General features: G+C 37.4%; 3 protein-coding genes and 2 pseudogenes across 7 annotated transcripts; 1 reads left to right on the forward strand and 4 right to left on the reverse strand.

Moving 5' to 3' along the window:
• Nucleotides 1-5,625: 5,625 nt before the first annotated feature.
• LOC137723506 (receptor-like protein 7) lies at nt 5,626-9,647 on the reverse strand. Its single transcript, XM_068462703.1, has 3 exons — nt 8,710-9,647; nt 6,214-8,612; nt 5,626-5,921 (listed from the first exon to the last, which is right to left on the reverse strand). Exons 1-2 carry the CDS (start codon nt 9,437-9,439, stop codon nt 6,259-6,261), a joined length of 3,084 nt encoding a protein of 1,027 aa, XP_068318804.1. The 5' UTR covers nt 9,440-9,647; the 3' UTR covers nt 5,626-5,921; nt 6,214-6,258.
• A 115-nt stretch (nt 9,648-9,762) lies between these two features.
• Nucleotides 9,763-22,109, reverse strand: LOC137723504 (uncharacterized). 5 transcript variants are annotated; one of them, XM_068462701.1, is made up of 11 exons: nt 21,731-22,109; nt 20,386-21,544; nt 15,394-15,495; nt 15,133-15,306; nt 14,182-14,237; nt 12,187-14,094; nt 11,711-12,045; nt 11,551-11,611; nt 11,362-11,397; nt 10,849-10,931; nt 9,763-10,227 (listed from the first exon to the last, which is right to left on the reverse strand). In XM_068462701.1, the coding sequence occupies exons 7-11, from the start codon at nt 11,814-11,816 to the stop codon at nt 10,205-10,207; spliced, it is 309 nt and encodes a 102-aa protein (XP_068318802.1). In that variant the 5' UTR covers nt 11,817-12,045; nt 12,187-14,094; nt 14,182-14,237; nt 15,133-15,306; nt 15,394-15,495; nt 20,386-21,544; nt 21,731-22,109; the 3' UTR covers nt 9,763-10,204. The 5 variants fall into 5 exon arrangements, with proteins under 5 accessions (XP_068318802.1, XP_068318798.1, XP_068318800.1 ...); XM_068462697.1 differs by lacking the exon at nt 9,763-10,227 and having other exon boundaries at nt 10,246-10,931; XM_068462699.1 differs by lacking the exons at nt 9,763-10,227; nt 15,133-15,306 and having other exon boundaries at nt 10,246-10,931.
• A 463-nt stretch (nt 22,110-22,572) lies between these two features.
• LOC137722088 (bifunctional monothiol glutaredoxin-S16, chloroplastic-like) lies at nt 22,573-24,862 on the reverse strand (annotated as a pseudogene).
• Nucleotides 24,863-24,905: 43 nt separating this feature from the next.
• Nucleotides 24,906-25,805, forward strand: LOC137722089 (uncharacterized). Its single transcript, XM_068461073.1, has one exon. The coding sequence runs from the start codon at nt 24,906-24,908 to the stop codon at nt 25,803-25,805; it is 900 nt and encodes a 299-aa protein (XP_068317174.1).
• An 18,303-nt stretch (nt 25,806-44,108) lies between these two features.
• LOC137722090 (receptor-like protein 6) lies at nt 44,109-46,162 on the reverse strand (annotated as a pseudogene).
• Between the last annotated feature and the right edge of the window lie 9,293 nt (nt 46,163-55,455).

Raw genomic sequence — 55,455 nt, forward strand, 5'->3', positions numbered from 1 at the left:
ATCGACGTGAAAACGGTGGTTTTCTCACCTGAAAATGGCACGACTGTACTCCTCTCAGCCTCACGAGCTCGATTGTGGGTTTAGTTCCCTCGATCTGCAAAGATTTGATGGGTTCTTGGTGTGTCCGTACGTTCGAAGGAAGAGGAAAGGAATGGGAGCACGGGAGAGAGACAGGGAAAGGGACAGAGAGACAGCGAGAGTGTGTGTGTGTGTGTGTGGCCCAACACATGCCAACACCACACAAACAACCAATAAACATAACGAAAACGAACTAGGGGTAAAAGTGTCATTTCACATGTACGTTTTAATAGTTTCGGGACGGGATGTCACATAAAATGTACCCTTTTTTTTTTATATAAAATCTATTCAATTTTTTTCTAATCCATTTTGAAACTTATATAGGTACATTCTTTTTTCTTTGATTTTAAAATGTATCCATGTCAAGTTTAATCGAAGAAATTTACTAATGTTATTAAGCCTAATATCTTCTTCTTTTTTTCTTTTTTTTTTGTTGTGATTTTTGAAGAATGTACCCATGTTTTGATACAATAATTTTTTGGTTAATTTTGATGAATGTACCCATGTTTACACACACACACAATAGTATATTTATATTTTAATATTTTTAATCCCCACAAATTATAGTTTTTTTATTTAAAATCTCATTTATATAAACAACTAAAATTTCTAATTTTTAATTCAAAAATATAGTAACGTACATAGAAATAAATTATCACATTAATTTCAGGGATCTCAATCAAAAATTAAAAACTAAAAAGGTTTCAATCAAAGAATATTCATAACTAAAGACCGTATCCAAAATCTCCCTTATAATAATGATTTTTATATTAAAAAAAACTTGGATTTTCCAAGGCTGGAAGAGGTAATTGTATAGCAAACACGACAGTTTATCGTATGTTTAAAGAAAAAACTACATGCATGCGGCAAGTACATAATCTAAACTACAGAGGCGTCTTAATTCAAACTTAGTCCTAAGACGAAAATAAAATGAGGTTTTTCTAATTTAGTATGTAATTTTTATATTAGACAGTGAAATTTGGAAATTTTTCAATTCAATCTAACACCATCTCCACAACAAAGTGAATTTACGGCACAGTAGATAAGATTTAGGAGAACGTGAGCATGTAGCTCATTGGTTAGTGGGGTTTTGAATTTCCCGTCAAATTTGGGTTTTCTGAATTTGTGTTGAGCCATAGCAGATGCTCTGGGAGGAAAACAGAGGAGAAAGATTGGGAAAGAGGGAGAGGAAGGAAATTGTAATTTAAAATTTATCTGGTGGGTTCCAATTTTCAATATTTTATTGTGTTTTTTATTTTTTTTAAATAATTAGAAGGGTATACAGGGAAAAAAATTGTCATTTATACCATTAACATTTTAGTTTAATCTGTAGAATTGTGTAAGTGTATTCTACATGTTAAAAGATGAAGATGAGTGAGGATTGAGAAGGTTGTTAGCATTTTTTTTTATTTGAAGATATGTAATATCTATTATATTTTAACAGCCTTGTTTTAGTCATGTCCGTGTCTTTAGTTTTTGAGATTTATCGTGTCTCGTGTGACCTTATCCATGTCCATATCTGTGCAATTTATGGTTTGATTTCTTAGTTGGATTCCATGTTTGTGGAGAGATTTTGTTAATTACCTATTTGATTAGAATTAAGATTTACTTCCAATAGGATTAGGATTAGGATTCTAACTTATTGTAACCTAAGTCATATACGCTATAAATAAGACTCTAGGTTTAGTTTATTTTTGTGTGCCAAAATGAGGGAGGACAAACAGAGCCAAAACAAAGGAGAAGAAACAAAGACAATAAGTAAAACTGTTTGATTCAATGTTGATTTCCCATTTGATTTCGTTTCCTTGTTGACTCTGAATCTCGACAGATTACGATGCTGAAAGCAACTCCATAGGACAGAGAAAAGGGCATAAAATTTCGACACTGATAAAATCTACTCCAAAAATGAATGTTGATTGCTGTACCAAAAGAAGTCCAATTTCGACACTGATAAAATCCCAATTAGTCATCATCCAAAGTAGTAGATTTCTCTGTTTAGTGCAAAAGAACAAATAAGTCATCATTCAAAAATAATTAATAACGATAAGAAGTCATTGTCCAAAAATCAAAGCAAAATAGTAGGAATTCCCTTTAAATTTCAGAACTTTATTTGGGAGGACCGGAAGTTTAAAGCAAAACCAGATTTTATCCCACTTATTTTCAGTGAATTACTAACTTGCAGTTTGAACTGATCACAACATGATTGTGTTCTTATCTGGGATCACCAGATTAATCCTAGTTCACATGGGGGATATAATAGGAGATTACTACTAATGATAAAACTATTGAATTTGTGGCTCATTCCGTGTGGATCTTTAGACCTTGTGAAAACGGCTTTAGAGTTAATTGGCAGCAATCACTCGAAAGGCACTCCCATTTGAAAAAGACATTTTGTATAAAGTATATGCCTTTTATTTCAAAGAGGGAAATCAGAAGCCACTAATAATAAATAAATATATTAATCAATACTTAAGCAAGAAAAAGGGAATAAGCCAGCACCCTTTTTACAGAAGAAACAGAGAGTTGCTGCTCTTGCAGTTTGGGCAATCATTCACTCAAAGATATTGGTGCCATATCTTGCAATATGTCGTTTCATCTTTTCCATTTGTTCTTTATTTGAGTGCGAGTTATTGAGTGTACATGGAATTTGGGATTTGAGAGAAACTCTTTTTTTGTAATTTTAGAGTTAAACTATGTTTATAATTCCCATTTTGATTATTAGTGAAAATTCCTCGATGTCTCTAAACTAGACGTAGGCTTACGTCGAATCAGTATAAATCTCTGCGTCATTTTAGATTTTTTGTTTTGTCATATTTTCCGTATTAGTTCATTAGTTTCATATTTGATGCTTCTGCACAACAAAACTTCAACAACACGTGAAGATTTATTGCAAATCAAGCTGAGAAATACAAAATAAAATATTTTAAAACCAACTAGAAGGACATAATTTAATTAAAAACGCTACACTAAAAATCACCGTTGTTATTTCATTGGGATCATTTGTGGGGTCTATCCGCGTTGAATTTCGATGATTTTGAACCGTTATTTTTCCTCAAGTCTTGGTGACGCTTCAAGTTAGGTATTGGCATTAACGCCGAGGTGGCCGGGCGTGAAGAGAAATGTATTGGGTATGGTGGCTTTAAATATTAATGATCTTATGGAATTGGAAAAAAGCTTCCATGCATGGTGGTTGGCTTGACTCATCAAGTCTTTTCTTTTCTTCTCTTCTCCTCTTTGCATTAACCAGAAGAGAAGGGGAAAAAAAAGAAGCATTAGCTTATAAATAATTGGGAAATTCTCTTTATTGCCAATTGGTTTTATAATTAGAATTTCAACTTTCTTCATGAACAGGGTGTCAAAGCAAATTATCTCATGTGTGAAGTCCAATTCCAACGTGCTCTATTGCCATGTTTGAGCCTATAGTCGCACGAAATCTGTTGCTGTTTAGATGAGTTTAGTTGTGATGATTTCGTTTAACTAGTTAGTCTGTTAGAACAAGGCATTAGCTTTTCTATACTAGAAAAAGGAAGCAGTGGAATTATTATCATTACGTTAACGTCTCTCTAACTCCAAACGACTTGGCTTTGTGGACTTTGAAGTCTTTCCACGTCTGTCTAGTGGGAGTAGGGCTATTGACTGACTAATTAAGGTAATCAAAAAAGAGCGAGAAATTTCCCCTCTACAAACACCAGCATAGCCAAGTGGAAGATGAACGTAGATGACGAGTCACATTCACATTACCCCCGTGCTCTTCGGGTTCCCAATAAATAATCTGAAGCTTTCCATATAGTATCGGATCATATTGTTATGAAGCTTCCGTGGAAATTGATGGATATTCATTTTATAGATATTTGAATTGCATCATGCACTTGCTTGATCCCAAAACCAGAATTTTAAAGCAAAACACAACTTTAAGCCAAACTAAGCTAGAATTTAGATTAGTTTTGCACGTAGCTTCAATTCATCACTCATTTCCGGAAATATAAATAATCGCAACTCCTAAGCCAAACGTAATTCCAATTTCAACGCTGATAGGATCCCAACCAATCTCACCATCAGAATTCGAATGGCTTCCATTTGATTGTGGTGGTGGTTACAATCCTGCTTTATTATCGGCAGACCAAGGAGGCCCCATAGTCCTTTGTTCCCTGTAAACAAGGCTTTTGGAAATGTTGAAATCTGAGTACTTGACAAGCTGCTTGTTCGAGAGATTCAAGAATTCTAGGAAAGTAAGTTTTGCCAACTGTGGTGGAATTTGTCTGCTCAGCTTGTTCTGTGAGAGGTCTAACGACTTGAGTTGATGCCTGTTGGCAAATGACGATGGGATTTTGCATATGAAAGAAATACTAAACAAGTTAAGGAAATATAGTGACTTAAACTCTCCCATTTCCTTGGGTATTGGTCCACTTAAATTGTTGCATGAGAAATCAACCTAGGCCAAGGTAGTTAGAATCTTAACCATATCCGTCCTTGAACCTTTTCTAGTAATTGTTATACCATCCTCAAAAGAAAACCAAATGTGTCGTCATCATCTGAAAATTCTATGAGGTTGATTTTAAATGTTGGCTTTGTCAAGTTGTTGTGAGCTAGGTCTATGATGTGAAGCATTGGCCGGGTGCCATTGGTTTTGGGACGTGCAATTCGTCCATAAAATTTGTTGAATCGCAAAACCAGAACATGCAAAATGGATATGTTCTTCGACAAACAAGGAAAGGAATCTTTTGTCTGATTGTTTCCAAGGTTTAAACCGGCTTGAATTTGAAGTGTTATTGCAGGGCCGAGTTGGACAGCATACCCCTCAAATTCTTTAAATTATTAAGTGATAGAAATATTCAATGTAGTTTTGGGGTCAAAAATTTTAAACATGCATTTCTTCAGCTCACTTTGCGAAGATGTTGGGGAAATCATGAACCAAAAGCATTCAAGCTTCAACCTGAAGATACAAGAAAAAAGGAGAAGAATGCTGCCTTATTCTTTTCTAGCATGCGCAATTCTAACCCCTTTGATTCATTGCTCAGACAATGAAGGAACATCATCACTAGTCAAAATTGTAATCGTGAAGCGAAGAATGGCATCATCACGAAAAGAAAAAAAAATCAATGTGTAGATGTAGATTCTAACGCTTTCTTTTATTTATTTATTTTTTTTTTTTCATACCAAGCTTTTAACTTATAAAAAGAGGTTTTTCTTTCATTTTTCGAAAAAGATGGGCTTTGGCCTGTTTTGTTTGTCCAGTATATTACAGACTGTTTAGGATTGAGCATAGACCATTTTATCTCCGAAACTCAACATCCTCTCATACAGTAGCATGTCATTTTTAGACATTTATATATGTACACACGTTCATTTCGATGTTGGCACAGGTGCAATCCGGTTAATTTGTGGCCAGAAACCAGAAACGGTCAACAATTTAGAGGTAGCAAAAGCAAAGTCTAATTAATTCAAGTGTGATGAACAATAACCAAGGTGTACTAATTTAACAGTCATCATTTGGCATAAGTTTATAGTTTTTACAGAAGCTAAAGGACACTGTGGAGGAGCTGTCTTTCCATATCTTTCTCAATCAAAGCAAATTGAGCGATAATATATAAACAGAACTTGACCAGTACACGAAAAACAGAGCAAACATTTAAAATCAAAGATTGTGTACAGAAAAGAGCTAATTTTCTCACAAACCAAAGCCAAAACAAGGGAGAACAAACAAAAGAAGCATAAATAATTAAAATTGTTTGATTCAATACTGATTTCATATGTGTATCCATTTCCTTGTTGCCTCTTGATCTCGACTGATTTCGATATCCAAAGAAAGCAAACTAGACAGGGTAGAAACGAGGGTGCAAAACCTGTACAAAACAAAACTGACAGATATAAGATATAATGCATCACAAATTCAAACAACATGATAACCTCAACAGTACTGAGTGTCCATCCTAGAAAAGTGTTAAAATGGAATTCGAAATGAGCGCATAAGGCATTGGTTAGTAGGCTTGTTCTTTTCGTTTTTCAAGAAACCTCAAAAGTATAAGGAAAATTTATTAACCATAATGCAAAAAGATACAAAATAACTTCCAAACCTAATTACAATACAAGTTATAAATCAAAATGTGAAACCATATTTTATTTGTTGGATCTTACCCTAGGCACAACATAGAGTCCAGCTGCTCGCTCTTGATAAACATTTCAACGTCTCCACCTCTGATTTATGTGAACATGTCTTCGATGAGGACCAATTCTTTCTTCAAGCTGAGGGAATATCCTCACAAGGATTTTATACATAGACCTGTAATACCATTTACTCCATCTCTTGAAGAACACAAGTGACCCAACAGCAACTGCAAAGCCAAATACAAATCCAATTTCGACACTAACAAGATCCCAATCAATCTCATCTGTAGAATTTGGATGGCTTCCATTTAATGTTGGTGGTGGTGACAGTCTTGCTTTATTATCCACCGTCAGCGGAGGCCCCCATAATCCTTTGTTCCCTGTAAATGAGTCTCTTGGAAATGTTGAAATTTGAGTACCAGCTGGGATCTTGCCAACAAGTTGATTATTCGAGAGATTCAGAAATGCAAGGAAATTAAGTTTTGCCAGCTGTTCTGGGATTTGCCCGCTTAGCTTGTTATGTGACAGGTCCAAGGACTCGAGTTGTTGTATGTTACCAAATGACGATGGGATTTCACCTGTGAAAGCGTTACTCGACAAGTTGAGAAAATATAAAGATTTCAAAGCTCCCATTTCCTTGGGAATTGACCCACTGAAATTGTTGCATGAGAAGTCAATCAAGGTCAAGACAGTTAGAATCTTTGCCAGATCCCTCTTTAAACCTTTGCTTGTAACCGTTAAAGCAGGCTCATAAGAAAATGACAACATGATATAAGGGTCATTATCATTGCCTGTCAACGAGAAACTATTATTTGTGTTATCCTTCATTGCTTGCCATGTTGCCAGAGAGAATCCTGGTACTTCACCATTGAAATTGTTGTAAGCTAAGTCTATGATTTGAAGCGCCGGCCAGGTGGCATTGGTCTTCACTACTGGACATCCAATGCCTCCATAGAAATTGTTGGACCTCAAAGCAAGAACGATCAAGGTGGAGATGTTCTTCAACAAACATGGGAAGGTGTCTGTTATCTGATTCTCTTCAAGGTTTAAAAATATTAAACTTCTGCAGCTGGCTAGAGACTTTGGAAATTGACCTTCAATCCGATTTTGGCTGAGATCTAGAGCTTCTAATGAATCACAACATTCAGGAAATTCCAGATTAGAAATCATTCCAGTAATGTTGTTTTTCCTGACATTAAGTATCCTGAGTGTGCTCATTGCAGCCAAGCACTTGGGAATCTCACCACTCAAAGAATTACTGGACAAATCAAGAGCGAGAAGACCACTTGCATTGCATATTGATACTGGAATACTAGAACTGAAATGATTGTTTGAGTAATCCAGATATATGGCATGTGGTGGGACAATTGAAATTAGCCCCTTAAGCTGGTTTGAATGGAGGTCAAGCCTAGACACAGGAGATGTGGAGTTGATGAAAGGACCTTCGAGACTTTCCAAGAAATTACAAGAAACATTTAGGTAATCAAGAAAATCGAGCTTCCATATCCAATTGGGTAGGCCTTGAATTTGGTTTTCCGAAAGGTCCAAGTTTCTTAAATAGGTTTGATTTCTCAAGAAAACTGGGAATGTTCTCAACTTGTTAGAAACTAAACTGAAATCACTAATTTGAGGAAATGAAGAGTACGAGGAATTGTTGCCATTGTATAAAACCAGCAAGCTATTGTACGAAAGATCAATCTCCGTCAGATTTGGCAGCTGATGAGGACCATTAAAAGGAAAGGCACTGAAATTGTTTGAAGAAAGAGTGAGGGTTTCAAGTCCTCGAAGATTAAAGATAGACACGGGAACTGGTCCTTCTAAATTATTGAAACTCAAATCAATGGAAGTAACTAAACTAGAAGAGACGTTAAAAATTTCAGGGACTTGCCCAGTGAAATTATTATGGGAAAGACGTAAGGCCGATAACAAGGGAAGAGAAAACAGAAACGACGAAATGCTCCCCACCAATTGATTATGGTACAAACGGAGATATACCAGATTAATAAGGTTTTCCCAGTGAATAGAACTAATTTGACCATTAAACATGTTTAATGACAGGTGCAAATCAACCAATTTCGTTAGGTTTCCGATTGACTTTGGGATTGATCCAGTGAAATTGCATTCAGAAAGGTCTAGTGTGGACAACATGTTGAGGTTGCCAATAGAGTCATGCAATAACCCTGAAAAGCTTGTCTGGCTTAAAATCAAGGATCGAAGAGATCCATTCTTGGGAAATTCTGGCAAGGAACCATGAAGTTCTGTATTAGAGGAAAGGTCAATAGTTTGTAGAGTAGGTACCTGAAAGATCTGCTTCGGAAATGTTCCACGTAACCCACAACCACGCAAACTCAAGGTAGTTAACTTTGAAAAATTGGCAAAGAATCCTGGAACCGGAGCAGAGATATTGTTTCCATCCAAGTTCAACACATCTTTGACCACTAACATCCTCCCGCTGACGCGGGAAAAGACTTCGATTATCTCATCCGTTCGGGACGGGAATTGGACCGAAGATGTTGTTGCGAACACCCAATTGAATCACGGATAGAGACTGAAGCTTAGCGAGGGATTGATCAAAAGGACCCAAAAGATTAGATTGAGACAAGCTCAACACCCTTAGGTTTGGCAATGAAGATGATATCGCTTGGCACCAGTGAGTCCCCTCTGCTGATACGTCTACACCGTCAAGATAAAGTTCTGTAAGTTCTGTGAGGTTCTGAAAGAGTATGCTGAACTCCGGGCTTTCAAGGTGTTCGCTGCCCCAGTTATTGTTAACTTGAGAAATATCAAGGACCTCCAACCTTGTCAAGTGTGAAATCTCAACGGGAATTTTCCCGACATATTCATTATTTGATAAATTTAGATACCTCAAGTTTGTCAGCTTTCCAATTGCAGATGGAATGCCAGGGTCTCCGACAAAAGAGTTATCGGCCAAGTTGAGGCTTTGAAGATGCTGAAGATCGAAGAGACTGCTGGAGTTGTCAATGCCACCCAAGATGCGTTGGCTGCTAATGTCAAGACCAACAACATGCCCGTTGCTACTGCAAGTAAGACCGACCCAAGAACAACAGTCTGTACTTGAATCCCACGATACAAACTTGGAAGAAACCGGAGAAACATCACCATAAAACGTGAGGTTTTTCTTCAAATGGAGCAATGACAGTTGCTGGTCTTTGAGACACTGGCTGTAGACTCCATTTGTGACATTATGACAGATAGTGAAGAAGAATAGTAGGACAAAAGATTGTAAAGTTTTCATTTTTGCTAGCTGAGTAAGGAAAGTGTTTGATGAGCAACTGAGGGATTGGTGTGGTGGCCTTAAATTATTTTTCGTCGCTGCAGATTTGGCTTGAAGTCTTGGTCTATTTCTTCTTTTTACTTTAATCCCACTTTTTATCCCGTTGAAGTCTTGGTCTTGGTCTATTTCTTCTTTATACTGTGATTAGTGAATGAGACTGAACATAACTTTTTATCCCTTTTGAAGTCTTGGTCTTGGTCTATTCCTTATTTTTGTCCCTTTGGAGCCTTTTGACTTGCAGACTTTGCAGTATTGGTCTTTTTCTTTTTACTGTAACCAGTAATATTAAAACGTTGCAGAAATGAATTAGACAATGATGTGCCTTTACTATCGTGGATAAATCTTCCACGGGCGAATTTTTGTTGGCTTGACTGGCTTCCTTTGAAGTCTTTCCCCCATCTTTCTGACGGAGTAGGTGTGAACTGAGATAGGTGTAGGGCCGGGGAATACCGTGTTAGGTAGGTAAGTTGTTTCTATGGTTTAGCAGGACTACAGTAGGAGATGGATTCTATCTTACAAACAGTTTACATGGCGAGAGAGATACAGAGAAGCGATTATATCAATTGTAGGAACGAGGGATTCCCATATGATACCTACTACAATCATTTCAATCATTGATAATATTGGGTCACCCAAAGTTTCTGAACGTTGAAATAGGGTTGCCACAATGACGCATTTGTCGACAGCAGGTGTAACGAATTCAATGTAGTTTTGGATTAGGTCATACTAGAAAATGTATCCACGTTTCACTGCAGGGATTGAATATATTAGTCGGAATAGGAATGAATAGTTTCTACATAGAGTAACTAAAATGACGGTACAGTACCCAAGAACCAATAAAAGCAACATTCATTTGCAGGTCGTATTGCGCCATCAATATCATACTCATAGTTTCAAGCAATCAACCCATTCCATGTGGGAAAAACACAGATAAAGGAAAACACAAAAGTAGAAGACTCAATATTTTAGCATTCGGCAGGAATAGCAAGCTTGCGAAAAAAATTGTTAAACCATCTCACAAATTCAATCGCCAAACGTTATACTATAACCCAAGACAAAAGGAAAGCATATAGTTTGTTTACAAATCAAAACGAAGCACTGCTATAGTGTGCAACTGAAAAAATGCTTCTTAATGCGGTTTTGCAAGAAATGAATGCAGTAAGAAAACAACCCAGAAAACACCCTATTAATCTTTACCACCTCAATCTCACTAAATAGAAGCATAAATGGACATGATTCCTCCCTAATTCTGTAATAGAAATTCTAACAAAGAATATGAGGCTCCAAAGGTGTTGACTTATCTTTGGCATAAATATGTACCCGCGTAAAGTAAGAGGTATCAACACTAATCAGAGAATCTGCTACTGTACCATCACAGTCGCTAATCCTGAAGAATAATGCATGTGTCGCTAATCCTTCGCCATCATACACTTGCAGCATGTAATTGATGCATCTGTTGTTGAATGAAATCAGTTGTTTGGCTAAAAAAATTAAAATTCAATGATATCCAATTTATGAGAAATCATGCAGAAGCAAATGTAAATGATAACGGAACCATAAATGCGAATGAGAAACACAAACTTGCCAAAAGAAAACCTAAAATAGCGTGCAAAGATACCCACAGCGTATTTTTTTTATTGCATCATCCATTTCGTAACACATTAAAAAAAAATTGTTTCTAAAAGCTTTGCTATGCTTATTAGGTCCTATGAAAAAGATTACGAAAAAAAATTATGAAACAATTACTGAAAAGACAGAATAATGGCCTAGTAATTGCAAAATACACTCCTCAACAATGTACATGAACATGCGAGTCAAAATTTTGAAACATTTGACAACAAAAAGAAAGAAGCAAAATCAGTAGAAAAGAAAGAGATGCTCACTCAAAAAGAAAGAAGAAACAATACCAGCCTTCTTCTCTGCGGCATCCAGAATTCCATTGTTGAATTAAATCACAGAATGGAAAAAACCCAGAAGAAATCATCACATAGAATTAAATCACCCAAGTAAAATTAGATCATGGACACAAAAAGAAATGAAGGCAGTTGTATTTGACTTAATCAGTGACTTACTGAATAACCTTCGAATCTGTGTCACGCATGCGTTCAACTTCAACTCCCATCCTCGTTGCCCCTATGATAAGCAAACACAAAGAAAAAGAAATTGACTTTAAGTTATAAGTTTAAACGCATTACCATTAAGGATATGCCCCTGTGATAGATGACCTATTACCTGTAAGATTTAACCTGGAACTTGCCTTCACAGGCGATTGCACTTGGCAGACAAATTCAGCTCTTGCTTCCGCTTCGGTATTGTAACAGAATAGAAGTGATCGCATTGCTTTTGAACCTGTTAAAAGACAGGAAATAAATGATAACTTACCTTTTTCATTATAGAATATAGACTGCTCCAATGGAAGTGGATGGGCAGTGACCACGCCATTTAGTGCCTCCTCCAAGACAGTAGCTGATACAGTGGTCTTTATTGGCACTCCGACTTTAGTGATGTGTAAAACATTGTTACATCATCAGGAATTCTTTCATAAGTTCGGAGAAGAGAAGAAAATTCTGATGAACAAAAAAGCAGAATAAACAAACAAAACATGGTACCAGTGTCTACACTTGGCCGTATTGGTTGCAGATTCCATTTTCCATCATAAATATTGAAGATGCTGCCTATCAGCTGTCCCTATGAAATTAGACGCTTACCTGAATATTCGTCAACAGCAACAGGGCAATATACAGCTTGAGAGTCCAAAGGTAGCCAATTAAGGGTACTTTTGATTCTGGAATTAAAACTCACAGCACCCAAACTTGAAAGATCTAGCTCCAAGCCCTAAACAGATTAGAGCACATTGTTGCTCTTTGCAACAATACAATCCTTTCTTTACAGGAAAACTAAAAGTAAAAAAAAAAAAACAAAATTATGTCAAACGACTAAGAAACCACAATTTTCTTAGACCATACACACAAACAAAAACCAAAAAGTTCAGAAAAGGAAAAAAAAATATCATCAGAGAAAATAACAACATGGAATTGAAAACCTATTAGTTACCAATTTTTGGTGTAGATTGCCAAGTCTCAATTTTTAATTTATCAAATTGATTAAAATTCCTCAATCTGTTGAATCTGACAGCCCCACCCCAGAACAGTAAACAAAAATTTTCTCAATCTCTTATATCTCACAAAGAGAAGCACAGGCATGTCAATTTCAGCTCTTACAACCGAAAGAAAAGATTAGGGGTTCTTAGTTTCTTACCAAAATCCATAAATTTGAATCAAATCTCTGCACCCCAGCTTGAGATCCCTTAGATATGACCTCCATGAACATAAATCTTATACATGCAGAACATTTTAGATGCAGTTGTGAGAAGGAGTGATCAACAGCGAGAGAAGAGGCGAGAGGCAAGACAGAGGTGTAATAAACTCAGTTAACATTTTGCAAGGCGAACCTATAGACTATTGATATTTATTCAGTTCCTAAACAACACACACTGTATGCAATTGTAGCTCAAACTAACTTTCAACATTACACTTTCCTCCCTCATAAGTGAAATTAAGCAAAAATTAGTAACAAAAAGCATTGTTCTAAAAATCCCCGCCTAGGCGCTAGGCGGTTGGCCATTATCCTAATTAATGCCTAGGCGTTTGAAAATTAAGAAAGGGCGCCTAGACCACCTAGGCACCCGCCCAAACCTGCCTAGGATCCAACTAGGTTGCGACTCACTTAGACAGAAAATAGATAGCTTTCATTTTGTTTTTTATTTTTTTTTAATAAATTGTAAAGGCTTATTGAATACTTAAATGAACACATATTATATGTTTGTTCTCCATGTTTTCATTATGTCCAATACTTCATAATATAAATGTCATTCTATTTTATAGTTTATGATGAAATTATATATATTTTAAGTATAAATAGACACTTATTTACACCAAATATAATAAATTTATTTAAATTTGCCTAGTCCGCTTAGGCGCCCGTCTAGCCGTCTAGAACATGTCAGTTTTCTCCAAAAGATATAGAGAGGGAGAATGTCCCAAATACTGAATTTGGGAAAAAGGAGACACTGCAAATAAGGAAGGACACCCCAGATGCTGATTCTGGGAACACGGAGAGGGTTTTCTGGGAAATAGCCCGATAAAGCATGACATTATTTTTCGAAAATTGATATTAGTAGGGAAAGCATAAAACTTGATGAATTAAATGAAAATTTTACTTCAACCCAATAAATATTTTTTCTTCAATAATTCATAGAACCCACTGTATTGTCACATACTACAGCTATGCTTCGGTCCAACACTAATTTTTTTTTATACGGCCTAAAACAAAAAAACCCAAAACTTCAAATTAAAAAATTAGACAAATAAATTTAAAATGGGTGAAGATTTTAGAGAGACAAAGTGAGAGAGAGAGAGAGAGAGAGAGAGAGAGAGAGAGAGAGAGAGAGAGAACCTTGAGCGAGGAGGCAATTGACGGTTTTGTTGGAGAACATCATTGCAGTTACAATTTTGTCAAGCTCGACACCAACAATTAAAAACAGATAGAACCATCAAAACGATCAAATAACACCTTATCCCTTATCAGTCATCTCAGGCATTGATTCTAGGAAGATTCTACACCACGAAGCACAACAAAATGTAATTTGACAAAACAAAAAAATGTATCCAAAATCTACACGAAAATATATTCACCATTATTACCTGAAGCTTGGCTGCTTTCTCTAAACCTTTCTGCTTTTCAATTCCACTTCTCTTGCCTGCCCAAATATCAAAAAATCGAAATTACTTTCTTTCAAAAACTCAGTAATTCACATAATTATGTCTACATTATACCCATTTCTGTAAGAATTTGAAATTAATTACATTTAAATATTACAAAGTATTGTATAAACATTGGGACAAAAACTTGGCAGCAACGAATGCAAAATCATTCACAACACAAAACAGAAAACATTAACTCACACAACATGATACAAACACACTAATTCATACAACATTGTAATCCACCATCCCATTTGTCAACATAACATACACAAAAAAAAAAACCCATCTTCCGCTTTTGAAAGCTATAATTATATAATTGAAAACAATATATAATAAAAATAGAAAACAGTGAACTCAAGATTAAAGGCAAACCAAAATTCAAGTGTTCATAGACGGATCAGCAATGAAAAATAACAAAGTTTTTTTAATTTCCTCTTGTAGCAATAGACGATCACCAAGCATTACACTCTAAATTTCAGTCAAGCTTAAACTGATATCCCATCTTTCCTTGTAACTCATCTTTCTTTTCATGGATATTAGTTTTTGTTTCTACATTTAAACAAAATGGTGGCATGAAAAACTCATTTTGCCAAATTAACAACCATTAACAAATAGCTTCTAGAAAAGTTCAAAGTGAATAAGATCATTTCAACCTTTAGCTCTAGAACAATTCATAAAAATCTACCCAAATATCAAAATTCCTGCACCATTCTTTGTGATATTGGAACACAAAATTAAGTTGTTTGATTTCAGGCAACCCTACTTCACCTCTATACATGGAAATGGTCCTATTTATGCTGCATCACACGTTAGCAAAACCATATATTAATTGAAAAGATAATCATCAAACTTAGCTAGCTAGTTGAATTATTTGTTAATTAAACGCACTCGTGGCTTGCAGATTGGTAGGCCATGCCAGAGGGAGAGAAGATGATCATGAGGGCAACTTCAGCATCGTAGAGGATAAAGAGGTCAACAACCTTCTTCAAAAGTCCATTTATGCGTTTGCAGAAGGTAACCTCTTAAGTCTCACAAAAAAAATAAAACCATCCTATTTTTTCACTACATAAACAACAAATCACAAAATTAACACTTGCAATGGTATACGAAACCAACCGTAAACGAAAAAGATAATGTTGAGAAAATAACCCAGATGAAGGCAGCTTTGGAGAGTTTAGAATCCAAGTATGGTATCAACAGCCAAGATATGTTCCTGTAATATCCTTTTATAGATCCAAAAGCAAATACAATCTGCACAATCAAGTTTCTTGTTATAGCCAAAAGAGAATAATAGTCTGCAAGGTAGTGCATCTCAAACATTAAATGAATAATTCAGGTAAAATGAAACCACAAAAGAACCCAGAATTTAAAGGAAAAATCTTTATAACTTAGCATCCTGACCGCTTTGGATCCAAAAACTTATAGCACAGAGAGTGCACTGCAATTTATCTCAGGTCAAACCCTAAACCTATCAAGGCAGCGTTTGTGATTTTTCTGTACTGAGTTATGATAAATAATAAAATCTAGCTATTAAGTTTCACATGCATGTGTCTCTGTGTTACATTCTTCTTCTCGCTACTTCTTTTTATTGGAATTATGTGTTGGTTGTTGCCTGAATAGAAATTTCAATTGGTTAAGCTTTGAGGGCTGGAAATAATATTTTCCGAGCAAGAAAACAGAGGTAAATAAATAAAACTGCCAATCGAGTGCAAGTTGTCCCCTGAGCAATTCTTAAGCCAATGTAATTGACTTCAAAATTCTTGGTTCTCTTCCGGCGCTTAAAGCCCGATATCATTATCTTACAAGAAACAAAGAAAGCATCAATTGATAGGAGGCTTGTGGCTAGTGTTTAGGGAAACAGGTTTAAAGAGTGGATTTATGCCCCTTCTCAAGGAAGATCTGGGGGTATAGCTGTGATTTGGAACACCAAACACATCTCAGTTATTGAATCTTTGGTTGGAGCTTTCTCTGTTTCCATAAAAATTAAGGCCCTCAATGGGTTGGAATGGTGGTTATCAGGTGTTTATGGTCCCTACAAAAATAGAGAGCGAAGGGAGTTCTGAGAAGAAATGGTTGGCCTTTACGGCCTTTGCGGACCAAGATGGTGTGTAGGAGGAGATTTTAACGTGGTGAGATTTGCAAATGAGAAATCAAATGGGGGAAGGATGACTACAAGCATGAGGAATTTTAACGATTTCAACCAAGATGCAAAACTTAAGGATCTGGAGTTGCTCAATGCTCAATTTACTTGGTCAAACTTCAGAGAAGAACCTGTGTGTCGGAGGTTAGACAGATTTTTGTTCTCAGTAGGTTGTGAAGAGATTTTTCCAGAGGTACGACAAATGGCTTTGGTAAGGGTCATTTCTGATCATTGTCCAATCCAGCTAGATACCAACAAGGTGAAATGGGGGCCAAGTTCTTTCATATTCGAAAACATGTGGCTACAACACCCAGATTTCAGGAACAATTTCAAACAATGGTGGCAGTCTAAGCAGGTGGACGGTTGGGAGGGTTATAAATTGTTGAGCAAGTTAAAAGCTATCAAAAGAAAGTTGCAAAGATGGAGTAAGGAGATTTTTGGTGATGTTGAGAAAGACATTAAGGAAGCTGAGGCTAGCATAAAGGATTTAGATAGGAGAGAAGGGTTGGAAGGGCTAGATGTTGCTACTAAAAGAAAGAGGGAAGAGTTACTTTTCCTTGTGGAAGATCTGGCTTATAAGGAAGAAGTGAAGTGGAGGCAGAGAGGTAAAGTGGAATGGGCTAAAGAAGGGGACGGTAATACTAAATTTTTCCATAGAATAGAAAGTGGGAGAAGGAAGAGAAACTATATAGAAAGGTTGGAAGCGGATGACGGGGGAATGGTAGAGGATGCAGAAGAGATAGAAAAACATATCATTAACTTCTTCAAGTACCTGTTTATTAGCAACGAAGAGGCATCTTAGGCCTCAATAAGTGAATCTGAGGTAGCTTGGCTTGAGAGGCCTTTTGAGGAATCGGAAGTTCAAAGAGCATTTTTTGATTATGGAAGGGATAAATCACCAGGACCAGATCGTTATTCCTTGCAAATGTTTCAACATTGTTGGGAAATCTTGAAAGTGGATATTTTGAAGGTCATGGAGGAGTTCTTTGAGACAGGGATAATAAATGCAGTGACAAATGAAACATTTATTTGTCTAATTCCGAAAAAGTCAGATTCTTTGAAGGTGACGGACTACAGGCCTATAAGCCTAGTTACTGGTTTATACAAAATTGTGGCGAAAACCCTAGCTTCAAGATTAAGGTTATGGGCAGCACAATCTCTCCACATCAAGGAGCTTTTGTTAAAGGTTGACAAATTTTGGATGTTGTCCTTATTGTAAATAGGGTGGTAGAAGAGGCAAGGCAGAAGAAAGAGGAGGGATTGGTGTTCAAAATCGATTTTGAAAAGGGTTATGATCATGTCGAGTGGAGATTTTTGGACGAAGTCTTACAAATAAACAATGTTTTAAAAGGCTCGCCTCAAGGCACGCCTAGGCGCCCTGTGAGGCTGGGCTTGAGGGTTGCCGTCTCTGTTTTGAGGGACTGGCGGAAGGCGCCGGAAGGCGTCGCCGGAGCCGCCTAGGCGCGCCTTAGGGGATTTTTTTTTTTTTTTTTTTTTTTAATACTCCCAAAATTTTGGGTGGGGTTTTAACTACCTCATACCTCTTCCTTGCACTATCATCTCTCTGCCTTGTTTTCTGATTTTTATTTTTTATATAAAGGATGTGTGTGCCGTGTGCGTGCATTGTTATATTGTGCTCATTGTGCTTTTCATCCTCTATTTTACATATATAATATAATATATGTATATATATGTGTGTATATGTATTTATAATATATGTGTGTGCTCAGGATGATTATTGATTAATAATCTTTTTTTTTAATATAATATATGTGTACGCTCAGTGTATATATTAAAAAATTTAGGTCCTATGAGGCTTCGCCTCACGCCTAGGCTGGGCTATCCCTCGGACGCCTCGCCCACGCCTCACACTTTTCATACATTGCAAATAAAAGGCTTTGGCAACAGATGGAGGAAATGGGTGCAAGGATGTCTAAGTTCTGCAAATTTCTCCATTTTGATCAATGGGAGGCGTAGGGGAAAATTTCAAGCTTCAAGAGGTTTGAGACAAGGCGACCCACTGTCACCTTTTCTTTTTACCTTATTAGTCGATGTCTTGAGTAGATTAATGGAGAAGGCTCAAGAAAATCATCTGATCAAAGGTTTATGCATTGGGCAAGAAAGGGTGGAGATTTCTCACCTTCAATTTGCTGATGACACCATTTTCTTCTTGGCGGAAGATGAGGAAGTTTGGAACAATTTATTAGAGGTGTTCAATTTATTTTGTACTGTTTCAGGGTTGAAAATCAACAAAGCAAAGTGTTCTTTGGCTGGAATAAACTCAGATTGTGAGAAATTAAAAAGGATGGCAGATTCTTGGGGTTGTGAGGTGGGTAGTTGGCCAATAAAGTACTTGGATCTCCCTCTTGGGGTTAGGCCAAGAGCACTTATGTTTAGGGATCCAGTGGTAGAAAAAATGGAAAAAAGACTTCAAAGTTGGAAGAATGCCTTCTTATCCAGAGGAGGCAGATTAACTTTGATTCAATCTGTTTTGGGAAGCTTGCCAATCTACTACATGTCCTTGTTCAAAATTCCTTGCGAGTTGATTGGACGCCTAGAAAAACTAATGGAAGGGTTTCCTTGGGAAGGGGTGGAGGAAGGAAAGAAAAACCACTTGGTGAAATGGGAGATAGTTATTAAAAGTAAGGAGGAAGGGGGTTTAGGTGTGGGGAATTTTAGGAAACAGAATGAAGTGTTACCGGCTAAGTAGTTGTGGAGATTCCCAAAGGAACCAAATTCTCTATGGCACAAGGTGATAAGAAGCAAGTATGGGCTGCAGGATAATGGGTGGAATGCAAATCCTCCGCTGCGGGGTTCAAGTCGCAGCCCCTGGAAAGATATTTCGTGTGGTCTCCAATTGTTTCTACAATGCTGCAAGTTTGAGGTGGGCAACGGGGAGAGGGTGAGGTTTTGGGAGGATGGTTGGTTGGAAGGGGGACCATTGAAAGAGCAATATCCTAGATTATTCTTGCTATCAAGAATGCACAACGAGAACATCTCAAGTTTTGTGGATCTTTCTATCAATTCTTTGAGCTGGAATTTTGATTTCAGGAGAAATTTGAATGAGGTGGAGATAGAAGAGGCGGCTAAATTATTACAAAAAGTGGAACATGTTCGCTTGTCTCAATCAAGAGCGGATAACAGAAGGTGGAAACTGGACTTATCAGGATTGTTCACTTGCAAATCCTATAGCTCTTTCTTGAGCAACAATGGGATTTTGCAACATTTTCCACCCTCCTCTCAAATTTGGAAATCAAAAGTTCCTCCGAAAGTCAAAGTTCTTGTGTGGCTAGTGGCTAATGGGAAGCTCAACACTTGTGATCAAATTCAAAGAAGAAGCCCTTTTATTTGTTTCTCTCCCCATTGGTGCAGTTTGTGTAAAGCTAAGGAGGAGAGTGTTAACCACATTTTTCTCCATTGTTCTTACACAATTCAACTGTGGTGGAAATTGTTTCAGGAGGTTAGAGTTAGTTGGGTCATTCCAAAGGGTTGTTTCGAGCTTCTAAGCACCAATTTTGAGGCTCTAGGAATTGGGAGGAAAGCTAAAGCTTTGTGGGGTTGTCTGGTGTCGGCAATTTTTTGGAACATTTGGTTGGAGCGTAACAAAAGAATTTTTGAGGATTATACTGGTGTAGGGGTAGCAAATCTATGGGGAAAAGTAAGATGTTGGGCAGCCTTCTAGGCTTCAGTTTCAAATGATTTTAAAGAATTACTCTCTTTCTCACATACTGTGGGATATGTTAGCAGCCGTAAAGTGATTTTGGTTGAGGTTTTGCTACTTATAATCAGATCCTTTAGAGAGATTTTCTTGTTTTGTTCTTGGTGGATTTCTTATCCACTTATGTGTAATTCCATTTTTTTAATAAAATGTTATAGTTTCTTCTCAAAAAAAAATAAAAAATAAAAAATAAAAAATCTTGGTTCTCTTCGGATAAATTTTTGGTTATTGTTTCTCTCTTTCATGCAAGCTTACATCAGTAAAGGAAGCCAGGAATTTTTACCTTTTACCTTTTACCTTGGGTCTGAGATACTCAAGTCGTGCGCTCTCCAAACGGTTCCAGAAAACAAAAAGCACCTTTTCCTGCAAAAGCACCAATATTCAGACATTTGCACAACTAATGGTGCACTTATTGAGTTCCCAACCTATAAGGATGCTAACTTCATCATATAGCACTACAGTTAAACACATTTCTTTCCGAAATTAAATTAAGAAAAAATCGACATTCACATGCCACAACAATTACACTGTTCCATGAAGTAAACTTACTATCGCAGCCAAATTGATACAAAACATGTAACTGTCCTTTCGAAAACAAAATTCCCCCCATTAATCATATACTCATTTAACACTCTATATACAGATTACAGAGTTTCAATAATTTTCCAGAGCCAAATACACAAAAGTAGGAAAATGAAGATGCAAAAAATGCAGAAAACCACCAAATACACATGGAATTTGGTTTGTCCAGAACCAAGAATAAGGCACACTTTTCCACAATTGTACAAATTTGGATTAAATCAAAGGCCACCAGAGTGGTAGTAGACATTCCGCATAACAGAGTTCCCGGTTAGGCCAAAGATGTAAACAGATACAAATCAATTCTAGGAGTTCAAAATTATCACATACTGGTGGTACATTGGGATAGCCACTGGGGAAGCAAACATCAAAGAAGAAGACACCATCATGGTAAGGAGTACCCTCCGCCCCAACACTTACAGCTCTCACACAATCCATTATTGCCTCATAAGCTCTAACAACTATTGTATCCGTGGATGTCAATGAAAAGGGGGTAAGCACATCTAAGTTTCTATAGTACAAACACCAATCCAACAACTATAGTCCATATATTCTCAACTCCAAACAAAACCAAATTAATTACAGCAGTCAGCATCATGAAATAGTCAGTGCAAAACATTTGATAAAAATGAATAGGCTAAGTATGGGAAAACTTCACTACCATTAATTCAAAACAGTTATTTAAAAGGATATTCAAAATAAAAAAACGGAAGAACTTGCCTGGCAAATCCTTCTCCAGGATCTTACACTCTTCCTGAATTCTCTTTGCCACAGACAGAATCGTCGGAGCTTGGGAACCGAATCCGCCATTGGGAACTGTTGCAGAAGTGATCGACGATCAGGACCACGTCATCTTCAAGCGGCTGCGGGCGAAGCAAGGTTGAGATAAACAACAAAGAACCACAAAGATTTGATCTTTATTAATTTAGTGAAAACCGCAATTCATATAAAACAACAGTTTCCACCAGAATATTCATTTCAGCAGCAAGCACAGAAATTACATATAAAAGAAAATTAAAATATTGAAGAAACAGAGGTAAGAACAATACCAAATCCGGGCCCACCGGGTCCTCCGCTGCTACTGCAGTGTAATCTGCTTCTCTGAGACCCATTTGTTCCGTTAAATCCGACGCTTTTGAGCTTCAAATCTGTGCGAACAATTCCAGAGCTTGAAGGGGTGCAGAGAAAAAGCTGCTGCTTCTGGGTTTAGAAAGCAGGGAAGAAAGTGCCAGAAGCTAAAACCCCACTAATCATTTTTTACTTCAGATTCTCAGATCCGCACTTTCTCGTTGTTTCTCCCCTTTTCTTGTTAGCTCAACAAAACAAATATCTTCTGAGTTCTCTTTCTCTCTCCGCAATTCCCACGCCCAGCTCCCTCGCCTGTGTCTGTCCTCAACCCAGTCTGATTGAGACCGACGGAACACCCCATCTGCGATGGTCGACACGTGACAGGGAGAAGCGGTTGCAACTTCGTAAATAAATCGAAATTTCCAATCTGAAGTGAAGAGGCGGTGACAGTTTTGTAAATAACTCAAAATTCACCCCAATTCAGTGTTTATTTGTACTTTTGGAGAAAATTTTCTTTTGAGGAAACATGAATGATCCATCACATGTTTTTATAAAAGAAGTGAAAAATTTAATTTTTTAAATTATTAACCACATGATGTACCATCTCGTATATCAATTATCTTGAAAATTTTCTTGTAGTTTTGATACAAGCGATACTAAGCGAGAGGAGATAGATACTAAGAAAGAGGAGATCGAAGATATGCATACGACTGCCCAAACGATAATTTATATGAATACGAACTCGATTGCCTGGTGCAATTTCAATATCACATATCCCTGCTCAACTCTGCCAATCTACATAGACGGACCAAAATTTGAACAATCACTTTTTAAACAAGCTGGAAAACTCACCCTTCTCCTGCATGGAACTAAGAATATCACAGCCCCCAAGCAGTTCTCCATTCACAAATATCTGCAGGAAAGTCGGCTGGTTACTATACTTCTTCAGAGTCTCCCTCAATCCACTACTATACTCATCGTCAAGCACATCAACGCTCTCATAATCCTCTGCGAAAATCCGCACAATGGGGCACTTCTCGAGCCGTTAATAAAGGCCACGACTTTGTTCTCTTTCACCAACCGGTCAATGAGTTCCTCCAATGGCGCTGTCAGCCGCACATTAGGACCGGGTGTTAGGCCGGAGATCGGGCTTCTTTTTCCTTAGTGGTGGCTTTCAGACCCATGTGGCGTTGCCTGATTCATTTCCCGGAGGAACCTTCCTGGTTGTTTTTATGTGTTATTCCATCCATGATTTTGAAGCTTCGTTAGAACCGCCCTATCTGGTTCATCTACTACCCCAACCTACAGTACAATATCATCACTGTTAGTAGAGCAATATCACATAGTTCCTTATACATTTATACTAGTTTTGCAGTAAAATCAACACCGATTAAACATTTCGATTCGATCCAATAAACTTCTATCCTGTAGGGGAAAAAAACACTTCTTTCACCAGAGTATGCATTTCCCACACAAATCAATAACAATGTGGATTAGGAGTATGCATTTCCAAAGCTCGAGCCTTGGTTGCGGTGTAGGGTTTGAGAGAAATGGAGGGAAAGGTGAGGGCTTTGGCGGGCAAATTGAATGAGGGTTAGCGTTATTTTGGGAAGAGTGAGAAGAGAAAAAGCGGATAGAGGGAGACGACTGGACCGGTTAGACACCAACAGATACTGTTGAGGTAAGGGATTCGAGTTTTGACCCGACCCAGCTGTTTGCGAGTAGCTAGTGGAGTTGGGCCTAGGAGTCCAGGACCTAAAGAAATAGATAACATTGAGCCCGTGTCAGTCAAGAATCAATCATTATTACGTGCAAAAGTTAAAATGTGTATTATTGAAAATGTTGATGGGTAGTGAATGCCCACAGTGTTTTGGTGGAGTTTTTCAATGCCCTCATAGATAGGCTTTTAACATTTGCATTGTTTATGACTAAACATTTACATTGTCAATTCCCATGACAGTTTGAAAACTGACTTTGAGAATTCAGGATGTCATTTGTCAAAAAGTATGTTGTAAATTTCAAATGTAGTAATACGAGTTGCTCTATAAATAGAGCACTCGACTGCAATCAAAACATATACAAGAAAATATAAGAAGAAGAGAAAGAGAGAAAAATATCAGTAACATCATCTATTCCTCTGCCTTTTATTTGTTATCCTCTTGTGCTATATTTTTAGTGTGACATTTAACATCTACCTTGCACCTACCATTAAAAAGGTTATCTTTCTAACTTTGACCTATTTATAACACGTTATCAGCACGAGTCTCTAAATATAATTATTCTCTCATCTCTCTTCGCCGAACAAAAGAAAGAAAGAAAAAATGTTTCCCCTAAGGTTTTTACTGCTCATCTTCTTCCTCTGCCTCAACTGCGCGGTATACCCTCACGATGAACTATTTGCTCTATGCCTGCTCTTAGTTCTCAATCTAACGGTTACATACATCTTTGATTACTTGTTTGGTGTAGAGATTGATTACTAACCCAGTATTTATTTATGTTAATTTTACTGCAACCCAAGATGGTGCGGTACAATCGCCCATTTTGAACTGCAAATTTATTCTTACTGCGATCCAAGACGGGGCGGTATCATCGCCTATCTTGGACTGCATATTTAATTTTACTGCAAATTTTAGGTGGAGTGGTATAATCACCCACCCTACCCTGCATATTTAAATTTACTTGCTGTTTAATTTCATTGCAATTTTAGGTGGTGCGGTATAATCGCTCACACTACTCTGCATATTTAATTTTCCTGCGACTTGAGTGGGGCGGAATACTCGCACATTCTATATTACATTATTTCAATGAGAATGGTGGGGTATAATCGCCCTCCTCATTCACCCTAAAAATCTCAAGCCAGAAGTTTCGAGTGCTTATCATTTTGGCCTGAATATCAAAATGAAAATTTTGTAAGAACCAGAAGTTCTAACATCATATTCCTCCAGGAATACATATTATTGCAAGTTCTTACACATCTCATTTTCTTTCAGAAAAGAAAATGGCGAACTTGGCGAATCTTGAATTTGCTGCCCTAGATATTACCGGAAGAATTACCTGACCTGGGTACTAGATACCAAGATCCATCTGGAAGCAGAGAATCTTGGAGATACCATCAGGGAAGAGAGCAACTCATCCTCTCAAGATCGGGTAAAGACCATGATTTTCATTTGCCGCCATCTTGATGAGGCGCTAAAGAGCGAGTACTTAACGGTTGAAGATCCGTTAGCTCTTTGGAATGCCTTGAGAAACAGATACAATCACCAGATAACGGTGATTCATCCAAGGGCCCGCTATGAGTGGACTCATCTGAGGATCCAAGACTTCAAGTCAGTGGCAGAGTACAATTCTACATTGTTCAGAATTACCTCTCAGATGAAGCTCTGTGGGGATATTATTACTGAGGAACATATGCTGGAAAAGACTCTCAGCACATTTCATGCCTCCAACGTGCTCCTGCAGCAGCAGTATAGAGCAAGAGGCTACACTGAGTACAACCAGCTGATATCTGTGCTCTTAGTAGCTGAACAGAACAATGAGCTCCTGATGAAAAACCATCATTCCCGACCTACTGGATCTGCACCATTCCCAGAAGTGAATGTTGATTCCCTCGAAGTGAACGCCACATCCTCTGGTGGTGATAATCATAAACGAGGACGTGGCCACAAGCGAGGTCGATGGAATAGGAAGGGCAAGAACCATGGAGTACAGTTTCACAACCAGGTTCCGAGGCATAATTCAGGCACGAGCTTCAAAAATGTGAATCGCCACAAAGACAAAGCTCATATGAACAATACTCCCAGGAACTCTGAAGGAGCCTACCATAGGTGTGGTGGCAATGGGCATTGGACGCGTACTGGTCGTACCCCAAAACATCTAGTGGATCTGTATCAAGCCTCCCTCAAGGAGAAGGGTGTCGAGACCAATTTTCTAGACCAGGCTAGACCTATGGATATACCTGATCCAGTGTTTGACTTATTAAGGCAGTTGAACACAACTCATCTAGATGTTCCAGACTTTATTGTGGAAAGGGGAAATGAAGTATACCGGTCTGATTGAATCATTGATGTACTTTTATTATGCTGAACTTGTAGTATTTCATATTAAATAAAAGTGGCATGTAAATTTCTTGTTATAACTTGCTTTTAATTCTGATTCTCTTACTCAGAGAACATGGATCAAAACTGTGGTTATTCTCAGAACATGAGAAATGGCGGAGATATTTGTCTTGTAGACAGTGCAACCACACATACAATACTTCGTGATCGAAAGTATTTCTCAAGCTTAATACTTACAAGAGTAGGGGTAACAACAATATCAGGACCTTCAGATGTAATTGAAGGTTCAGGGAAAGCCCAGATTATGTTACCAAATGGAACAATATTGTTCATACAGAATGCATTGTGTGCTACTCGATCTACTCGAAATTTGTTGAGTTTCAAAGACATACGTTTAAATGAATACCACATTGAAACAAAAAGTGTATAAAATGTGGAGTATCTATGCATTACCTCCAATGATACCTAGAAGCGTATATTGGAAAAGTTGTGTGGTATGTCGAGTGGATTGTATTATACATACATAAGGACAATTGAATCACATACTATCATGAACCAGAAGTTCATTAATTCAAAAGTTTACATGATGTGGCATGACCGTCTGGGCCATCCAGGATCTACCATGATGCGTAGGATCATTACCAACTCTAATGGACATCCATTAATGAGCAAACACATTGTTGTCTCAAATGATAACCCTTGCAAAGCTTGTTCTCAAGGGAAGTTGGTAATTAGACTATCTCAACTAAATGTTGATGCTGAATCCCCACTATTTCTGCAAAGAATTCAAGGGGATATTTGTGGGTCTATTCAACCATCATGTGGACCATTTCGATATTTTATGGTTTTGGTTGATGCATCTACCCGATGGTCACATGTTTGTCTCTTGTCTACTCGGAATGTAGCCTTTGCGAGACTTCTTGCTCAGATAATTAAGTTACGAGCACAGTTCCCAGATTATCCCATTGAGTCAATCCGACTTGATAATGCTGGTGAATTTACGTCTCAAACCTTTCATGATTATTGCATGACATTGGGCATTGATGTTGAACACCCTGTTCCTCATGTCCATACTCAAAATGGTTTAGCAGAAGCATTGATCAATCGACTTCAGTTAATAGCTCGCACTCTGCTTATGAAAACCAACTTGCCAATCTCTGCATGGGGACATGTCATCTTACATGCTGCATCATTGGTTCGATTGAGACCTATAGCCAGCCATCAATACTCTTCAGTACAACTCGTGTTTGGACATCAGCCAAACATTTCCCATTTACGAGTTTTTGGTTGTGTTGTTTATGTGCCTATTGCACCGCTGCAACGCACTAAAATGGGACCTCAGCGTAGACTGGGAATTTATGTGGGTTTTGATTCACCATCTATCATTAGATATTTGGAACCCTTGACAGGTGATATGTTTACAGCTCGTTTTGCTGATTTTCACTTTGATGAGACAATTTTCCCGTCGTTAGGGGGATAAAAGACCGTTCCAGAAGAATGGAAAGAGCTGACATGGGTTGTTCCTACCTTGTCTCATTTTGATCCTCGCAGCATTCAATGTGAAAATGAAGTGAGAAGGATCGTTCATTTTCAAAGCATTGCCAATCAAATGCCATATGCATTTAATGATGCTATGAAAGTGACAAAATCACATATACCAGCTGCAAATGCACCTGCAAGAATTGATGTCCCTGTTCGACAAAATAAAGTGGTAGTGAATGATTCATCTGGTGCACGCCTGAAACGTGTTAGACCCCAAGGTTCAAAAGATTTAGCCCCTCGAAAGAGAAAGTCGAGGGCACAACTGAATCCAAATGAAATCATTTAGGAAGAGAAAATGAATGATACATCCACAATTCATGATTCTGGACTTCCAGAAAAAGAAAATGTCCTTAATGAGACATATGTCCATGAAGAGACAGAAGTACATGAAAGCGAAGAAATCTCCATAAATTATGCATGTACAAATGAATTGTGGAATCGGAATGAAATAATCATGATATGTTTGCATTCGTAGTAACCACTGAAATCATCTTAAGTAATGATATTGAGCCCCGCTCTGTTGATGAATGCAAACAGAGACAGGATTGGCCTAAGTGGAAACATGCAATCTAGGCAGAATTAAATTCCTTGGAAAGGCGGAATGTTTTTGGACCAGTAGTCCAAACCCCGCCTAGTGTAAACCCCGTGGGTTACAAATGGGTATTCACAAGGAAACGCAATGAGAAAAACGAGATTGCAAGATACAAAGCACGACTCGTTGCACAAGATTTTTCTCAAAAACCTGGAATTGATTATGAGTAGACATACTCTCCTGTAATGGACGCAATTACGTTCTGTTACTTAATAAGTTTAGTGGTTTCAGAAAGACTTGACATGCGACTTATGGATGTCATCACTGTGTATCTATATGGAGAATTAGATACTGACATCTATATGAAAGTTCTAGAAGGATTTAAGTTGCTTGAAACAAGTAACAAACCACGAGGTATGCTCTCGATCAAATTAAGGCGATCATTGTATGGTCTGAAACAATCTGGATGAATGTGGTATAATCGTCTCAGTGAGTATTTGATCAAAGAAAGGTATATCAACAATGTCATTTGCCCTTGTGTGTTCATTAAGAAATCCAATTCTGGATTCGTTATAGTAGCAGTATATGTTGATGATATGAATCTAGTTGGAACTCCTGAAGAGCTCAATAAAACTGCTGAATATTTGAAAAGCGAATTTGAAATGAAAGACATTGGAAAAATAAAATATTGTCTCGGCATGCAGATCGAGCATTATGCTAGTGGAATTTTGGTCCACCAATCAGCTTACATTGAAAAAATTCTGAAGCGATTTGGTATGGACAAGACTTATTCACTCAGCACGTCAATGGTCGTTCGTTCTTTGGACATTAAGAAAGATCCATTCCGTCCAAAAGAAAATGATGAACTGGTCTTTGGTCCAGAAGTACCATATCTGAGTGCAGTAGGTGCTTTGTTGTATTTAGCACAATGTACTAGACTAGATATAGCTTTTTCAGTTAACTTGTTAGCAAGGTATAGCTTTGCTCCAACAATTCGCCATTGGAAAGATATCAAAGATGTATTGCGATACCTTCGTGGGACAATAGACATGGGTTTCTTCTACTCAAAGAACTCCACAAATGATCAGGTCCTTGTTGGATATGCAGATGCTGGTTTCCTTTCTGATCTGCATAAAGCCCTCTCACAAACTGGATATGTGTTTAAGAATGGAGATACAACAATCTCATGGCGCTCAACCAAGTAAACATTAGTTGCTACATCGTCAAATCATTCAAAAATACTTGCTTTATATGAAGCAAGTCGTGAATGTTCTTGGTTAAGATCAATGATCCATTATATTCAGAATTCATGTGGTCTAGCTTCGAAGACAGATAACCCAACTGTTATCCATGAAGATAATGCAGCCTATGTTGCCCAAATGAAGGAAGGATTCATCAAGGGCGATAAGACTAAACACATATCTCCAAAGTTTTTCAGTGCATATGAGCTTCAGAAGGCTAAAGTTATTGAAGTCAGACAAATCCGTTCAAATGAAAATCTGGCAGACTTGTTCATCAAATCTCTACTAAAGTGCACGTTTCAGAAGTTAGTGCAAAGCATCGGATTATGTCGACTTACCAAACAGCTAAATTTAGAGAATACGGAATCAGGAGGAGATACATATCAGGGGGAGCATCCATGATACATGCTTGTTGTACTCTTTTTCCTTCGATTAGGATTTTTCCCACTGGGTTTTTCCTATCAAGGTTTTAACGAGGCAACATAAGCATACTTGACACTATATCAACGATCCAGGAAAAGTTGTATTCTTTTTCCTTCGCTATGGTTTTTTTCCCACTGGGTTTTTCTAAGCAAGGTTTTAACGAGGCAATGATGTTGATATGTGGGCATCCAAGAGTGAGTGTTGAAAATGCTGATGGGTAGTGAATGCCCACAGTGTTTTGGTGGAGTTTTTCAATGCACTCACAGATAGGCTTTTAACATTTGCATTGTTTATGACTAAACATTTAAATTGTCAATTCCCATGACAGTTTGAAAACTGACTTTGGGAATTCAGGATGTCATTTGTCAAAAAGTATGTTGTAAATTTCAAATGTAGTAATACGAGTTGCTCTATAAATAGAGTACTCGACCGCAATCAAAATATATACAAGAAAATATAAGAAGAAGAGAAAGAGAGAAAAATATCAGTAACATCATCTATTCCTCTGCCTTTTATTTGTTATCCTCTTATGCTATATTTTTAGTGTGACATTTAACATCTACTTTGCACCTACCATTAAAAATGTTATCTCTCTAACTTTGACCTATTTATAACATGTATTAATATGTGATTGATTTATAGGGTTATATTATGTATGGAGTTTGATGGAATCTGTTTTGGAACTCTCTGTTGTGGAGCCTAAAATACTCTCAAATATTCTAAAAGTGACACATTGACTTTTATTCAAGAAGGACAAGATTGCCCTCAATAAATGGGGAGACTTCTCAGATGCTCCCACGCGCAGCTCACACCCTTGAAAGTCTCAGCAACTGAATACGACTGCCCATAACTCACCTGCCCTTGACAAGTAATTAAAGATAAGGATTAATTACCTCCTATCTTTAATCTCTACTAATTAATAAAACATTCATTGTCAACCAAAACCTTATGAAGTTATCAGTTTAACCCTCTAATTAAAACAGAACATGAATAAGAAATATGAGACAAAAATGTAATTTCACACAACTAAATTTTACTTTTTTTTTTTTCAAAGTCTCACCTACATATAATCCTAACATATCTCTAATTAAAAAATAATAATAATAAAAAATAATAAAATTCCTACTCTTACTTTCTCTATCACTCTCTTCCTCTCTCCTTCTATTTCAAAAACAAAAATAAAAAAAAATTCTCACACACTTTGTGTGTGCCCATATGCTAGTACATTACTAATTGAAGATTGCCTCCAATCAAGTAAGTAATTCTAATTTAAATCAATTAAGGATAATTACACCATTATCTCAATATATTATTTCCTATTTAATATCTTGAGAATATTTAAAGAATATATCTCCATGAAACACTATATGCCCGCCCTAACCCTATAAATACCCCATATTCTACTAAATTTTAGAGAGCTTTTGCAACCCTAAAAAAGCCCTAAACACTTTACTCTCTCAGAGAAACTAATTCAGGCATCGGGGATCCGTTGACTTAACCCCCCCACCTCGTGGGCGCGTGAGGCATAGGTCTTTAATCAATGGTGTTGATTGTTTTGCAAGTGCATTTTCGTCAAGACTGAAGATGGTGGAAATTTGCATCAACATCTGTTATCTCGCAATTTAACGTCAATTCCTATGCCAACCTTGTAAAACACAGTGATAAAAATATGAGGTGGCAGAGAATCTCACTTTGAGAGAATTCTGTTGCATTTCTCTAAAAACTTTTTATAATTTCTAAAAAGTCTATAAAAATCTCGTGGTATTCAAATATGACTTGGTATATTCAAAATTTCATTGATTTTAAAGGATTTTTAAAAGAAAATTATTAGTAGCACTCCAAAAATCTCATTTAGCACTCCAAACATTCTATAACTAGAAAGAAAGAAAAAATACACTTATGAGGAGTGCAAAATGAAATTTTTGGAGTACTAATAACAATTCCCTTTTTAAAAAGTCATAGACTTTCATATACCTTTCTATGGTATGTTTTTGTTAATGCAATTTCAACCTCTCCCCTTAACAGTTTGATGGACTTTCATAGACTTAATTTGTTACTCCACCACTCACCATGATGCAATAAGGATCACTATTTTCACTTCAACACACTATTTTGTCACAACCACCCAGGGCCAACCAAGCCAGTGTGGACTGACGGATCATCTGGGATCCAAAAAAAATGGGGGACCAAAATTATTAGAGTGGTACATTCATATATATTTTCATAAGAGTATAAACTTATAAAAGTTGGTTAATTGACCATTGAGTTTAACCATAAATAGTGGTTTGTTTTGTTTGAAGTTAACAAGGAGGTCTTAGGTTTGAAACTCATTTATTTACTTTCAAATTTTTACAAATTTCTTTTCATAAGAGTATAAATTTATAAAATTTGGTGAAATGATCAAGAGATTTAACTAAAAGTGGTGGTTTATGTTGTTTAAAATTAACGAGAAGGTCTTTGGTATGAAACGATATATGTGCTGACACATCCCGACCCAAAAAGTCCACTAGGATTCCGAGTCGAGTTGTGCTGGCCGACACTTGGAAGGTGACAAAGCCATAGAAGGTGATAAGGTGTAAAAAAAAAAAGTGAATAAATTTAAGATTAAAGGTGCCTATATACACAAATATGCGGCGAGTGGGTATGAACCCATTTCACGCGTGATACAGAGCATAAATAAGCACAGTAAGGTAAGATAATGATTATACTGTCATAAGGAGCCACCTGAATCGGGAGTGCCACAAGTCCTCGTCGATACGGAACTTGTTATTAGAACCTAGAGAGGTGCAACAATAGAAAACGTGAGTGGTCGGAACAAAGATTTTCAAAATCATTTCTATTATCAAAGATAGTAACCCCACGTCGTAAAACATGTATAGTTTCCAACAAATCATACTACGTAAAAGTATGAAATCAAAAGTATACTAAAAGTAAATCCAGAAGTATACCACTATCCAGCATCTCATTAGCAATATAAATAATCACGTGCTTAATAAACGATACCAGCATGCAAGTCATAATCACCTATGGTGACCTGTACAACTGTACACATATATCACATCACTCAATGCTAGCATATATATAAGTCGGAGTTACCTAGAGTGATCTGTACGACTTACCAATATCTCATCAATCATGGCTAGCATATAGGTTGGAGTCACCTATAGTGACCTGTACGACTTATCCATATCTCAACAATCATGGCTAGCATATAAGTCGGAGTCACCTATAGTGACCTGTACGACTTATCCATATTTTAACAATCATGGCTAACATATAAGTCGGAGTCACCTATAATGACATGTACGACTTATCCATATCTCATCACATATCTCATCAATCATGCTAGCCAATAACTCAATAACACGCTAGCCAATAGCTCAATAAGTATACCTGCACAAGAGTCGGAACCACCTAAAGTGGTCTGTATGACAGGACTGGGTGTAAATAAGTACGCTCAAGTGCTACGATCACGTGAAGACTGGGGGAATAATAGCGGGTCACCTACGAGTCGGAACCACCTAAAGTGGTTTGTACGACAAGACTGTGCACCTACCTTGGATCCAAGGTGAGTGTAAGGTGTGGGAGGTGAACATCACGTGAAGGACTGTGCCCTGGCCATGGGCGGGAGCACTAACACCGGGGTGCAGGTTTATGAGCTATAATATATCTCAACACAATCATACTCACTACCACCACTATCATCAACATGTACTCACCTGAAGCTTACATGGCGTCTGCGACATCATTTAGCACTTCAAAGCATTCACAATGGTTAGGTTCAGGTAATATACACATGAATATGCCATGATGTAAATCTGAAATTCAACTATATCATACTTCCAGATATATAAACATATATACAAATGGCATGAAATGCATAAACTGTAGCATCTCACTCCCGAACTATTTGCTTTCAAGAGTAATCAATGATGATAAGTCCAATTAGACGCTAGTTAGATTAACTATCATTACTTACCTTTCCTTACTTCAATTTATTGATTCTTTACATCTTAATTTATGACCAACACTTAACTACCAAAACCTAAGGTTATATCTTGCATTTTCTACCAAACTCCTTCACACTATTCAATTCCTTAAACAAGGCTATTGTCTCAATTCTTTAGTCTCGTTTATTGTATGGCTGCATCTAACGTCTTGTTAGACTGCCTACTTACCCTAAACAGGGATCAAGCCATTCGTAGTTCACATCCATTAATTGTAGGTGACATGCATAAATCAATTTTAAAACGTTTGTGGAACTATTAAGTATATGCCTATGATAAAAGGAAAAGACCCACTCACCTGGAGTCCACGCTATGATTCTCTAGCACGCGTATCGAGGTGTCCCGAATGATTGGCGCCTAGAACAATTATTGAATCATATCTTAGAACTCTTATTAATAGAATACGTAATTCACATAAAACACATACTCAAATACATTCTAAAATGTTTGAGACCTATTGACCAAAAGTTAATCGTCGATCCGGCAAATTCGCATATCAGATTTTCAATCCACAACTTCCAAAGATTCACATTATACTTCTAGAATAACATACTAAAATTTCATTACGATCCAACTGTCGGATCTTTGCCAATTGTCCAAAATCAAGTGGCGATTAACATTTACTTTATAAACTTACAAATCCAATTTGGAAAGATCCGCATATCAGATTTCCAATCTGTAAGTTTCCATGATGCTCAAATTTTACGTACTATAACATTTTAAAGTTTGGTGACAATCCAACGGTCGGATCATCGATTAATATAAATACCTATTAACGTATCGTACCGAATTTAGGTTCCAATGATCAATCTACATCATTCAAATATCAAAACTGAATTCAAGACATTTAATATAGCCTAAAAATAGCATTGGCAGCCCACTGACCATGCGCCGCTGCCGGTGGCGGTTGGCCGCCCCGACTCGCCGGAAAATTTCACTATTTCCAAAAATTACCAAAATTTACAGAATTGTAGGTCTCAATGATTAGAGTAAACTTTATACCTGTGGCCAAGTCTAATTTTGCCGAGAAACACCTCAATTTTACATAATTCCGCAGGAAACCCTAAAGAGGGTGTGCTTCGATTCGACCTCCATGCTCACTCCGACGCCTCCACAAGTGTTTGGGATTTGTTCCTGAGGTTGAGGGGAGTCTATTTGTGGTGTCAATTGGAAGAAATTGTTTCAGAAATGGGAGAATCGACACAAGACCCGCCGCACCCACTGGTGCGATGTTTCCTGAATTTCCATGCTAAAATCCATGATTTCTGGGGTATAATTGGAAGAGGGAAGGTTATAGAGGGGTTTCCAAGTGGTTGTTTGGTGTAATTCACCGGAAAACGGGATGAAAACCCGTCGGAAATGTGTGTGTGGCGCCGATTGGGTCGGGTCACCAAGAATCAGGTCCCGATCCCCCACTTCTCCCTTCCTCTCCTCTTCCCTCCATTCTTCCTTTTCTGATTGGTCCTCTTCCCATCTTCCTCCTTTCCCTCTTGCAACTCCCACTTTCTCCTCTCTTTTGCTGTCATTAGGCAGTCTGTCCCCCTTTTTTCCTTCCTTTTTGCTCTCTTCCCTGTTTTCCTCACACACACACGCACACACTCACTTATGCGCCCACTATCCTATTTTTCTTGTTCTTTTTTGCATATATTAAAATAATATAAATAGAATAATTATTTCTTCAGAATACTTTCGGTTCTTAATTCCAAATTCACTTCTGCTTGCGCTTACTCGTTCATATCGTCGAGTACTTCAGGAATATACTAAAAGAATATTTAGTACGTCTCACAACTCGTTGGTCTATGAAAGTCAAAACCTTCGCCTCTCGTTGGTCTATGAAAGTCAAAACCTTCGCCTCTAGGGCATTTTTGTAAATTCACATTATAAAATTTATAAAATAATAAAATTTGGGAGGGATTGTCACATGTGCTTTTTTACTTTCTGTTTTTACAAATTTCTTTTCCTAAGAGTATAACTTTATAAAATTTGGTTAAATGATTAAGAAGTTTAATGAGAAGCAATGATTTCTGTTGTTTAAAATTAATGAAAGGTCTTGAGTTTTGGGTTCAAAATGCTATGTGCTTTTTTATTCTTTCCAATTTTTACAAATTTCTGTTTGGTTTTTTTTTTGTTTTTTTAAATTATTATTAACTAGTAGCTATGTGGGTAGCAGTTTTTAAACATTCATTCCAGTTCAAGTCTAACCTTTAACAAAGACTAATGTGTAAACCAAATTTACAAATTATATGATGTGTCACCAATAAAAAATAAACACGTTCATCGAAGAAGTTATACGTGTGAAAGCAAATAATTATCTTTATATGAAGTTAAGGCATATTATTTTGGGTCTCCCGGGCCTCAAAATATCAAAACCTGCCCTTTCCACCAGAGTATATTTTCTAGATGCAGATGGACTTTACAAGTTGATCATGTTTGGAAGGACTATTGTCGTACTTGAACATGATTTGGAGTAAAATTGCAGCTAACTTCAAACCCTAAATTAGTGCTACGCAATCATAGACATGGAAGGACTATTGTCGTACTTGAACATGATGTCAATGTGAGGTTGGATTAATTTTCCACGCCAACAGCATCATACCATTTACAAGTTGCTACCATCCCAAATTTCATGTACTTGTTTGTTCATGCCAGATTTGCTAATTCAGACTTTTCCGTATTTTAGAATTTACAGTTTGTTTTTTTCTGGGTTCAGTCAGGATCTTTAGGTTGGCCTATCAGTTCTCCAGAATCATACAGTTCTATTTTTGTTCATTTGGTTCAGGACTGTATCATGTGGAGGTTACCACGTCTATATCAATTGCATAAAGCGTCTCCTCCCGATGTCTATGACAGTATTACAAACACAACTATGCGAGAACGTTAAATCGCACTTACATTATGTAATATGTGATTCACTTAAAATGCTATTATTGAGACATCTTAAATATAAGTGAACTTCTTGAGTCTTGTCATAATGGTAGTATTATACGAATCAATTACACCACTATTGGGGAACTTAAAACGTTTTGACAGAGGACGGAGTTGGTATTATTTTAGATGGGGGAGAGTTAAAAAGAGAAAGCTTCATTTAATTAAGAAAAAAAAGTGATTGGAGAGTTGGTAATTCAGAGGTTAAAAGGTTATTCATTACTACCATATCCCGAAGGTGAATGTTTTGGAATTTTCAGGCTGTTCGCATGAACCTACTTTCATTTGGCGACACGGTCGTAGAAGAGGAGTTCCTTTCTCCCACTATAGCTTGAAATGTCCAAAACATTCACTTTGGGGATATGGCAGTGGCGAAGAATCTTTTAACTCATGCATTACCATTTCTCCAATCATTTTTCTTAAGTAAATGGCCTTTCCTTCTCTTAACTCTCCCGCATCTAAAATAACAACAACTCTGTCCTCGACATACACTCACAATACATAACTGACTTAAAATATTGATGAAGTAACATTCTAAATATAGGTAAAGTTCTTCAAGATGACGATTATGACGATGTGCACCAAGCATATATGTGGTTACTTATATACTGCTGCTACATATCTAAAATTCAGTACAAAACTATACCCAAGGTTCTAAAAGACACTAGACGCTAGTCGGGCGGAAGGCTGGAGTCTAGCGCCTAGGTGGCTAGGTGGAGCGTAGGTGGATTAGGCAAATTTAAGTAAATCTATTGTATTTCGTGTAAATAAGTGTCTGTTTATACTTAAAATATATATAACTTCATCATAAACTAGAAAAAAAGAATGATATATATATATATATGTATATATATTATGAAGTATTGAAACATAATAAAAACATGAGAAGCAAACGTATAATATGTGTTTATTTAAGTGTTCAATAAGGCTCTTACAATTTATTGGAAACAATAAAATGCAAAAGGAAATATATCTAAGTGAGGAGAGATTTTTCAGTGTGACCGTCACCTAAGGTGGTACATCACGTGTCCCTATATAAATGGTGGGATATGTGTGTTAAAAAGTTAATAACTTAAAAATTAAAATTTTCCACGACTTACATAAAACCACGTGGTGTACCATCCGTGTTCCCGTCACAATTAAAAATTTCTCCTAAGTGAGTTACAACCTAGGCGGATGTCTAGGCCGGTCTAGGCAGGCTAGGCTGGTGCCTAGGCGGTCTAGGCGTCCTTTCTTAATTTTCAAACGTCTAGGCATTAATCGGAGTGGTGGCCAGCCATCTAACACCTAGGCTAGGCCTAAGTGGCGCTAGACGAGGATTTTTAGAACAGTGATTGTACCTCAACATTCTCTCTCATCATTCAATCAATAAACCTTTTAACAACCTTAAAATGAAATATTTCTAAAAGTAAGCCAAAAGAAAGGCATTTGTTGATTTGGCTGCTGATTACTACAACCAACCGAGAGACATGCACTTCATACAATTCAAGCTACGTAGTTAGTCTAATAGCAAGACTTCAATAGCTGATATTGAGATTCTAACATGCAACCGAGTGTAGATCATTATATTTGTATATTTTCATTATGTTTCATGTGACGAATACTAGTAAGATGATATACACTCGGTCGAACTAGTGGCGACGCTATATGTGGACTAGATGTTGTCATGGCTGCCTCAATTTTCAGGTGGCTTCACGTAATTATAATAGAAAATGGTCAACAAATGTGTTTTTGGCCCTCCCAGATTCTTACCTGCAAGCAATTTGATCGTTCCTCTTAACATTCTTGTATGAGTTGAAGAATCTGTGAGAAAAATAAACCCTAGTAATCTTGTAGAGGAAGAAAGAAAGCTGAATTGTATTTCTCTGATATTATATTCTTACACATAGCACCGACTCTACCGAAAATGAAAGAATATAAAGCCTATTTATACCACATATTAAAAGTAGATTATCTCTAAAGCTAGTGCTAACGTGGCAATTGCCTTATGTGGCACATGTATATCCAATACCCCCCCTCAATCTTAACCGGGATATCCCAGATTAAGATTGTTACAATGTCGAAGAAAATCGAGACCATGTAAAGCCTTGGTAAGTATATCTACGATTTGGTCTTGAGTAGGCACATACTGCACATCCATATCTCCTTTTTGAACACGCTCTCGGACAAAGTGAAAATCTGTTTCTAAATGCTTGATCCTTGAGTGATGAATAGGATTCAAGCTCAATGCAAGGGCAGATTGATTATTACACAGTAAAAGAGGTGGACTGGAAACAGTAGCACACAAATCACACAATATCAACCGAATCCAGGCAATATCAGCAGCAGCATGTGCAAGAGCTTTATATTCTGCTTCGGTGGAACTACGAGAAACAGAACTTTGTTTCTTGGATTGCCAAGAGATGGGATTGGCACCAAGATAGACAACATAACCTGTGATAGACCGTCTGGTATTAACATCAGCAGCCCGATCAGAGTCACTATAACCTCTGATATCAATCCCACTACCAGAAGTAAAAGTCAATCCACATTTCATTGTGCCTTGTAAAAACCGAATAATTCGCTTTACCAAACCAAGATGAACATCAGTAGGAGCATGCATAAATTGGCACATAGTATTAACCGCAAAAGCAATATCTGGCCTTGTAAAGGTTAGATATTGCAATGATCCAACAAGGCTTCTGTACAAAGTAGGGTCTGTCAACAATTCCCCTTCAGCAACCAAAACAGAACTATGAGGCTTGCAAGGAGTAGCACATGATTTACAATTATCCATGCTTGCTTTATGAATCAAGTCCTTAATATACTTCTCCTGATGAACAAACATATCACCATTGGACTTGTATTGGATTTGCAAACCCAGAAAATATGTTAATTGACCCATGTCCGTGAGAGAAAAAACACCAGCAAGATCATCAATGACAGATTGAATTAAAGTAGTATTGGAGCCTGTAAGGATGATATCATCGACATAGAGAAGTAGTATAACCACATCAGTACCCACTCGTTTAACAAAAAGACTAGAATCTGAGGAAGAAGTAAGAAAACCCACGGTTGCCAAATAACCTGTAAATTTAGCATTCCATGCTCGGGGAGCTTGCTTAAGCCCATACAAGGACTTAACCAACTTACACACATGTGTGGGACATTGAGGATTGAGAAACCCTGGAGGTTGCTTCATGTACACCTCCTCATTTAACTCTCCATGTAAAAAGGCGTTTTTCACATCAAGTTGTCGGAGAGACCATTTATAAGTTGTAGCCAATGCAAGAATCATCCGTACAGTTGTGTGTCGAACCACAGGACTAAAGGTCTCTGTATAATCCAAGCCTTTTTCTTGACTAAAACCTTGAACAACAAGTCGAGCTTTATACCGAGAAATAGTCCCATCAGGATTCCTCTTGATTTTATACACCCACTTACATCCAATGATGTTTTTATCAGAAGGAGAAGGAACTAGAAGCCATGTACCTTGGGTTTGAAAAGCATCATATTCATCTTGCATCGCAGATTGCCATTGAGGCAATTGAGAAGCAAGTTTAAATGTTGCAGGTTCAGCAGAATCTGTAATATCGGCAATGAAGGTGAATCCGCCAGAAAAATGAGTGTCTTCATGTAAAGTGAGTGAGTGAACTGCAGGGAATGTTGCTGAAAGGGCAGAATAATCCCTCCTTGTTATAGCACCAGTTTTGAGTCTCGTTTGAATTCCCTGAGAAATAGAAGAACTAGCCTGAGACAAATCAGCCCCCAGTGGAAGGGAAGCAGGCACAGGTAACAGAGAACAAGACTGAGAAGCAACTGAACTTGAGCTGATATGATGGTCTGGAGCACCAGCAACAATATGAGGAGAAGAGGTTGACTCCAAGCCATGTGGACTTAATGAAGAGGACACATATGCATTATATGGTTGAACATAAGAATCAATACCAGATTGAGACAGATTTAAGGCATCCAAATGAACTACAATAGGGCGTGGAAAATTAGAAGTGGAAGACACACCAGTATCAGAACACCTTGTATTAGAAAGAGTGGTGGCAAAAGGAAAACAATTCTCATCATGTAGAACATGTCGAGAAAGAAAAAACTTGTGTGTCAACCTGTTAAAACAAATAGCTCCTTTATAACCAGAAAGGTAACCTAGAAAAACACATTGAGTGGATCTTGGCTGAAGCTTGTGATCATTGTATGGCCTGAGATAAGGATAAATGGCTGAACCAAAGACTTTTAAAGATGAAATCTCTGGTAAAGTATTAAACAACTTCTGAAAAGGTGAAACCATACCAATAGTCTTGCTAGGCATTCGATTTATTAAAAACACCGCATGTGCCACAGCATGATACCAAAACTTATGGGGAAGACTGGCAGCAGTCAACAAAGTAATAGCAGTTTCTATGATGTGTCTATGCTTTCTTTCCACTAAACCATTCTGCTGTGGTGTATAAGGACAAGAAATAAAATGAACAACACCATGATTAGCAAGATAATCCTTAAATGCAGTGCTCAGAAATTCTCCTCCTCCATTATATTATAAAACCTTAATCTTTGTGTTAAATTGATTCTCAACATAGGCAAAGAACTTGACAAATGTACCAAAAACCTCTGATTTATTCATTAATGGAAAGAACTATACAAACTGAGTTGCTTCATCTACAAATGACACATAATATCTGAAGCCTTCTATAGATGCTATTGGTGAAGGACCCCAAACGTCACTGTGAATCTTATGAAAAGGAATCTCAACTCTATCTAGTCGTTCAACAAATGGTAATCTACTCATTTTACCACTAAAACAATGAGAACAAGGTTGATCCGGTACATCATGACTAAAAGAAATATTTGAACTCCGAAGCATTGCTGTCAAGACATCATTAGAAGGATGTCCAAGTCTGTGATGCCACAAAGATGACTTAACTGCTTTGCCAACAAATGCAGAACAGGAAGAAGTATCTTGAGTCAACACCTTGGGAAATATATGGACAGGAATGCGAAAAAGCTCATGATTGTTACTCTTTCCTTGGTAAAGAATCAGCCCCATTGCTTTGTCCTGCACATAGAACTGAGTATCATCACAAATAAACCAACTGTGATTGTCTTTACACAACTGCTGAACAGACAACAAATTGACCGTTAACATCGGCACATGCAAGACATTTCGAAGACATAAAGTATGTGAAGATGTAGGTAAGAGGGCAGTGCCAATGTGGTTGACAGTTAAACCCTCACCATTGCCAACAATAATGCGTTTATCTCCAATATAAGGAATAGTTGTATTTAACAGATTGACATTGGGACTCATGTGATGTGAGGCACCAGTGTCAAGAATCCAAGAACCATCACCAGAAGAAGTTTGTGCATTCAAAGCAGTTATATCAGATGAAACATCATGATCTTGAGAACTAGATAAAATAAGAGAAGATTGGCCTTGATTTACAGAAGCTTGAAAATCTGGAGGAACTTGTGGAGTAGTGAAAGAAACCCCTTGATACCCAGAAAGGTCAGGAAACTGAACTGGAGATGGAACAACAGGATACTGGAACTGAGAAGGATAATCTTGAAAAGCATAGTTGGCACTGAGGGAAGGAGGAGGAGGAGCCCCTTGGTAAGCATAGTTACCCCTGTGTCTACAATCAATGGCAATATGGCCCCTCTTACCACAAATCTGACATTCTTGCATAACCGGAGGAGTTTCATTTCTGTACAGACAAGTCACTGCCGTATGTCCTTTCCTTGAACAAATCTGACATTTAGGAACTACATTCTGTCTAGTTGTAGTGTTACCAGACCAGTAATTACCAGAGCGATTACCATTGAACTTAGGTCGATAGCCACCGTTCCCTTTGCCTTTGTAACCATTACCGCCAAATGAATTGCCATAGTTAGGACCAGAAGAATTAGAACCACTATGACCAGACTGAGTACTATAGGTATTGCCAAAAGAAGTATGGCCAGTATTATGACCAAAAGGCCTAGGTCCCTGATTACCAAAATTATTTCTAGGCCCATTAAAAACATTGGCACTAGGAGGAGGAAACGGCTGACAAGTCTGAGAAGTTGAGCCACCTGAATTAGAGTAATCAGGAGCAACAAGACCAAAGCCAACATTGGATGAAAGTGGCACCGTAGAATCAGAACCAGTAGAAGGACTGGATGCATGTAAAATTGATTGATATGCAGAATTACCACCAGAGGAAAATGGAACAGAACCATTACCATACATAGCTGCCATGCTGTGAACAAGAAACTGCATCCTAGCTTCTATAATCTTTTCAGCCCCTAAGAGTTGAGCCCTGAATTCTTTCAACGAGATAGGTGTATCTCTGGCCAATACCACAGTTCTGATCGTATCAAAATCAGCAGGTAAACCAGTCAATGCAGCAATAACCAAATCATTGTCTGTAATCTTTTCACCAGCTGCAATAAGTTTGTCTTTAATTGTCTTCAACCTCAACAAAAACTTATCAACATTATCACTTCCTTTCTGAATAGTGTGTAACTCAGCTTTCAAATGATTCACAGTAGCACTCGAGACAAACATATATCTATCTTGTAAGGCAGTCCAAGCTTCATGAGTAGTTTTACAACCAACAACATATTCCATGGCATCATCACTCAAAGTGGCAATAAGAAGACTCAAAAGAGCCATATCAGTTTTAACCCAAGCTTTATAGACAGTACTAATTTCATTGGTAACCCCCAATTCAGGAGTAATAAGAAATTTGGGAAGACAAACTGATTCACCAGTAAAATGATCAAACAAATCATACCCACGAAGAACAGAATTAGTACTAAAAAACAATCAAATCTTCAACTAAAAAACACAATATGTGATGATTCATCGAGGCATCGGCCTTTAACACAAATGAATCCAAGAAATCCGAAAAAAAAACCCCAAATTTTCTTCACAACAGAAATCCTAAATCGAGAGAAAGAATCAAAAAAATCTCACTGAGCAGCGGAAAGAACACAACCAGAATCAATCGCGCAAGCATATCTGGCTCTGATACCATCTTAACATTCTTGTATGAGCTGAAGAATCTGTGAGAAAAATAAACCCTAGTAATCTTGTAGAGGAAGAAAGAAAGCTGAATTGTATTTCTCTGATATTCTATTCTTACACATAGCACCAACTCTACCGAAAATGAAAGAATATAAAGCCTATTTATACCACATATTAAAAGTAGCTTATCTCTAAAGCTAGTGCTAACGTGGCAATTGCCTTATGTGGCACATGTATATCCAATAGTTCCCACCACTACGTATGTCGTCGAGGTTTTCGAAGGACTTGCAGAAGAAGAAGAAGAATCGCCTAGCAATCAGAAACGAGTATTGATTGAGCTACATAAAATCAGCGAAAAAATGAAATTCGACTGAAAAAGCGGAAGATTTTGTACCGTTGAGTGGTTCAATGATGCCATCGCGGCGGTCGATGGAGAATCCTCAATCCGGAGCCACGACGGATTTGATCACGAACTTGTCCTGAAACTCCTGCAATTCCAGCTCCTTGTAGAGCTTGAAATTGCCGCCGGAGCAAGATCCACCGCCGTCCATTTCCTCCGTGTTTGATAGGAGAAGAAAATGGTGGTTTATCAATTTGGAAAATATCTTTAAGTTCCCAACGACTCCTCCCTCTGTTTTCAGGCTTTCAGCTGATTGGTTTTGGGACATGCAATGCATCCATAAAATGTGTTGGACCGCAAAAGAAGAACACGCAAAGTGGATATGTTCAATACAAACAAGGAAAGGCATCTTTCATTTGATTGTTTCCAAGGTTAAAAACTGTAAAGATCTGCAGTTGGCTAGAGATTTTGGAAACTGACCTTTATTCCGATTTTCCCCAAGGTCTAAAGTGTGCAATCCACATGACTCTGAAAACTCAAAATTTGAAATAGTTCCGGTGAGGTTGTGTCTCCTTAAATTAAGTACTCCCAGACCCTTTTTCTTATTTTTTATTTTATTTTTTATTTTTTTATAAACAAACATCGAGGAACCATGCCACTCAAGGAATTATTTGAAAGATCAATAAGCTCATGACCTCCATTGCATATTGATGCTGGAATGATGCCACGCAAGTTATTGTTTGAAAGAGATAAGAACGAAGTGTCCAGATTAAAGAAATCGCTTATGTCAGCTGGAATACTACAACAGAAATGATTGTTGGAGTAATCTAGATAAATGGCATTTGGTGAGGTATAAAGGATTTCTCCATGGAATTGGTTTGAATGAAGGTCAAGGATAATGACATTAGAAGTACTGAAATGAGCTTCTAGAGTTACCAAGGAGTTACAAGAAAGATTTAGGGAAAGACCTCTGAAACTCCAAATCCAATTAGGTATCTCACCTTGAATATGATTTTCCGAAAGGTCCAACTCAGATAACTCAGATTGGTTTCTTAGGAAACCTAGTATTTCCCTCAACTTGTTAGAAGCCAAATGCGGTGTCATAATTTGAGGAAATGAGAAGTACGAGGAATTGGTACCATTATACAAAATTAGTAAGCCATTGTACTAAAGATCAATGAAGGTCAGATTTTTCAGATGCCGAGGACCGTTGAAAGGAAAGGCACTGAAATTGTTTGAAGAAAGAGAGAGTTCTCCAAGCCCTCGAAAATTAAAGATAGACGCAAAAATTGGACCTTCCAAATTATTTAAACTCAAATCAAGGTTAACTAAGTTGGAAGAGGCGTTAGAAAACTCACTGAGATGACTAGAGATTCGACCATGGGAAAGTACTAGCTCCACCAACAAGGGAAGAGAAAAGAGAGATGATGGCATTGGACCATTGAAACTACAATTTACAAGATCAATTGTTTCCAAAAGCTTGAGGTTGCCTATACACTCCAGCAATAACCCTGAAAATTTTGTGAAACGTAGAACCAAGGATCGAAGAGATCAATTGTTTGGAAATTCTGGCAAGGAACCATGAAGTTCTTCATTAAATGAAAGGTCAATAATTTTCAGAGTAGGTACTTGAAAGATCTCTTTTGGAAACGTTCCTTGTAACGAACAACTACTGAGATGTAAGGAAGCCAGCTTTGAAAAATTGGCAAACAACCCTAGAACTGGAGCGCAGAGATATTGTTACCACCCCAGCTGAACACCCTCATGTTTGAAAAGTTAGCAAAGAATCTTGGAATTGGACCTGAGATATCATTACGATCCAATTGAATCACAGATAGAGACTGTAGCTTGGCAAGGGACTTATTAACTGGACCTGAAAGAAGAGTGTTAGACAACCTCAACACCCTTAGGTTTGGGAGTGAAGATGATATCGCTTGACACCACTCATTCCCCTGTGCTGATATATTCACACCATCAAGATATAGCTCTGTGAGATCTGTGAGGTTGTGAAAGAGCATGCTTACATTAGGGGTCTCAAATGGCCTGTACCACAGATTGTAAGATTGAGAAATATCAAGGACAGCCAACCTTGTAAATTGTGAAATCTCAACTGGAATTTTCCCTTCGCCATCATAATAGCTATATGATAAATTTAAGCACCTCAAGTTTGTAAGCTTTCCAAATGCAGATGGAATGCGAGAGCCATAGCTAAAGATATTATTTGCTAAATTGAGGCTTTGAAGTTGTTGAAGATTAAAGAGACTGCTCGAATTGTCAATCCCACCGGAGATAGGTTGGTTACTAATGTCAAGACCAACAACATGTCCATTAGTACTGCAAGTAACACCCATCCAAGATCAACAGTCGGTACAATTCCATGATATGAACTTGGACGGAGTAGGAGAAGAATCATGAAATGTAAAGGTTTTCTTGAAATTGAGCAACAACAGTTGCTGGTGTTGAACTGCAGGGATGGTATTAGCACAGGTAGTAGTGATAGTGGAGATATTGAACAATGTCAATGCACAAAATTGACAAGGACTTTGGTACTACAGAAAGTGTGAAGTTTGTGACCTTCGCTAGGTTGTTCTGATCATTAGTATGGATAAGTATGTAAATGAATAGAGACAGGGAAGCAAATAACACAAGATGTACGTGGTTCACCCAGATTGGCTACGTCCACGGAGTAGAGGAGTTCTCATTAGTTGTGAAGGGTTTACACAAATACATAGGTTCAAGCTCTCTTTAAGTGAGTTCTAGTGAATAGTTTAGTACAAATGACATTAGAGATTATTGTGGGAGAATGATCCCCTTTTATAGAAAAGAGTTTCTAGTTTTATTCTGACATTGACACGTGTCCTATTGTGATTGGCCTCTGATATCGACACGTGTTGCGCTGTGATTGGCCTCTGATACCGACATGTGTCGTGTTGTGATTGGCCTCCTGGTTGGAGGAAAGGTCTTGTGGGTCCTTGACGGTATGCTGTTGATTGGTGCTTAGTAGTTTCGGGATTGGTCAAGTATGGTACAAACAAACAAGAATAAGAGGAAGAAATATTGGAGCAAAGCTTTCATTTTCCAGACACAATTTGCTAAGCTTAAGTAGCAGAGAAAGTAATAAAAAACAATTGGACAACTGAGAATAGTTTGGGTGGCTTTTATAGGCATGGCCATTGGCCAGCGAATTGGGAAAAAGTAAAAGGATATGGCTGAGGATTGTATTGATCATGATTATACATGTATACAAGAAAATATAATCTGAAAAGATAAGATTACGTTCTCTTTGGGGTTGCCATTAAATTCTTTGGACCATTGTAAATATAACGTTAGGCTGTGGAATTGTGATATCGTTGGATTAACTTGTTGACTTATAGACTTTGAAGTCTTGGTCTTCTTCTCTTTTTTTTTTCTTTTCTTTTTACATTGATAAGTGATAAGTGAATATGAACTCATATAATTTCTTTCTACTTCATCTTACTGTCTACAAATATATTATTTTAATTAAACTATCAATATCTCTTTAAAATTTTCTATCATTGAATTGAATATTTTTTTAGTAAAATGAACGAAAAAGATTAAATAAGAATGTAGGTAAGTCCCTCGACCAACCCCTGATGAAAAATTTACAATAGCCTCTAAGTTATTAGAAAGGGAGTGGAAATTTGTCACATAAGAGGATACTAATGAGATAATTGAATTTATCCATGACATTGTGGAATTTTGAGATTGCTTTTTTGGGTTGAAGTTGATTTTGAAGTCTTGATTGGTTTGTCTAAATTTATGGATTTTGATTGAGTTTAATTTCTAGATATTTTCATGTAAAATTTTGAGTGACCCATTTTTCAAAATCTTAGAGAGGAATGTGAGATTTGTGAATACGTAAAATGCACTACGAAATCTCTCTAATTCAAGGGACTTGGATAGGATTCATAATATATTTTAAGCATTATCAGATCTCGTCTCTCCTCTTGCGATTTTGAACGAATTCATCTCAAATATCTAGACACTAAGCGTGTTAGAAAACCAGGTAGGCTACCTTTAAAGATGTTACCAATGGTATTTTTGAAAAAAATGAGATTGTCTCAATGCATTTTGATGATCCCAACGGATTAAGCCAAAAGTGTGGATTTCATATAGTAAGAAAAATTCTATATAATTATAATAATGATTTTTATATAAAAAAAACTTGGATTTTCCAAGGCTGGAAGAGGTAATTGTATAGCAAACATGACAATTTTTCATATATTTGAAGAAAAAACATAATCTAAACTGCAGAGCCGTCTTAATTCAAACTTAGTTCTAAGACGAAAATAAAATGAGCTTTTTCTAATTTAGTATGTAGTTTTTGTATTGGGAATTGTTATTGGCACTTCAAAAATCTCATTTTACACTCCAAACTTTCTATATTTGGAAAGAAAAATACACTTATAAGGGGTGTAAAATGAGATTTTTGGAGTGCCAATAACATTTCCCTTTGTATTAGCTAGTGAAATTTGAAAACCTTTCAATTCAATTTAACACCATCTCCACAACAGAGTGAATTTAAGGCACAGTAGATAAGATTTAGGAGAATGTGAGCATGTAGCTAATTGGTTAGTGGGGTTTTGAATTTCCTGTCAAATTTGGGTTTCTGAATTTATGTTGAGACATAGCAGATGCTCGGGGAGGAAAACAGAGAAAGATTGGGAAAGAGGGAGAGGAAGGAAATTGTAATTTACAATTTAGCTGGTGGGTCCCAATTTTCAATATTATATTTTGTTTTTTATTTTTTTTTTAAATAACTATAAGGGGGCGTTTGTTTGCCCTCACTAAACTTCCTTGGATTGGACTGGCTTAGCTGGGATTGCTTGCCAGTGTTTGATGCGAACATGGACTACCGTTAATGAGACTAAGTCGGACTCGCACCGACTAAGCCTTTCGCTAGGTCGTCTTAGCGGGGATCCCCGATAGGTATGGGATTGCTAATCCCGTCCCCAAATCTGTTTCATTTGCCCGTTGCATCATCTACATATTGCATCGTCTGCAAGCGTTCTTCTCTGCAACACCGTTTGCCCACCCCCCAGATCTGAAACAAAAGCCTCATCCGCTGCCAAAATCTCAAAATCCAACCACAAAATTAAAAACAAAAAACAATAACAACAACCAAATCCAACCACCAAATTCCAAGTCAACCGCATGCCAGAAAATTCCGAGATGACTTTGCAGGCGGAAAAGCCAACGCATGTATCAAATCTGAAAATTTTAGAAAGAAAAAAGGATGAGGAAGGTGGAGATGCTTAATGGTGGCAAGAGGGTGAAGATGATGAGCTTGTTTTTGAAGGATTTGTGATGAGCTTCACACCTGCGTTGTGCAGGAAAATGAGGGAGAAAAGAAGAAATGGACGGAGCCAGAAGGAGAAAAGAAGAGATGATTCCAGAGTGATAGTTTTCCAGGAGAAAAAAAGGTTAGAAGGTTGAATAAATAATAAAATATTATTATGTATGCATCAAATAATATAAAATATTACAATATATACATTAAATAATATAAAATATTATAATATATGCATTAAATAATATAATATTATAGTTTGTTTATTATTCAGTTTTATAGTCCAACACTACTCCAAACGCTTCACTAAACTAGTCCAGCTTAGTCTAGTCTAAACCAATCCACCTTAATCCCAACAGCTAGTCCAGTCAGATAGTCCGATGCAACAAACACACCCTAAGGGTATATAGGATAAAAAATTGTCATTTGTAACATTAACTTTTTAGTTTATTGTGTAGAAGTGTGTAAGTGTATTCTACATGTTAAAAGCTGAAGATGAGTGGGGATTGAGAAAGTTGTTAGTATTTCTCTTGATTTGAAGACATGTAATATCTATTATATTTTAACCGTCGTGTTTTAGCCATGTCTGTGTCTTTAGTCTTTTAGATTTATCATGTCTCTTGTGACCTTATCTGTGTCCATATTTGTGCAGCTTATGATTTGATTTCTTAGTTGGATTCCATGCTTGTGGAGAGATTTTGTTAATTACCTATTTGATTAGGATTAAGATTTACTTCCAATAGAATTAGGATTCTAACTCATTGTAACCTAAGTCCTATGCACTATAAATAAGACTTTAGGGTTAGTTTATTTTTGTGCGCCAAAATGAGGGAGGACAAACAAAGCCAAAACAAAGGAGAAGAAACAGAAACAATGAATAAAACTGTTTGATTCAATGTTGATTTCCCATTTGATTTCGTTTCCTTGTTGACTCTTAATCTCGACAGATTACGATGCTGAAAGCAACTCCATAGGACAGAGAAAAAGGCATAAAATTTCGACATTGATAAAATCTAGAGAGTTTTAACGAAAAGTCTGTTGTACTGTTCACTTTAACGAAAAACCACATTTTTACACGGAAAAGTCAAACCTGATATTATTCACTTTACCCTTTATTTTGTCTTTATCGTTAAAACTCAAAGTTTTCAAGCCCTTTCATTAGTTTTCCTTATTTTACTCCAAAAATGAATGTTGATTGCAGTACCAAAAGAAGTCCAATTTAGACACCGATAAAATCTCAATTAGTCATCATCCAAAGTAGTAGATTTCTCTGTTTAGTGCAAAAGAACAAATAAGTCATCATTCAATATTTTTTTTTTTTTTTGGGAAACCTGGACGATACGAGGGAAATTTTATTAATAACGAAAAAAAAAGTTACACCTAGTCAAGAGGGGACAAAAACCTTACCCCTTATAAAACAGGGATAACAAAAACAATACACGAAAAAGAAGGGGGGGCGTAAAACCATACCCTTCTAGAATCGATTAACAAGAGAGATACATAGAAAAGAGGGGGGGGTGCATGGAACTTAACCCCTCTAAAACCAAACCTAAAGGTCTAAACCTGCAAAACAAGTTGATCAACACCATATGAAAAAAAAGAGAATGAGACAAACCTAGATTCCAAGATGCATATTAATTTGAGAAGCGGTAGTCAGGCAACCCAGCATAGTCCAAAAACAATGCAACACGAGCCGTTGGCGAAGGAGAATCATGCCAAGTTAAAGTTGGAGAAGACAATCCCATGTTAGCAAAACTGTATGCGACAAAATTTCCCTCCCGATATATGTGAGATGAGTAGAGAGTCATTTTCCGAATGCGATCTGAACAGATAGACCATTGCATACGAAGAGACCATAGAGGACCAAAATTAGAGGATTGAAGGTCAGCAATAGCACTAGAGTTGTCACTTTCCAACCAAAGATAATGTCAGCCCAGCTAATATGCAAACTCTACACCAATAATAATTGCAACTAGTTCTGCAAAAAATGGGTTGCGATGACCAATCCATTGGCAGAAACCACCAAGGAAATGACCATGGCAATTCCTGAAAACTCCTCCACAAGCAGCAAGACCAGGATTTCCTTTAAATAAACCATATGTATTAAGCTTAATCCAAGGAAACTAGGGAGGAGACCAAAGAACAGGAAAAATAATAGGTGCCTTGCAAGAGATAGGTCGGATCCCCATCGACGAGATGATTCAAGTGTCAAAACCCTAAGAGTAACCAAGAATAAACTTTCCACCATGAACAATTGCAGAATTGATAGACATGTAGAGACGATGAAAGCAGATTGGTCGGTGATAAAAAATAAACTTATTTCGAGCCTTCCAAATAGCCGCAATAGTAGAAAGACCGGCAAAAATCCAGAGATTGTGCTACTGTTAGGAAAAGGGCTTACGCACATAGGTATCCCAAAAGGCATCGAAAGAATCTGAAAGAGGCAAAGATGTACCTAAGTGGCAAGCTAATCACCTCCAAAGCTGCCTAGCTATTCGACAACCAAAGAAAAGATGAGTAGTAGACTCTTCAAAATTACAACATAAACAACAAATGGATGCGCAAGAGACACCACACCTTTGTAGCGCACCTTCGGTAGGAAGTTTATTATGAAAAAGCCACCAAGCCAAAATAGATAGTCGTGGCGGAATAAAATGTCACCAAATAACCTTGGCCCAAGCACACTAACTCTGTTTCTTTTGAAGAAGCTGGTAACCAGAAGAAAAGGAAAACTTCCGAGTAGGTGAGGGCTCCCAAATCAATTTATCCTCCTCAACATTTAAGGGTAAAGGTAGATGTAAAATTTGTTGCACCACAGAAGGGAATAGATTTATAAAATAATCTGGGAAAGACCAACTTTGTGCTTCAATAACATCTAAAACCCGAGGAAGAACTTTAGGTGAAATGACCGAAGATAAGCCAGGGCTAATAATAGGTGCATCCAACCATTTGTCAAACCAAAGGGAAACAGACATCCCATCACCAATAATCCAGTGACTATTATTATTCAGAATAGGCAAAGCACGCTTTAGACCATGCCACACAAAAGATCATAAATAGATATCTTGTTTTTTGGAAGCCGAAAGAGAAAAACGCTGACGAGCAAAGGAACCCTACAGAGAATAGGATTGTAAAGCATCCCAACCAAAACTAAGCGAAGCCGTCAAGTTCAAGAAAGCTAAATCACGAAGACCAAGCCCACCTTAATTTTAGGCCCACACACCATACTCCAATCAACAGTTACCAACTTCCAGGAAGCCAAATCCCCTGACCAAATAAGAAGCCATTTCTTCTCATACTGCTATTGTTGATCATTGGTAAACTTTTATCGGTCCTTATATAATTCTCCGTTCGCACCAACTGGAATTGAGGATGTTTGTAGTGTAATTACACCTATGGTTAGTGAAGAGGAAAGCCCTTCTCTTTCTTGTTTACCTTCAGCTGAAGACATTTGAAGTGCTATTCTTTCTATGGACCCCTCCAGCACTGGGGCCTAATAGTTTTCCTGGTTCCTTTTATCAGTCATGCTGGGACATTGTTGGTTTGGATGTTATTGCTTTTGTGCAAGACTTTTTTAAGCGTGGATGGCTTTATCCCAATGCTAATTGCAACTTTGTGGTGCTTATCCCTAAAGTTGATGGGGCTACCATTATATGTGAAAATTCCTCGACGTCTCTGAACTAGACGTAGGCTTACGCCGAACCAGTATAAATTTCTGCGTCATTTTAGATTTTTTATTTTGCCATATTTTCCGTATTAGTTCATTAGTTTCATATTTGATGCTTCCACACAACAAAACTTCAACAATACGTGAAGAGTTATTGCAAATCAAGCTGAGAAATACAAAATAAAATATTCCAAAACCAACTAGAAGGACATAATTTAATTAAAAACGCTACACTAAAAATCACAATTGTTATTTCATTGGGATCAATTGTGGGGTCTGTCCGTGTTGAATTTCGATGATTTTGAACCGTTTATTTTTCCTCAAGTCTTGGTGACGCTGTCCAGTTGGTATTGGCATTAACATCGTGGCGGCCGGGCTAACTCAGCGATCAAGAAAAAGAGGAATTCATTTTGGATATTATAATTTTTGTGAGAAGCTCAGGGAAAGTGAAGAGAAATGTATTGGGTATGGTGGCTTTAAATATTAATGATCTTATGGAATTGGAAAAAGGCTTCCATGCATGGTGGTTGGCTTGACTTATCAAGTCTTTTCATCTCTTCTCCTCTTTGCATTAACCAGAAGAGAAGGGGAAAAAAAAGGAAACATTAGCTTATAAGTAATTGGGCAGTTCTCCTTATTGCCAATTGGTTTTATAATTAGAATGTCAACTTTATTCATGGACCTGATGTCAGAGCAAATTATCTCATGTGTGAAGCGTAATTCCAACGTGCTCTATTGCCAAGTCTGAGCCTATAGTCGCACGAAATCTATTGCTGTTTAGATAAGTTTAGTTATGATGATTTCGTTTAACTAGTTACTCCGTTAGAACAAAGCATTAGCTTTTCTATACAAAAAAAGGAAGCAGTGGAATTATTATCATTACGTTGTAGTCTTTCCACGTCTGTCTAGCGGAAGTAGGGCTATTGATTGACAAATTAAGGTACTCAAAAAAGAGCGAGAAATTTAGCCTCTACAAACACCAGCATAGCCAAGTGGATAATGAACGTATATGACGAGTCACATTCACATTACCCCCGTGCTCTTCGGGTTCCCAATAAATAATCTGAAGCTGTCCATATAGTTTCGGATCATATTGTTATGAAGCTTCTGTGGAAATTGATGGATATTCATTTTATAGATATTTGAATTGCATCATGCACTTGCTTGGTCCCAAAACCAGAATTTTAAAGCAAAACACAACTTTAAGCCAAACTAAGCTAGAATTTAGATTAGTTTTGCACGTAGCTTCAACTCATCACTCATTTCCGGAAATATAAATAATCGCAACTCCTAAGCCAAACGTAATTCCAATTTCAACACTGATAGGATCCCAACCAATCTCACGATCAGAATTCGAATGGCTTCCGTGTGGTTGTGGTGGTAGTTACAATCCTACTTTATTATCGGCAGACAAAGGAGGCCCCATAGTCCTTTGTTACCTGTAAACGAGGCTTCTGGAAATGTTGAAATCTGAGTACTTGATAAGTTGATTGTTTGAGAGATTCAAGAAGTCTAGGAAAGTAAGCTTTGCTAACTGCGGTGGAATTTGCCTGCTCAGCTTGTTCTGTGAAAGGTCTAACGACTTGAGTTGATGCATGTTGGCAAATGACGATGGGATTTTGCCTGTGCAAGAAATACTAAACAAGTTAAGGAAATATCGAGACTTAAACTCTCCCATTTCCTTGGGTATTGGTCCACTAAAATTGTTGCATGAGAAATCAACCAAGGCAAAGATAGTTAGAATCTTAACCATATCCGTCCTTGAACCTTTTCTGGTAATTGTTATACCATCCTCAACAGAAAACCAAATGCGTCGTCATCATCTGAAAATTCTATGAGTTTGTTTTTAAATGTTGGCCTTGTCAAGTTGTTGTGAGCTAGGTCTATGATGTGAAGCATTGGCTAGGTGCCATTGGTTTTGGGAAATGCAATGCGTCCATAAAATTTGTTGGATCGCAAAACCAGGACACTCAAAATGGATATGTTCTTCAACAAACAAGGAAAGGAATCTTTTGTCTGATTGTTTCCAAGGTTTAAACCGGCTTGAATTTGAAGTGTTATTGCAGGGCCGACCTGGACAGCAGACCCCTCAAATTCTTTTAATTTTGAAGTGATAGAAATATTCAATGTAGTTTTGGGGTCAAAAATTTTAAACATACATTTCAGGCGCTTCAACTCACTTTGCGAAGATGTTGGGGAAATCATGAACCACAAACATTCAAGCTTCAACTTGAAGATATAAGAAAAAAGGAGAAGAATGCTGCTTTTTCTTTTCTACCATGGGCAATTCTAACCCCTTTGATTCATTGCTTAGACATGAAAGGAACATCATCACTTGTGAAAATGGCAATCATGAAGCGAAGAATGGCATCTTATTCATTCCAGTATATTACAGATTGTTTAGGATTGAGCGTAGACCGTTTTATCTCCGAAACTCAACATCCTCTAATACAGTAGCATGTAATTTGTAGACATTTGTATATGTACACGCATTCATTTCAATGTTGGCACGGGTGCGATCCGGTTAATTTGTGGCCAGAAACCAGAAACGGTCATCAATTTAGAGGAAGCAAAAGCAAATTCTAATTAATTCAAGTGTGATGAACAATCACCAAGGTGTACTAATTTAACAGTCATCATTTGGCATAAGTTTATAGTTTTTACAG

This window comes from Pyrus communis, chromosome 17 (assembly GCF_963583255.1).
Source record: "Pyrus communis chromosome 17, drPyrComm1.1, whole genome shotgun sequence".
NCBI classification, from domain to species: Eukaryota; Viridiplantae; Streptophyta; class Magnoliopsida; order Rosales; family Rosaceae; genus Pyrus; species Pyrus communis.

Bases quoted from the DNA above. Each gene is read 5' to 3' on its own strand.
- LOC137723506 (XM_068462703.1), bottom strand. From the start codon at position 9,439: ATGAAAACTTTACAATCTTTTGTCCTACTATTCTTCTTCACTATCTGT. The intron at 8,613-8,709 runs GTGTTCGCAACA...TAGTGGTCAAAG, and splicing joins TCTATCCGTGATTCAATTGG to ATGTGTTGAACTTGGATGGA.
- LOC137723504 (XM_068462699.1), bottom strand. From the start codon at position 11,816: ATGCGATCACTTCTATTCTGTTACAATACCGAAGCGGAAGCAAGAGCT. The intron at 11,612-11,710 runs GTAATAGGTCAT...TGCTTATCATAG, and splicing joins TTCCAGGTTAAATCTTACAG to GGGCAACGAGGATGGGAGTT. The intron at 10,932-11,361 runs GTGAGCATCTCT...ATTCAACAACAG, and splicing joins TGTTTCTTCTTTCTTTTTGA to ATGCATCAATTACATGCTGC.
- LOC137722089 (XM_068461073.1), top strand. From the start codon at position 24,906: ATGATTTTCATTTGCCGCCATCTTGATGAGGCGCTAAAGAGCGAGTAC.